This window comes from Tenrec ecaudatus, chromosome 18 (assembly GCF_050624435.1).
Source record: "Tenrec ecaudatus isolate mTenEca1 chromosome 18, mTenEca1.hap1, whole genome shotgun sequence".
NCBI lineage: Eukaryota > Metazoa > Chordata > Mammalia > Afrosoricida > Tenrecidae > Tenrec > Tenrec ecaudatus.
The window spans coordinates 38,583,797-38,655,885 of record NC_134547.1 but is presented as its reverse complement, the minus strand read 5'-3'; the positions used below and the strand labels follow the sequence as shown (position 1 = coordinate 38,655,885).

Here is a 72,089-nt window from a genome sequence, read left to right as displayed (position 1 = left end):
GAGGGGCGATGCTGGGATAGTGGAGGGTGAATGGGATGGAAAGGGGGAACTGATTACAAGGATCCACATGTGACCTCCTCCTTGGGAGATGGACGGCAGAGAAGGGGGGGGAAGGGAGACTCCGGATAGGGCAAGATATGACAAAATAACAATCTATAAATTATCAAGGGCTCATGAGGGAGGGGGGAGCAGGGAGGGAGGGGTAAAAAAAAAGAGGACCTGATGCAAAGGGCTTAAGTGGAGAGCAAATGCTTTGATAATGATTAGGGCAAAGAATGTATGAATGTGCTTTATATAATTGATGTATGTATATGTATGGATTGTGATAAGAGTTGTATAAGCCCCTAATAAAATGTAAAAAAGAAAAAAGAAGAAAATGATCAGGGCAAAGAATGTACAGATGTGCTTTATACAATTGATGCATGTATATGTATGGATTGTGATAAGAGTTGTAATAGCCGCTAATAAAATGTTAAAAAAAAAAAAGTCTGCAGCCAATGGCCCTTGATAGGTCTGTGCTCTGCATCATTGCTTGTGACTGTGTGATTCTGGAGAGGGATGTATGTACTAGTATGGGAGTTATGGACATGAGTGAGTCTCGGCTGGGAGGTTTTCGTGATATATGAAGCTTCTTGATTTAAAGCCCTTTCTTACACAGATGAATGTCGCTGGATTTGTTTCTCTAGTCAACTCAGCCTAACACAACTTCATAGTGATATCCATTTTCTACTGTGGAATAAGAATTCTTGATGGTGCAATGGTTAAAGTGCTTGACAGATAAGCCAAAGGTTGGTGGTTTGACTCCAGTAGCTGCTCTTCAGGATAAATATGTGATCATCTGCTTCTGGAAAGATTTTAGCCCTGTAAACCCTTTGGGGCACTCCTGGTCTGTCCTATAGGGTTAGTATGAGTTGAAATAGACTTGAAGTTGATGAGTAATGTAGGGCCCAAAACTCCATACTCACTGCCATCGAGTTCATTTCAAATTATAGCGACCCCACAGGACAGTGTGGAACTGCCCGTGGGGATTTGCAGGCTGTACATCTTTCAAAAACAGGAACCTCCTCTTGTTCTCAGTGGTTGTGGGGTTGAACTGCTTCTCATGTTGTTAGCAGCCTAACGGGAACCCACCATGCAGCCGGGGTCCTTTTTACATGGTTAGCAAATTTGAAGGAAAATAGGAAGTAAACCATACAGCTATAATGAGACAAATCACAAGCATGGTAGACAGGTAACTGGAATTTGGGGAGTGCCTGGGGGACCTTGATAAAATAGTCTTCCTTCCCCCTTCTCTTCTGTCCTCTCTTCCTCTCTCCACACGTCCCCACCCCTCTCCCCATCTCTTCTTTCCTACCCAGCTGCTTCAAAGTGTTTTCTGCTATGGAGGTGGCTGCAGAGAAGACTCGCATTTCTGCCTGGCACCCCTCCATTCTCTCCTGTCCCATGGTGTGTGCAGTTTGGGGCCAAGCACACAGCAGACTGTGCAGCTCCAGGAGGCCAGCAGATCAAAGGTTTACAGTTGGGCTACAGGAGGGTGCCCAGCCAACGGCAATAAAAGTGAGCTAATATTATCCTGCGGCAAGCAGGTTCTCCTGAGCACAGCAGATCTTGGGCCACAGCTCACTGGAAATGAGAGGTGAAGTAGCCCCCAACTGTGTCATCCCTGCCCATCTCAGGCCCCCAGGGGAGTCACAGCAGCTCTGGCAGGGCTAGCTTCTTGGCCCCAGTAACAAAGGAAGGTCCCCGGCTACTCAGTGGTTGTCCCATCTGGGCCATTGACTGCAGCTTTGAGCCAGCCACTTGCCTTCTCTGTGCCCGTTTTGCCATCTGCATGGGTCAGGTTATTAAGGCAGTAATTAGCTTGAGCATAGCGCTCCACGCATTGGAGAAAGAGCACATTCAGCGTCTCATGCTGCTTGGAAATGGTGAACTTCCAGGGCAGTCAGAAAGAGATGTTTCCAGGCTGTGATTCCCAATTTCTTCTTTCTCTGTGGCTGCCCCATCTCTCAGCATATTGAGCGACAGCTTGACTGTTTTAGAGCCAGGGGTGGGGGTGGGGCTTCTTTTCTTTTGTTCTGCTGCTCAGCTTTTTAGCACAGATTTCTGAGTTCATCTTTCTTCCCTGCCTCAAGCTTGGCCTGCAAGCCGCCTTACATTTCTTCTCTGTTGTTTAAGGCGGTGGGACAGCTCTTCCTTGTCAGGCTAATCACGAGCCCAGGAACCAGTTAGTTCCAGGCTCCAGCTCTCACAAAGAGGAGCCTGTGGAAATTCTGTGATGCCAATTGTCTTATCACGGGCCTTCGTTTAGTCTAACAAAAAAAGTTCTCCAGTATTTACTCAATTGTGTATAATTGTACCTGAGACTTCATATCATGAGTGGGATTCTGCAGATTTAATCTGTGTGATTTAAAAAAATGGTTTTGTAATGGAGCAAGTTTTAATAAAGCACAAAGACCCTCAAGGAAGCAGAGTGATGCTATGTCTCCTACAGAATGACAGGGTTCTGTAGGCATTTCTTACAACACAGAGGAGATATAAATGATCTGAAAGCATGTGAACCCTTTTACATTCTTACCCCCATATGAGTCATCCTCCACTCTAAGGTGCTAAAGTATAGTTGATTCCGTATTACTAGTCTCTATTCAAATGACCAGCTATAAGTAGATGGGTGATTTGGGACAAAACACTTCTGTTAGAGCTATCGCTTCCTCATCTGTGAAAAGGATAAATTAGGAAAGCTCCTAGAATGACATGTCAAAGGGACCTGTTATGGATTGAATTGAGTTTCGGCCATGCAATAGGTTTAGAATGTTTAACCCTAGATCTGGTCATAGAATTGTACTTGGAAATAGGGTCTGAATGTAGGGTGTGCCTAAACCTAATCACTTCTGATTTCTAAAAAGTGCAGCCCAGACACAGCTATAAGCCCATGCTGAGGCTGTAGATATTATGTGAGGACCCCGAAAAACCTACAATAAAGGAGTAGATATGACCAGTATGCCAATTGCGACTTTTAGCCTTCAGAACTGTAAGAAAGTAAAAATCCTTAACACCTCCCACTTGTGCTATTTGTGTTCCAGCAGCACTAGCTAAGACAGTCCCCTAGAGGTTCTTCATTGTTTTGTAATCCATTGTTGCATGTGCCCATTGATCTGGATCACAATCCATCATCCAACATTCCCAAGGAAGTCCACAAGCTGTTTCAAGCGGTTCTTAATGATAGGAGGCTGACTCTTTGGGGTTTGAGGGGTGGGGTGCCCCCCATCCAGATCATGATAGTTCTTTGACTCTTGCCCTGATTGGGGTACATTTGCCTGGCAGAAACCATGACTGGGTGGCCCCCTGCTGCTCATGCGGTTGGTTGCACTGGTGTCACAAGGGACTGAAGGCACAAGGTGGGAAGGACACAGTGGTGCCGATAAAAAGGAACAAAGATCCCAGGCTTGACAGGGGGAAGTTTTGGCTTTGGTTCCTTCATGTTGTATGACCCAAGTCAGATATTAACTTTTGGACTCCTGATGATGTGTAACACAGTAAGGTTAATAATGTCTGCTTCTGTGTTTTTTTTTTCATGAGGATCGAACAACATAATGTGTGCACAAATGTGTAGTAAATTGTTAGGCAGTGTATAGAATAAGGAATTTTGTTTTTTTTTTTACAAGAGTGGGAGGGGTTTAAACAGCTGGGGTACCCCTAGCCCCAGAGCCTCCTGGATAGAGCAGTCTCAATCAGTAACATTCCACCACATGGAGTACAATGTGAGCTCGAAAGCTAATAAGCAGATATGAAATGACAGGCTTGAGGAGGGAAGTCAGCCTGGGAACTGTGTTATGAGATGATCAGAAAGGAGAAAAGAAATAAAGTCATTAGCTTAATTAAGGGGCAGGAGGGAATGATGAAACACATCTCCAGCAAAACCAAATTAAGCATTTGGAAGATATTAAAAATGCATTTGAACTCCACTGGCGCTGCAGTTCTAATAACATTTTCTGGGGCCATAGTCAGCTATGAGGTCAGTCTGAGATCAAGAAAACATACTTTCTCACTATTTACATTCATGCCACCCTAAACTTTAAACAGCCACATCTGCACTTCCTCCTTGATGACTACCTTGGGCCGATCATGTTGCTAGCATAAACTTTTAGTAAATTTGGTTGGCATTTTTGCAATATTTTGATTTTGATTTATTTAAAATTTTGTGTTCCTTCTTAGAAGAGCGTCTAAAGGATTTAATATAATTATATTCTGCATCATTAGGAAAACTCTTTATACTGATTCCTTATAGCATATTAGTGCCCATGTTCGGATTTATATTTATGATTTTATTATTATTAAGTAGTAGTATTATAAATATTAGGAACAGATATTTAGAATTTGTGAAAGGTAGTGTTTTAGGGATATAGTATTCTTAATTAATTTATATTCACTAGAAACTCAAGGAGTTGTCTCATTCACTACCATGAGGTCCGTGTCTACTCATAGTGACCTACGGGACAAGGTAGAGCCCTCCCCAGGAGTTTCTGAATACTATAACTCTTTATGGAAGTAGAAAGTCCTGCCTATCTCCTATGGAATGGCTGGTGGTTTTGAACAGCCGACCTTGTGGTTAGCACCCCAACACATGACCACTATGCCACCAGGGCTCCTAAGGAGTAAATAGACACTTTTAACATTTTCATCATTATTAAAGAAAAGAAAATAGAGGTATTAGTATTTCCATTATTATCATTTTATTATATAAATTAAAAAAACAAGATTTTAAAATTGACAGACGAATGAGAAAGAAATTATAGTATACTTAATATGTATCTGCTATTATAGAGCTAAAGAAAAGTGATAACGGCATATGGTAATACGGACATGATGAGCTCAACAAGCATGCTGAATTCCCACTGCCTTAGAGGAACATGTAGGGCAGAGTAGACTGCTCATAGTGTTGCTGCGCCTGTCATCTTTACTGGGACAGACTGCCATGCCTCCTCCCGCAAAGAGGCTAGTGGATTCAAACCAATGACCTTTCTGTTAGCAATCGACACTTTAAGCACAGCTTCAACAGGGCTCCTTCACAAAGCTATGGTACCATATAAAATAGCCTCTTTGTAAGGTCTATTAACAAAAACACCAACAAACTCAGTCACCTTTATCCCCACAAGATCCCCTAACTCCACACACTCTGCTTTATCTCTTCCATATGACCCCACAGCCCACAATGCAGCTCTTCAGCGACAAACATACTCATGTGACATTTTTGATTTGAGAAGTTTGGAAGAGTTTTATGGGTCTTGACTGGGCCTTGAAGGTTGGGATGGATTTGGAAGAGTTCTTAGGGGAATTCAAAGAAAAGGTATCATATGAGCAGCTAGTGAACATGAGGCAACAGGCTGAGGAAAAGGGGAGAGTACAAGACTGTTCTGCTTCAAAGGACAAAATCGCATCCAAATGAATGGAGAAACCAAAGGAGATTTATTAGCTCAGGGACCAGAGTTTGCCTTCAGGCACGAGTAGATCCTGAAATTAAGCAGAGTCCTCTCTCTGCTCCCTGGTTTTTCTCTTCTCTGTGTCAGCTGGACTCTCAGGCAGATCCTTTCACAAGGTGGCTCTTGACAATACCAGTCTTATGTCTATCTAGCTAAACAACCATAGTGCAGACGGTGTCTCTTTCCTGATAGCTCCCAAGAAAACAACCTTATGGCGCTTACCTATTCTAATGGGGAAGCCTTTTGGAATTAGAGGGTTGGACCTACCTAAGCCATGGACTAAGAATAAAGGAGGGTCTGTTCCTCTGAAAGAAAGTTGAGGTAGTGTCACCAGAAAGGAAAAGTGAGTTCAAGGAAGGCAAAAGTACTGAGGGGTCTTCAAAGATATATGGAAAAATTTCATGAAAGTTTAATCCCTTTTTCCCACAAACTTTTTGGAGCCCCTTTGAAGTAGTCTATCATGGAAGCAAGGTGTGATGCACTAGAGTGCATTGTATTTTTTAAAGGCTTGGCTGATGCAGATTGTATATACAGAACATATATTTCTGTATATATAGAAATTTCTGTGTATATATATTTCTGTACATCCAGAAATGCTGCATATAACCCTAGGATGAAAAAGGATGTACAATGAAAAAATCTCCCTGGCAGGGCAAGATGCCTGTCCCATACTCAGCAAATGAGGCCCAGCTTAATTGCTTGCCGTCTTGGATGAACTTATAACTCTTTAGCCCTAGGAGAGGAAAAATTGCATAGACAACCTGCTTTCTCTCCTTGGCATGCTGAGCCTCAGAGAAAGTTATTTAACCTTTCTCAGCAGTGATTCCTCAGCTGTAAAAACAGGATGACAACCCTGCCCAATCAGGCTGTAGACAGAGCTGGAGAGAGTACGATCTATAACAAAGGCTTTCCAGGCTATGGGCTAGATTGCTTTTTAGAAATGTGGTGTGCAGTCGAAGTTTTCATAGGTCTTGTCATCTGAAGAGTTAGGAACCTCCCATCAGCTTGCAAAACACTTGGCAACATTCTCTGCTTCTAGTGATAATGGAAGGATGGAAATTCCTGAAAATGAGTTTTCTGTATTGGCATTTGTGTTTCCTATAAAGCCATACGTCCATCTTGATGGCAAGATGGGAGCCCTGCCTGAGGTTAGTCCTGAGAAGTTGGTGGCTGTGTCCAAACGCAGAAATGCACTGCTTGTGGAGAAAGCTTTCTTTAGCTAGATTTGGGAGACAGATTGGTGCATGGATTTGTGCCCCCAGGAGCTCAGAATTTAGCAGGGAGAGAGAATAGAGAAAGAGAATGAACAGGTTCAACAGTGATTGAAAAATTATAGCCTGCAGACCACCTCTAGCCCATCATCTGTTTATGGATGGCATCCAAATGAACATTAGTTTTATGTTTCTAATTTCCTAACAGGTGAAAATTACATAAAATTCAAATTTCAGTGAGGGAGGGTGGGTGGGTGGAGCAGGGGGAAGAAATGGAGAGCTGATATTAGGGGCTTAAGTGGGAAGAGAATGCTTTGAAAATGATGATGGCAGCATATGTGGAAATGTGCTTGACACATTGGAGGAATGCATGGATTGTGATAAGAAATATAAGAGCCCCCAATAAAAGTATTAAAAAATTAATATTGGTAGAAAAAGTTGGAAATAGATAGTTTTATTTCCTGGTGGGTATTTCAATGAATGTCATTTATATAAAATATTGAACCCAAACCATGTTAAATAACACAGGCACAAATATACACACATATGGTGAAATATGGACACATACTTAAAAATCCTAATATTTTTAATATGAGGACAAAAAGTGATTGACTGGAAGGTAATTATAGGATATTATTCAAAATTTAAAACTTATTTGAAGTAAATATATTAAAAATTAAGCTATAATAAATTTGGGGTCAATGGATATTTTATATTATTTCCTTTCCTTTTCTGTACATTTTAAATATACCATAGATATATTAATGTATGCTCCTATTATATTAACATATCCATAAATTAATATTATTTACATGTTCTATATTTCCATATCTTCCCACTTATGTAGTTCTCATAATTCTAGTTAGCTACAGAGATCCTTTATCTAAGCATCTTTAACCAAAACACTCAATATGAAATAATCCGAGTTGGTTTTGTTTTTGAGTTTAAACACAAATTGTGAATGATGCTTGGTATAAAGTTGATGTTTCTGATGGAGGAGAGCACGTCAGTATTAGGAAACTTAAAGGATTCCAAATTTATCATCTTTTTAGGGCAAGTCCTGGTGGGTATTTCATCTGAACACATGGAAGTATCAACTCTTTCCCTCCTAACAACGAGTTGAAGTAGCTTCTCTAGAAAAGTAAAAGCTTTAATGAGAGAGAAGAAAAATGCATTATGCTTTTGATTGAAGTGTTTTATGCTCAGGAGTAAATGACTGTTGGATGGCTTGAGGTACTCCCAAATAAATGTCTTTGAAAAAAAGAAGTTGGATCAGACCACTAAACATAGAAACAAATGCCGTTGCCAACAAATCAATTCCAATGCATGTGTCAGAGGAGAACTGTGCTTCACAGGATTTTCAGTGGCTGGTTTTTCACAAGCAAACCACCGGATCTTTCCTCCGAGGGACCTCTAGGTGAACTCAGTAGTCAATAGCAATACCTGTTGGCACCACCCAGGAACTTCTACTGGAGTGTAGCCAAGTTCATTGATAGACATATTCTCACACTCATTGTCCTTGAATCAATTCTGACTTTCAGGACCCTGTAGTACAGAGTAGAACTGTCCCAAAGGGTTCCCTGAATGGACCCCTGTGCCAGAGCAGAAAGCCTCATCACTCTCCCATGGAGCGACAGGTCGGTTCAAACTACTGACCTCTCAGTTAGCAGCTCAGCGTGCAACCCACTGCACTACCAGGGCTCCTTAAACACATTCTCGTGAATGCTTTTGCGTCTTATCCACAGAATTAAGTAGACTTCCAAAGCCTAAAATATTTTGTCGAAAAAGCATACCCAACCCACTCCTCGAAAGGCAGTGGTAGAAGAATGGACATAAAAATGACAAAAGGGGAAATCGTTCGATGTGATAGGGAATTTGATCTGGGCTTGAGGACAAGTGGGATTCTAAGGAGAAGAGATAGGGGAAGAGTCATAGCAGCGTGTATCCATTTCCCTACCACTAGCCTGACAATTTGTCATATTGTGGGGGCTTGCTGGTTGCTGCGGTGCCGCAATCTATGCCACAGTAACTGTAACAATGGGCTCCCACATAACAACAGTGAGAGGGAGGCACAGGACTGGGCGGTGTTTTGTTTTGTGGTACATAGGGTGGCTGTGAGTTGGAACCAACTCAACAGCACCTAACAACCACAGCATCCTCGTTGGTAGATCAGGATGAAGAATTAAGGGGTACAGCTGGCATTTCAAGCCAGCTCTGACTTGTTCTACAATGCATTCAGTTTCCAGCTGCACCCGTCCAGCTTGCAGAACGCTCAGAGTGATTGGGAACAAGCTGTGGAGAGACTTGAATGCCCTGCCAAGGAGTTCCACCAAATTAAATACTTTGAAGACTATCACCTAAAACTTTGGTAAAAGTGATATAAGTCATGATTATAGAAAGGCTATGTTAGTAGTTGTAAGAATGTCAGGTTAGAAGGAGAAGAGAAGAGATATTGAGGTTAAGCGGTAGAAGATGTTCTGAATCAAAGCTACTGAGGACTTGATACAGGATACAGGCAGTGTGGGCAGGCCACGGACACTGAGGAGAGAGAGAAACAAGCAGTCTGTGGAGAATAACATGGAGCCGGAAGAGAGCAATGAAGGAGAAAGAGAGAGAGTGAGAGAACATAAGCGACCACTTCCATTTTGAACTTGGGGTTAGCAAAACAAAGGCACTGGAGGATGGCAAGGTTGGTTGTGGAAGATGGTGAATTCTACCCCATTTATGAGGGCAAAAGGAAAGCTTCAGATGACTGTGCCCATACAAGAAGAAGGTGGCTTTGACTTTAGATGGATGCAGAAGGGAAAAGTAGAGTAAATGTGGATGAATGCAGAAAAGAAGAAACAAGAGCATGGACCAAAAAAAAAAAAAGCTCAGTTTAAGCTCTAAGGTACAAGTGGCAAACTTAACAACACAGCACTTCCAAATTAGCCAGGTGGTCAAATATGGAAAATGATGAAGCCAAGAGCTTATTATCATCCATCTGAAGGAGATGAAAGCTAGGGGAAATATATTCAGAAATGGTAATGTTTTTCAAGAGAAAATAGCACACTCGATAATTATATGCAATATCCTGAGTTTAAATATTATAAAGGTATTATAAAAATGCCAAAAAGGTCTATCAAACACACCTGGTGGTGGTGAAATCTAGCTTATAACTCACTAGTTTGTAATCTCTTACCTAAGAATAATACCAGTTGCCACTGACTGGCGATTCACTCATGATGATCTAATATATTTCAGAGTAAAATTTTGCTCTGGAGGGTTTTCAATGGCTAATGTTTTTAAAGTGGTGGCCAGGCCTTACTTCTTATATTTTGGTTAGTAGCTAAGTGAATGATTCTTTGCACCATGGAGATTTTGAAACTTTGTTCTTGCTAACCTTTTCTCCAATTCTTCCTAAATCGCTCCTTTAAAATACCTCCAGTTGGGAGCCCAATTCATTTCCCTTGGGACTGTGTACCAGTGGTTAAGGTGACAGCTTTCTGGGTGCTCTGTGCTCAAGCTATCAGATCCAGAGGTGAGAAGCAGCCTAAAGTCAACAACCACCAATAGCAACCAACCCACAAAACAATACAAAACCAAACACTGCTTTAAAATGACGTTTAATCTTCTGATGGTGATGGAAAAAAAGGAACCCCCCCTGGGGAATCTGGATATTTTCCTGGCTCTCAGGAAGAATGTAGATAGTAGCCTGAGGCAGAAATGTCTGGCTGTTCCAGGAAGGGGGATCTCAGAGTGAAATCCCAGACATTCGTTCTTGGCAGTTACACCAAGCACACACTCTGGCTATTGCTGAATTGCAAGTCCGGTTTGAGAAAAAGTGGAGGTGAGCTTTTTCTGGGAGTCTCCATTTCTGCTCTCCCTGGGGGCACTGCACTGGTGAAGCCACACTGCGCAACGATGACAAGTGTTCCTTCTGTCTCAAGCCTCCCTGTGTGATCATCTCAAACTCAAACTAAACTCACTGGCATCATCATGTAATGCGTTATGATTCGGCTGATAACCGTAGTCAGCAGTTCAAACCCACCAGCCTACAGCTCCCACCAAAAGTTACAACCTCAGAAACCCAAAGGAGTAGGTCTACTCTGTACTGTAGGGTCATTAGGAGATGTGGCTAACTAGGCCCTGGAAAAACCACTGTATTATGAAAAACACATAAAATATGGCCCCCCACCCCCACCCCCCTGTTCAGAAGAATGTAGTTGTAATCAGTTGGGAAAACCTTTGTCCTTGAAGGAATACCATGTGCCAACCTTATGCTGTGACCTGCTGGACACATGAGTTAAGAAGGAAGCCCTCCCTTCTCTAAGGGCTCCCAACATGCCTGGCAATACAGCAGAAACGTGTGGCAATATATGGGCAATCCAGCCTGTACCCAAAATAAGGCAAATGAAGAAGGTGAGACAAGCTCGGATTGCAGAATTGAGAAGAATTTTCTATTAAATGGTATTAAGAGGTGTCTTCATGGCAAATCCCCTGATCTTGAAGTAGACATCTATATAGCTACTTTCCAAGGTTTCTTTGTATATGCCATAGAAGACAGCTGCGTCATGCTTGATATTGTTAAAAAGGTCCCCCTGAATAAATGAAGGACCAAGTCCTTGGCTGGGAAGATGGGCCTAAGGAAAACAATATAGAAGCACAAGGACTTGAAAGACCAAGGGGAAGTAATGTAATTAGGGAAGTCCTGAAGAGATATGAGGTACTAGGGTAGAAACCAGCAAGATAACATTTTGAAAGAGAGAAATTAAGATCCGAAAGGAGAGTGTAAGGCAGGCAGAGATGTGAGAAAGACAAGTTTTATTGCTGTTGTTTTTTGGGACAAATTCTTTTTAGAAGCCCCCTTTAGATCAATATTTTAATGCAATTATTCTGTGTGTATACCCATTACTGAAATACTCGAGTCTATAAACATAGCTCTCTAATTTTTCCCATTTGTTAAAGTTCAGACCCACTTGTCTGCTTTAATCCTAAAGATCAAAAGATCAAAGATATTCATTTGGTGATTGGCTCCCATAAAATCTCCTTCAGAAACTTCATCTTTTTAGATGAATTGTCCTTAAAATAAACTCCTCTTCGGGCTTATCCACAATGAATTCCAAATATTCAGATAATTTAAATAGCTTAATTCCTGAAACAACTTTGAAAATAGCTCATTCAAAACTCAACATGAAAACTATATTAAAACTATGAGAAATCTGACATTGATTTTTTTATTCTGTCTGTGATGTGGGCATTAAGGGATACTGGGGGAGGGGACTTCTCCTCCCTATCTATCCCCTCCAGGATCCCATAGACTTTGATCATGTCTTTATCAACTTTTATATTTCCAGAACAAAGTGCCCCATTTTGATCTATCCTTGAATGGTACCTCTATCTCCCACCTCCTTGATCATTTCCGTTGTTCTCCTTCTTACTTCCCCCAGCTTCTTTATGTCTTTTTAAGGTATGCCTAGAACTATGCACAATATTTCCAGGGATCAGAGAATCAGACTTTTATCTTTGTTCATTGATGTCAAAAATGTGAACCTAATATAATGAATTATTCTAAAATATTATATTGGTATCTAAACCTCAAATCATTCCTTCGTTCCTTCACATGGTTAGTTATAGATTTACTCACTTGGTAGTAATTAGGAAGCACTTATTATTTGCCAAGGCTGGTGCTAGGCATTTTGGCTAAAGAAGAGGAAATCATTCTCTGTTCTCAAAAAGTTTTCCATTGAGCTAGTAAGGCAAAATCACCTTATAACAGGCTAATAATGGTCATGTCTTCCCTTAGAATCTTACATGAAAAATGAAGTGTTTATCCATGCTCTCCTTTAATTTTCACACCAATTGCCTCTTCATAGTGAGGAGACTAAGAATCAGGGAAGTAGGGACACTCAGGATTTTCATACAAATTAACTATCTCCAAATTCATGACTCTTTTCTTTGGACTTTGGCTGCCATCAAAGCAACCCAGGAAAGCCACGGACTCTGAAAACCAAACGGTAAAGATCAGCCTCTCAAGCGGGTTGCAGACTGGGCTAACCATAAGGACTAAATAGTTTTTCATAAGTCCCAGTAGAAGGGAGGCTTTTGAACCCTTGGGGTCTTTCTGGGATCATATTTAATAGCTATACCATGGGCTGAGTCTACTTCCCATATCAACATCATTCTAGGACTCATTACTTTCATTGCATTGATTCACAATCATTGCCACTACATCCAAATAGAGTAACTTGGTTCCACAGAGCAAATTCTTCCTTTATCACTCTCACTTCAAATTCGAATGAAGCCAGCATTGAACTCCAATGCTGGAACCTTCACCCCTCAGACCACATCCATGTTACAGTGATTGGTACAGATTTGGGCCATTTTGGGACAATAAGTATAATCCCTGTGATTTCTTCTGGAAATATTGGAAAAGGGAAATTCTCTTTCTTTCAGGGTTCCAAGCTGGTAGAAGTAAACAGGAAGCTACTGGTGACTATTTTGACAACATGCAGGAAAATGAAGTCTTAGCCTGGTTATAGAAAAGCAGAGTGGAAACAAAGAGACAGATAGCTGCAGAACTCTTCTGAACATTCCTTTCTAGCCCTGGACCCTAAGTTACATGAACCAATAGTCTATCACCACCCACACACAAATTACTCCCTGGTGTGGTGTTGCTTTCTTTTCCTGTATTCCTTAGGCCTGTCTTCTCCTACTCATGACCCAGATGCATTAGTACATCTCTCCTTCAGAGATCCTAAACTTAGAACTTCACGAGATTCCACATCAAGCCTGTTTGTTCGCCACTAAATACCTGTTCTGTTGCCTAATTCCCCAAAGTGTGTCTACTTTTGAGGTCAGGTGTTGGGAAGATCGAGACAAAGCAACAGGAATTTCACCTATCCTTTTCAGACGTCGGAAGACTCTCCTGCTCTCAGTTTTAGGTATATGCCAGAAATCACTAGCCTTGCTGTTCCACATTACCCAGCTGTCACCCAGCCACTGTCAAGTTGCAGCTTTGGGATTTGGGATTGCTTGGGAATGCCAATGGGAGGAAAAGTAAATATACAAAATAAAATATTAGGGGATGTCCTTTCCATTTTTTTTGTTCTGTAGGCAGCTTTCTTCTCATGCCTTAGATCAGGAATTGATTTTCTTAAAACTCCTTTTGTTTGTAAGCAGTATGAAGATTCAGGAGTTGGGCTTGTTTGAATTGAGGCTGTGGAAGCAGAAGGGAAAACAATATTCTAGGAAACTCAAGTCTGGGGACCTTATGGTATAAACTCTTGCTTTCTTTGCAGCCTGCCAATACTATTTTGTTCATAGGTTCGCAGGAAGCTGCTCCATGCAATTTTAATTGAATTCCATGCACAATCGAGGGTGGATTATAATTCGAGATTTTCACTCAGATCCAGTCTGTCTGCTTCAAGAGGACATTGACATCTGGAATTGTGCCAAACTTTTTTCAGAACCATGGTTCCTAAATTATTTACATTATATAATTTTATCTTCACAGCAATGTTGAAGTGTCATCATTTCCATTTTATAGATCAAGAAACAAGACTCAAGAGCGTCAACTATATTAGAACCCTGGGCCTTGATGCTAATCCATTCTAGAAGAATCATTGAGATGTGATGCAGTCAAGTTCTGAATCAATATTCCATTAAGAAATAACTGAAAATGGATTAATCCGTTCTTGGCCACCAAGTTTTTACCTGAACCTTGCCTTTATATACAAAACATTATGCAGAAATTTCAAAGTAAATGAGTCCAGGGTCAAATAATACAATTTAAATAGGAAACACAACATTAAAAAAAGGTTTTAACAACTACAATATGGCCCATAACTTGACATTAATGAGGATCTGGATCCGTGGACACAGATGTGGAGAGGAGATAAGGAGAGAGAGAGTGTGTCGTTGTGTGGAGGGGGAATCCCCTTCCATAAAATCAACTGGCAGCTGCTTCACAGGAGTTTTTTCCTCCAGGCATCCTGCCACTACCAGTGTTTCCCAAGGGTTTCTGTGCTAGTCCGGGTTGGCTAGAGAAAAAAACTCAGATACTCACATGTGTATAAGAAAGAGTTTTATATAAAAGAGCAGCTGTATAGTGAGAAAACATATCAGCCAAGTCCAGATCAAGTCCATAAATGGGATATTAGCCCATATGTCCGATACCAGTCTATAAATTCCTCTTCAGACACACGAAACATAAGCAATGATGCCAAATGCAGAAAGATCACAGGCCAGTGTATGGAAAGTCTTGTGGACCCAATGGCAGTGCAAGCTTTTCAGCGCTGGAGTGTGTCTCCACGTGGCTCCTCCAGCGCCAGGGCTCTGGCTCCATCAGCATAGCTCCATGTGGCTTGTCAACAGGAAGGTGTAAGCAGAGAGAGTGGGCCTGGCTTCCAGTGAGCTATTTATCTCCTTAGCACCTCCAAATGAGGTCATAAAGTTGTGACCTGATTGACAAGCTAAACTCCAGCTTTCATTCTTAATAGTCTCAAGTTGACACCAGATTATGTAACCATCACAACTTCTTTTCCCCTCCCTCTGCCTGCTAGCTTGCTATCTCTTATTGTTCAATAATGTTCAGCATTAAAAATCAGTTGCCATTGAGTCAGTTCTGACTCAAGATGACCCTATATATATTGGAGCAGAACCATGAGCTATAGGGTCTACAGTGGCTGAATTTTTTGGAAGTAGATTTTCAAGCTTTTCTCATGTGGTGCCCTAGGTGGAGTTGAACCTCCAACCTTTCAGTTAGCAACCAAGTGCTTACCTACGTGCATCACACAGAGACCCCTTAGCATTTAGGTGGTATTATTACTACCTCCTTATCTTAAGGGAGCCCTGGTGGTATAGTGGTTATGCATTGGGGCACAATCCATACAGTTAGCAGTTCAAAACCACCAGAAGCTCCATGGGAGAAAGACTGGACTTTCTACACCTACAAACAGTTCCAGTCAAAGAGACCGTGGTTTGGGGGGGAGGGGGGGGTTGCTTTGAATCATTTTGTTTGTGTCATTTTAGTTTTGATCATTATTATAAAAACAAAAAGAGTCAAGAGGGGCAACAAGAGAAGTAAAAATTCAAACTATATACATTGTATGTAACTACTCTACATGAAACTTATGTAACTAGATGTGCAAAATACACTTAATACACACTTATCGAGTACCATATATACTCGAGTATAAGCTGATCTGAGTATCAGCGGAGGCACCTCATTTTACCCCAAAACTGCATTAAAAATGTGCGTAAAAACTTGGGTTATACTTGAGTATATGCGGTATATTTTAAAGGAAATATGTACCTCGGCCTGAAGGAATTTTTTTATTTACTTTTGTCACATCACCGACTGAAGCTGAACAACACAAGATGTTGCCGCTTCACCCCAAAGTGGTGTTTTTTAATCTGCGCTTTTTGACGGCTCAGTGGGTCACTGGCAAAAGGTCCAATGAGTGCTTTTAAAAGGGGGAAGAATTAGTTTACAATCATGGAGAAACTGAGTTATTGCTTATTAACTCACCCAGTCTATTTTTCTGTTTTCAGGTACATATCTGTCCTCTTCCATTTTTTCTTGATTATAGCATCTCAGTTCTTCAATTTCCTAAGTGTTAGTAACTCGAGCAACCACATTTTAATTAGCCTATTGCCTGGATTCTTGGTATTTCTGATAGTAGAACTAAAAATCCATAGGCAACTCTCTGTTTAGTAGTTTCTCAGCCAACACCCTCCCCCGCCCCGCCCAACCAGAGAACATTGTGTAAACCTGGAATCATCTGATTACATGGCTCAAAATGGAGGATATGATAATATCTAGAAATGATATATACACCAATCAATAAGGAGAAACCCAGGCAGTACAGTGGTAACGTGATCAGCTGCTAACCAAAACTTAGCAGCTCAACCCAACCAGCTGCTTTGAGGGAGAAAGATGGACCATATATTACTGTAAAGATTACAGCTTTGGGTATATTATGAGACAGTTATGCTCTGCCTTGCAGGGTGACTATATATTGGAATTGATTTGATGGCAATGGCCTTGGCTGTTCAATAAAGCTGACCCTCCCTCCAGATGAAAACTCATTCACCATGGCCTTTGAGTCCTTCAGGTAGAATAAAAATGTTACTATAATGATAATCTATGAAATAAGATGAAATGTAATGGCCTTGCATCCGAGGGCTTTCTCTAGCAAAGAAGATAATAAAGGACAGAAAATGCAGTGCAGCCCCCACCTTGCTGCATTTCCATAACAACACAGCTTGTGGCTCTAGTGGGACAAGGAATCGGGAGAGAGATGTACAGATGTGTTATTGATGTGCAAATTTCTCAGCTTCAAGAATAGGGGGAGAGCTTCACTCAGGCATAGTTTCGTAGGCACAATAATTTGATGAAAGATAAATTCACCAAACCGATCAGCTTTTGGAAATCATTTTTACCAGTTCATTCTCAAACTTTCTTACAAGTTCCTTTTTTTTTTAAATACAGAGACTTGTACCTTCAAAACAAAACACACTTCACTGAAATTGAACTCTTCGGAAGTTCTCCCTTAGTGTCTCAGCAATATTCTGCCCTCTCCTCTGAGCTGTTCCTTTAATCTCCTTCTTTTAGAGGTGCTAATTCCGTGAACACAGAGGATACTCAGATATGCATAATCAGGTCAGTGCCTGACCAGAAAGTGGGGAAGTGGAGTGGCTGTCACCTGCACACCATTACCACAGTTACCAATTAAAGGGTAAGAGGTAAAAAAGTTTGTAAACCAGGCCAGGGAAGAATCAGCCCCAAAGGCTGGAGGAGAGTTAGACAGGATAGATGGTAACGATGAGAAGGATTTTTAATAGCTTGAGACTGTAGGCATACGGACAGAAAATGGGATCTATATTAATTTCCAACAAGAATCAAATCCACATTTTTCTAAATTCCTTAATTGGCAGTATGGTGATGACCTGGAACTTTTAGAGTTGATGTCCAAGAGGTAATTTACCTTACAGCTGGAAGAGGATAAATTAGAATTGCAAGAGATATTTGGAAAAAGAGGCAATCTTAAGCAACAACTACAAAAACAAAAAATATCACTCACTGTAATTTATAGATTCTTGTCAGAGACGGGCCAGCTAACTACAAGGCCATCAAGTTGACATGACCAGCAGCCCTTAGAGAGCAAGACTGGACTTTCTACTCCTTCAGTCAAGAGTTAACACTCAGAGGGTTGCTGTGAGTCAGCATTAGCTCGAAGGCAGTGAGATGTTTTGTTGGTTTTTCTTCTCCCATAGAGAGTTCCAGAACGAAACCAAACTCACTGCCATCAAGTCAAAGCTGACTCATAGTGACCCTGTAGGATAGGGCACAACTGCCCAGGAGTTTCCAAGACTAACTGTTTATGGGTGTAGAACAATCTCAGAAACTCACAGGGGCAGTTCTACCCTGTTCTACAGAGTCGCTATGAATAAGCATCAACTTGCGTGATGTATTATTTGATTTTGTTTTTTGTTTTTGTCACAAGCAATGAGCTCACAGAAGGTAAAGTGAAGTCAATAATTGGAGGGAAAAGGCCACCTGATGCCAGAGAACCATATGGTCAAGTTTTTTAAAAAAAAAGAATTGATGCGAGATGGTGTCTGACCTCCTCACAAGGAGGATGGAAAAGAATCACCATCGTTAGCATCGATTGTCAACATGGTTCCATTCTCCAACCTTTCTTACCAATTCTGACACCAACTGTTTCTCCCAAAGCTCTACTGCTTCAACTGGGTTGGATAGTTTATTCCAAGGGCCACACAGAACTCACAGAAAGTACACATGATTATGGGTTTATTAAGGGAGTTAACAGATTGCAGATATATACAGAAGCAGAAGCTCCAGATAGAATTATTCAGACAGGACAGCTCTTCTCACCCATGTCCTCAAGCAAACCTCTCTCTAGTCTTTGGCCTCTAAGCCACAAGGCCCTCTGTCTTCTGCTCTCTTTGGATAATGTTATCAAGCTCATTTAGGGCAGCCAATAAATATTCAAAGGGCATGATATCCCCCCCACCCTGAAGGCACCCCACTCTAGTTTCATGGGTCAGTAAACCCACCTTCCTTCATTTAAGTGCCTCAAGGTACCAACTCCACAAGTCAACCACTTGCCTGAAACTTTACTGACTACCTGGTCTGGGCATTCCACTGCACTGTCTCATTCTCTAGGAGCTTTGCTGACATAGCGGTTATGTATTAGGCTACTAGCCACAAAGTCAGCAGTTCAAAACCACCATTTTCTCTGAGGATGGAAGACGAGGCTTTTTACTCTCATAAAGGGTTACTGTCTTGATGACCTTGCTCAACTCTAGGGCTCATGAAAGAAGCACAAAAGATATGGGTGCTGTGGCAAAGTGTAGTGAAGAAATGAGGCGGCGCCCATCTATCAGAATGAATGGTGTCTGGGGTCTTAAAGGATTGTATCCAAATAAGCAGCCATCTAAGTGAGACATCAACCAAACCCACATGGAAGAAATACACCCGCATCCATGATCCAAGGTTTGTAAATTATATAAAGTATATAATACAAACCCAAAGGCGAGACTAGTATCACAGCTTAAGTTGTGAGACTGTGATGTGCAGAAGGCTATGAATGACAGTGGAAGCCCAAAATACATGTGCAGGATCGACACAGGGCATAAGCCTCCAGTGATGTCCTTCTAACCATCATTGAGGGATGGGATTAGTCAGACAGAATATTGGAGAGTTGGCTATAGTAGATGAAAATGATAAATCTGCTTGAGTGGTTAAAACTTTGACCTCTCTTTGGATACATTTTGTGCTTGATGTGATTTTAAATATTGTGTGTTTTGTTTCATATTGGGGTGTATCTCTGCTGCTTTTTGTCGTTGTTGACTGCCTTCTTGACTGTCCGTTATGTATTTTTCTATGTTTTTTGGTATATGAAACCTAGGATACGTGATATAGAGACAATAATTAGAATAAGGGTTTCTGTGGGGTATGGCACGGGAGGAGGGAGGGAGCTAAGGGGGAGCTGAGATCAAGAAGTTTAAGTAGGAAGAAAATATTTTGAAACTGCTTGTAGTAGTGATTATAATAATGCTGCTTGTTACTATTGAGCTATGGAATGATATGCTGTCTGGATTAGCTCCTAATAAAATAGTTTGGGGGGGGGGTGGTAGTCTTGGAAACCCAGAGGGGCAGTTCTATCTTGCCCTGTAGGGTCACTATGAGTTAGCATCATCTTGATGGCAGTGAGTTTGGATTTAAAAACTTTTATTGGAGTTTCATGCTCTGGTTCTTGGTTCTGTAGCTCACTCCTTTACTTCTTTGCTGTCATAGCTATCTCTTGGACCAAGGAGGTTCAATGCACAGGGATCTTACGTATAAAAGACATGCCCCACTTCTGGCATTTTCTCTTGCTAGTAATGAGATTCCCTTTCTTGCTTCTGAGATGATTATATGCAGCACGATGGCAATCACAATTAACCCTGTTAACAATCAGTTACCACTGACTTCCTTGCCTTCTCTTATGCAGTCCCATCAGGAAAAGGTCATTTGATGAGAGTTAGAGAGCCTGTGACTAGAAGAGCCACATTAAGTGATTCATTGCACTGCAGAAATCCAGAGCACATTTATGCAAATCAGGTTATAAGAACTGAAATTAAGTTACGAATAGGTTTGATTATTGACTTTCATACAGGTCAAAGCCCCAGAGAATACACTGCAACTCTGTAATCGTGTGGTGACAATTTCCTCAAGTGTTCATGATGTCCATTCCTGTTCTGCAACTTACTTTTAGCACCAACTTGCTTACATATACTTTCACCAGAGATTTATATATATATGGAAGACAAAAGGATTATTTTCCTTCTATTTTGGGGGGTTCAAAACTTTTTTATTTTAAGTGGATATATATGTGCATATGATCTCATGAATAGTTAATTTGTTTAGATTAGTCCAATTGTTATCACAAAGAACTGTTTTGGTGGTTCATGCAAATTGGACAATTAGACAACATTCTCATTTTTTTCAAATATATATATTTCCTAATAATATATAATTTGTTCAGAAATTTATTGAACATTTGCTTGGTATCATTTTTTTTCTAAGCATAAAACACTTTCCTAGGCATTGTGTGTGTCTCAGGGGGTGAGGTGTCAGGGTAACAGGAAGTTAAATGAGATTGTTTTTGCCCTTTATACTAATAAGAAAAAAAATGTACAAACATAAAAATAATAAATGTCCTAGATGTTTTGATAAGTGACATGTTTGCTTAGCCAACTCAATTTTTAAAACAGTGAAGAACTACAAAAGAGTGGTTCTTTCTTTGCTCAACGATTGAATCGAGTCATTGAAGTAATATCATACGGTTAAGAGGAAGTAGAGTCATTTTGTTGGGCAGGTGTCAGGGAAGATAATAGAGGGAATAACATCTGAGCACCGATTGCTGGGATTTGAGTATTTTGAGCTCAAAGGACGACTTCCCAGGATGCAGGAAAACCATGAACACGCACTCAGGAGCAGGGCAGTGAGAGATCTGCTTGGTGAAGTGTAGCCATCCAGTTTGGCTGAGCCATTGTCACAAGGTATATCAAAACACACGACAGCAAACATAAAACTAAATCCAACTCGTGCTGTGCTGGCAGGCTTAGCAACCTGTGGGCTGCATCCCGTTGAGAAGCTGCTTGTCATTGAAGCTGGCAGTGTTCGTGACAAAGGCAGTCCAAATGACACTAAAAAGTAGGGAAGTGATCCAGGTTATCTGGACTTGATTTAGCACCCACAAAATGGCTTTATAACATCTCAGAATTGTTTTGACTAGTCAACGTACAGAGATGCTGACCAAATGTGGGCTGAACCCACCAGTTGCTCCATGGGAGAAAGAGGTGCCAGGCTGCTCCTGTAAAGAGCACAGCCTTAGAAACACCAGGGGACAGTTCCACTCGGGCTTACAGAGTCATTATGCGTCAGAATGGCTCTAGTCAACGGACAGGTGGTGGCAGTGGGTAAATATAATTAGGTTTTGTGTCAGGTTGGGTGGGCCAGGATCCTCAATATTGTGGCCGTAAGGTCTACCCCATAAGGTGAGGTCATAATATGATGACATCTCCTTGGGGGTGTGACCTCTTTCTTATCTACAAATAGATTCTGGAGAATGGACACTTTCCCCTTCATTCCTGCTGTCCTGGACCCTGCATCAAGGAGCGGGCTGGTGTCCATCTATGTGGCCTGCCAGCCGTGGGAGCTGTTGGTGGCCTGCCTCTCCACTTTGCCTCCAGCAGCCTGTCATCTTCCTTCTTCCGGTTCACCTTCATGCCTCCTGCTTCATGTTTCAGTAAACTAGTCACTCATGGCAGTTGCATGAATCAGGAAGGGGCTCGAGCTTATGATCTGACTCAAGGACTTAAACTAGACTGGGCCTGCTGTAGTGTGGCTGTGTGGGTCCCTCTCTTAATGCATACATTTACTTTGGGATGTAAATGTTTTTCTTACACATATATGCGTGTCACTGGTTTTATTTCTTGAGATAGCACACCCTAACCTGACAGGAGTGGAGTTCTAGAGAAACAAATCATAAGGAGGAGGATTGAGGCATTTCTGACTGCTGCTTTACCGCGATCAGGTACAGGTGGATTCTCCTAACCTGGGCTGCCAAGTCATATACGGCCTCCATGGTGTTCACTTGGTTGTCATCTGAAGCAGGATGTGTTGGAATGACTCCAGACTCGTGGAAGAATGGGGCTTTATAAGAGAAGGAAGAATGGTGCTTGGGAGGTGAAGTGTTTGACTCTCTGAAGGTGTGTTAGTCTGGGTACTTTAGAGAAACAAATCCACAGAGACTCATGCATAAGAGAGAGTTTTATGTAAAGTGTAAATGGACATCAAGGAAACATCCCAACCTAGTGCTGCCAAACCCACAAGTCCAACATTAGCCCATATGACCGACACCGATCCACAAAGTCCTCCTCCATCTCACAAAACAAATACTATGATGCCGACTGCAGGAGGAAAGCTGAATCAGTGAGTGTATAAGCATCTCAGTGCTGGCAGGAGTCTCCACATGGCTCCTCCAGCACCCAGGGCTGCATTAGGGTAGGTCTATGTGGCTCCTCCTCGGGGATGTCTTGCAGGAAGTGACCCTTGCTGGCTGAAGCAGGGAATTGACTAAGGCAACTGCACCCTGGTCCGACCGTCAGAAAGCAAGAGACCTGAGAACTAGAAAGGCGAGGTTCACCGAGCCATTTATTCCTCCACCCTTCACTTAACCCCACATGTGTTTATCAGCCAGACAATAAACTAACTACCTCAGAGGTTTCTTTAGTTGTTCTTACCTGTAATGGATGAAGGGAATGTAATGGATGTTAAAATACAGCTGAGGGGAGAAAACCTGCATTTGGAGTTCTCTACGGTGAAACCAGGCGATTTGAACAAGATGAGTGGGAGGAGAATACATGCTCAATTTGCCCAGTTAGAAAATTAGGGCCAGATACATATGAATGGGGTAGTTTAGAGCACAGAAACATTAAACTTGATCATTTAAAAAAATAACTGTGTTTAGGACTAAGTTTTTAGCTGACAATATTATGGCTATTGGTTTCTCCTATCCAGGGTGGTAAAATAAGCGTATTGTGTGATAGAAATGAATATTGGGAATTATAATTCCAAAGAGTTTGCAAGCCTACTTTCAACTTACCCTTGATTGGATCTTGCTAAAAGAGGAGTTTGAAATTACTCAGAAGAAACAGACTTTGTAATAAGATAGAGTGAAAGATGAGTATTACTCAGAGCCCTGAGTGTCAGAACTTGAGAAGATACGCAGAACTGCTGACAGAGAGAACTCCGAATGCAGGTTTTCTCTTCTTGGCTGTGTTTAACATCAGTTACATTCCCTGCATCCATTACAGGTAAGAGCAACTAAAGAAAACTTCAAAGAACCAAACACTTTACCTCCCAAACCCCATTCTTCCTTCTCTTATAAAGCCTCATTCTTCCATGAGTCTGGAGTCATTGCAAAACAACCTGCTCAGATGCCAACCAAGTAAACACCATGGAGGCTGTGTATGGCTTCCTACGAAGAACTGCTGACAGCGAGATTGCAGAAAGAAGAAAAGTAACTCTTTAGCATTTTTAATTTTGAAGCAAGCAGTTTCCATGGTCCATAGACATGAGAGATGAGAGAAGAGGAAGGACTGGTTGGTCTGAAGTTTAAATAGCTAAATGGAAGCTATGGGAATGACCTAGACCCAGGGGGCTAGGGCTTAGGAGAGTATGTGAAGAGGCTACATCGTCTAAAGCGCAGGGAGATGTGTGTGAAGTCTCAGGGTTAGTACCGGTCACCATTTGAGTTGACCAGAACCTGACCTAATAGAAAGAGAAAGATGTGGACACTGTGAGCTGGTATACATGGTTGTAGTTTTGATAGATGGCCTGTTCTAGACTGAACTTTGGTTATATATGCAGATGGACAAAGTTCCAATGAAAGTGAAGTCACTTCCAACTCATGGGACAATTCCAACCTTACATGAGATTTTAGAACTTTGCTACTGGGTCTACAAGGCTATAATCTTTACTGAAACAGACTGCCAACCCTTTCTTACGCAGTGCATCTGAAGGGGTCAAACTGTCATGGTTTCTGTTAGCATTTGCACATTTATCCACTGTACCTTAGCAAGATTAGTATGTACCAATTTTCGTATCCTATGTCAATAACTTTTCCTTGACAGATGCTGATTTGAAATAGAAATGTTATACAGTTGTTGGGTTTTTGTTGTAGCAATTCAGTCTCTTTGGAGGCTGGTAAAGGGAGATGACATCAAGGAATCCAGGAAGAAGAACATTTGGAAACTGATTGTGGTAGCAATTGGACAATTCTACTTGATGTGATTAAACTATGGAATGATACGATATATGTATTAACTTCCAATTAATAATAAAATTTAAAAATATTTGTAAAAGCTGGGAAAATATAATCTAGTGTTCAAACCCAGGAGAAGGAGCAGTTTAATCTGGGTTTGATCTCAATTATGTACACCTACAAGTGCACTGAAGTTACCTCACTCACAGTTTGAGCCTGAGATTTCTCTCTAAGCTTGGATTAAATAAGCGCCTGGTCTGGTAAGAGCCAGAGATCAAGCCACTTTACTGGGGTGGTCACACTATTGCCATCACCATTTGAGGGAATGAAAAATGTACATAGTACCTGCGTCTTCAATGCTTGTGTTCCCTGGGAGAGCTTACTTGGTCATGTGCATCTAAGCACACAACCTTGGTTACCCAGGAAACCAAGGCTAAGTGGGTCTGGATGCTTTCTCTATGGCCCTCATACTTAGCAGATTAGATGTAACCAGAGCAGCTCGGCTATGAACATGTTAGAATTTATGTTGATTCTTTCACAAATGTATGTGATGCTCGCAATTAAGGTTGCAAATATTCTGGGAAATGGACCAAATTGCCATTGCTCTGAAAATTTTGTGCCTGTGTGCACAAAATAAAGATAAATATTTATTCATTCTTACATTAAAATATTTACTAAGTACCTACTATGTGACAGGAAGTGTGCTAAGATCTTGGGATAAAATGATAGATGAGACAGACAAGGTACCTGATCTCTGACCTTATACAGTAGTCCAGAAACACATTAATTAAGCTTGAAACATGACTAAATAAGATTAGTTCAGGCTGAGCAAAAAGTTGGCTGTATAGCCAGATCCTCTGTTAAAACCTTTTCAAACAAAACCTTTTTAAATGTGGAGAAGACTAAAAAATCTGAGTTCTAAAACTCCCTGAAAGAAGAAGAGAAACCTCTATGAGTGGCAGCCTGGTACTTCTGAGGGAGAAACTAGAGCTAAGAAATACCCTCTCTCCCCACCCAAAGCCACAGGATGCCTGTGGATCTGTCCTCCCCACAGTGGTCTGGACCTCAGTAGAGGAGAGGGGAAAGTCCCCAATGTCCAATCCTTGAAAAATTCTAATCTGCTCCATTCCCACCCCACCTCCTCCTTCAACATATGACCTCATGCCTCGGTTCTCAAATTGGCGTGGTATCCCACACCGCTCGTGAAAGTTTGAGGAAATGTCTCAAGTGGCTGTGGATGCTGTTTAAAACAAAATCCAAAGGGCACGCGGGGATAATCGAGATGCTGGGGCCAGGACCCCCTCCACTCCTGACTCTTGCCAGTGATGAGATCACATCCATGAACTGCCAGTGTGCAACATTTGTCCCACGTAAAGTTATGCACTGTTTGGGTTAACTACAGTTTGGGTTTCATAAGCTACTGAGAAGGGTGGGTTTAAGAGAATTTTACTCACACCCATCTCCTCTTCTTAGGTAAAATGGAAGTCAAAATGAAATAGAATATTTGTAGGCTTATTAAGTATTACCTAATGTTTATCCTAGGAGAATTCTATTTTCCCACACCTTACCAGACTCTTCTAGGAAAGGTTGCTTGGTGGGAGTTACATGGTACAATAAAATGTATCCAGTATAAGAATCTATTCTTCATCCCTGGAGTGTATCTTATTTATGCATATATGATCTGGAGCCCCTGGAAAGCTGTATCCAATAGGAATTGGCCTCCTAATGATCTTAATCAACCAGGCTTTCCCCCAGTCCCCTCCAGAAACAGATTTTTTCTCCTCTCAGGTATAGCATGCAATTTCCAAAGTCCATTATAAGTAAGAGTAACCAAGATAACCATTAAACAAACAGTGTGCTCTGATTCACACCCTCTACTGTGGTCAGAACTTAATCTCATTTTATTCTTGATTGCTAGCAGATAATCCTCTCCAAAATGGGACTATAGCCACAAGCATATTAAATCCAGAATCACAATATGTAACATAAGGGATTATGACTGGAAGGGCCATATTAATTGAGTATATCTCAGGATGAACATGATTGAACTGGGACAGAGAAATTCACAGACCTCTGTACATTAACTTTGAAAGAAGTACAGCCCACTCCTTGGAATTCAGGCAGATAGGAGATAGGAGAGATTCAAACAGCTAGAGGTTAACTTTCAACACCTGATTGGAACTGTCAGGTCTGAAGTGTGCCAACACTTTTCACCATACCAGGGGGCTCAGCCAGCCTGGGTGAACCTACATAGGGGGGAATTAGCATAGAGGAGACTGACACTCAATTCACTGTGTACTTGGTGCTCAAATCAGCATCACCTGCCTATGTTGACACTCATGCCCAGAGGGGAGTAATTTAAAGAGGCCGTGGGCCCTGCTTTGACAAGAGAGTCGTGAATACAGCCGGGGTGGATGAGAAGTGTGATGGATATCCTCTTCTTTCCCCCTTCATGTTGGGTGTATTGATTTTCGGTCTGCATTTTCTGAATAGCCAGCATCCAACCTGAAGACCAGCATTTTGACAAGAACAGTCTTTAATCATTTCCTGCCACCAACCCCTGCACTGTCCACCACTACCCACCTTTGCTTTTAAGGATCTGCAACAAGTGTGATTTGGGGTGCTATTTGGTCCAGAGACAAATTCGAAAGCACCACCCGGTCTCCAAAGCAGCAGCCAGTTTCTAGGTACATGTGAAAGCAAGAGACAATTGCTCAATTAAGTGGAATCAACACAGATCTCAATGCAAAGGATGTCCTAGAAGAAGCTAAAGCTTTAGATCTTTCTAAATTCTCTTGAGTTTGATCTTTAGGAGAATGATCTTCAGATTCTTGAAATGAATGGAGGAAAAAAATGGACAGAAATACAGAAAAAAGGGAAGAGAACATAGAAGAACCCAGGGAAGTACGAAAAGACTAATCTGACAAAATTAATGAAAAATAGGAATACTTCAACAGCTCCAAATAGAAATTCAAAAAGCAAATATTAAGATATTAGAAGTGGATAATATTAAAAAACATAGAGAAATCAGTATATAATTTCCTTAAATAAATACAGATACAAGTACTTTATGCTCCAGAAATCTCTTTACTGGGTATATACTCTAAAGAAATCAATAATACAACATCAGACACATATGCACACCTATGTTTGTTGCATCAGTTTCCATTATAGCAAAAACATGGAAACAACCCCAAGGCCCTATTTTAGAGGAATGATAAACAAACTCTGGTACATACATCCAATGGGAATATTACTCACCAATAAAAATAACTCTCTTAAGCACCATAAGACATGAACAAAAGTAGAGAATATTTTGCTTAGCAAACATAATCATTCTTATAAGGAAATATTAAATAACACTATTATTATAAAGAAAAACAAAGAAAAAGAAACATGGTCTATACACAAAAAGACAAGACTTTGATGACTGTGAGGAGTCAGGCGTGGGGCGAGAAACAGGGAGAGCAGATATTGAGGAAGGAGGGAAGCAGGGTGGTGGGTGGAGAAAGAGAACAACATATACCGGGTTATAACAGGATATTATTGTTGATTTCATTTCTTGAGATGGGCCGTGTTTCTTAAGTGTATCTTTAAAAAAAAGGAAAGAATAAAATAGAATCAAAACTACAATATCCTTGGATCCAGTGTAATTGGAAACATCTCAGTGCTGGCAGGGGTCTCGGCATCAGAATGGGTCCATTTGTCCTATCAGCTGCTAGGTCTCCCAGGGTGTGAGCAGAGAGTCTCTCCTACCTCCAAGGAGGAAATACCAGATTTCCCAGAATTCTCAGGAGAAGGCTTCTCACAGAAGCCTCACTGGTTATGATCCAATCGACAGAATAGACTCCACCCTTTCACTCATATCAAATTGGCAATTAGGTTTCAATCATCTCAAATCGGCAATTATGTAACCACCACACTCTCTGAAGCATCACAGACATATGCAACACTAGAGGCATTATGCTCACCAAAATTAGTCAATCTTATAAACAGAAGTATTTAATACTATTATTATAAGGACAAAACAAAGTAAAATAAAAGTGTTTTTCATGCCAAAAGATAAGACTTTAAAGACTACCAGGCGATCAAGGACAGTATAGGGGCAGAGAAAAGTAAGAGACAGGAAATTAGAGAGGAAGGATGAACAATGGGAGGGAAAAACAAAGAATCCCATTTATGGGGCTTTAATGGAACACATTATTACTTATTTCATTTGTTGTAATGGGCTGTGAAACTACATAGAATCTTTACTCGTCAAAACAAACAAAAAATGATAGTGAAGGCTCACAGTCTTATGAACCCTCGAGGAGAATCCCCACCCTTCAGTTCAAACACCGAAGTGGCCAAAATAAGAAGACAAAGTGAACTGAAGTGGACTTGTAGTCGTTAGTGACATACACTTCCATTTCAAATATATGGAAGAAAAAATCCAATAAATCCAGAAAATAATATCCCTCAAACAGGAGGGAGTAATGCAAGTGGTGCAGATAGGAACTGGAAACACAGGGAATTCCAGACAGATGACCCCCTCAGGACCAGTGGTGAGAGTGGTGATGCTTGAAAAAATTGAGAATAAAAATACAACATACCCAAATATCTGGTATACTGCAAAGGTATAGCAACAAATGCACATATCAAAAAGGAACCAGGAGAATAAATGAAAGTGAATAAGAGTCAAAATAAACGTAGCAGTAACAACAATTTGAAAAAAATCCAAACAAATAAATCCTCAGACACTAGATGAATTAAATAGTAAAGATTATAACAGAGATAATGAATCTGAAACAAATTTAAAAACAATAGAAAAATCAATAAGACAAGAAGTTACTTACTCGAAATATTTAACAAAATTGATTGACCACTGGCAAACCTAACAAAGGAAAAGACAGAAAAGCTACCATTAGGAAATGAATGAGTGACATCTCAATCAAAATAAAATCAATCAAAGTAAAAAGATAATTGTACAATATTATGAAAAATTGTATTCCAACAATTTTAAAATGTAGAATAAATTGATACATTTCTAGAAACAAGTCACATACCTAAATTAACATAAACTGTTTTTGGAAAACCCCAGCAGACTTAGAACACAAAAAGAAATAGATATTGGTTATTAAAGAAAGTGAATGGTTAGAAAAGAATGAGGGCAAGATATGTGCAAAAAAACCTGATTCAATTGATGTGTGGATTGTCAGAAGAGTTGTACGAACCCCCAATAAAATTATTTTTTAAAAAAATCTCCCAACATAAAAAAATCCAGGACCAGATGGTTTTACCAGATAATTTTATTAAGCACTTAGAGAAGAGTTGCCCCAATCATGCATGAACGATTTCAGAATATAGAAAAGGATAATATATTGCCAAACTCATTTTAAGATGTAACTATTATCCTGATACCAAACCAAGAAAAATATTATCAGAATAAAAAATCATACACCAATGCACCTTATGAATACAGACACCAATAATTTCAACAATATTCTACCCAACCAAATTCAACAAAGCATAAAAAAATAACAGCTCAACATCCAGTGATTCTTATACCAACTATGTTAGGATGACTTAATATTAGTAAAACAATTAATATAACCCACTACACAAACAAAACAAAGAACCAGTGATGAGATTCAGCCAGTTTGCACTGTTTTGATAAAACCAATACTTAATGTTTTGAGTTGGGTGAACCTGTTGTTAAAATGGCAGTTGGAATTGGGTTCTCGTTAAGGTAGATGGCTAGGTAGCTACTCAGTGTGGAAATCATCAATGTATGTTCCTTACTCGTTTTTAATGTTCATTGTGCGACAGTGTATTCTAAGTGCTTGTAGTAATGCTCATTCCACCCATAGGTATAAAAAATTAGGTGGAAATACACTTGTAATATTTATTCATTTCATAAACTCATTATACTTTTGATGAAATATTACATTTTCTTTCCATTGTGTTTGTTAGTTTAGTAAACAAATATATAATATAAAGACACAAAGTACCAAGCAACCAGAAGGTGACAAACTATCATGCATTTCAGCTTTGTGTTATGCTCACAATTCCCATGAGATATTATGAGTGAATTATGAAGTTCCTGAAAGTGTTCAAAGAGCTTAAAATAATGTGAGAAAATTTTCTGTCAATTCACCAAAAGTGGACAGGGGTTTTTCAAAGATGAACATAATATGTTCAGAGAAGAAAATCTCCTGTTTCTAATATATCAAACACAATGACGTGTCTAATTGATCTACTGCTAAATGAATGGGATCCTACTCCTACATTGAAAAGATGGTTAAGGACAAATCACACAGTCAGTGATGTTCAGATAAAAGCAATGAATATTGCAAGTGAAAACTTGCAAGCAATATGGAAATATCTTAAATAAGAGTTTTGTTAGGTATTATTCAATATTTTTCATAAATACTGTAACCTCTTTTGTATAACACATCTAGTTTTGTGTATATCCTTTATTGTTCTTATTTATTAACTGTCATAAATAATAAATGTCTTCAAGTATATATATATATTTAATATTTAAAATGGTCATTAGGGCAGTGGATTGGTTGTTAGAATATTTGAATCTAATCACCGAGAAGAGCCATATGATTATAACAATCAATGCAGAAAAGGCATTTAATAAAATTCAAGATTCGTTCTTGATTAAAATACTTAACAAAATAAGAATTGAGGGGAAATTCAAGGACATGATAAAGGTCATATATACAAAACCAATGGCTAGCATCTCACTTACTGGAGAGATATTGGAAACATTTCCCGTCCCAACATGGACCAGAGAGGGTTACCCTTTATCATCATTCTGTTTAAGATCGTCTTGGAAGTTTTAGTAAGAGACGTAAGATATCAAAACAATATATTAAAGGTATCCAAATTGTTACAGCAGAAACAAAACTTTTATTTGCAGATGCATACTACTATTTACCGTACATACTCAAGTATAAGCCTAGTTTTTCAGCACAATTTTTCCTCTTATTGTATTTTTTGTTGAAATAGTTTATCTGACAGTACATTAAAAAGTGCTTTCACCATATAACTGTGAAATATCAACTCTACTGTCGCCCAGAAGAGTCATTGACTACTTTTATAATGCGCTAAGGCAGTGGTTCTCAACCTTCCTAATGTCGCCACCCTTTACTACAGTTCATGTTGTGGTGACCCCCAACCATAAAATTATTTTTGTTGCGACTTCATAACTGGCATTTTGCTACTGTTATGAATCCGGTGACCCCAATGAAAGGATCATTTGACACCCCCCCCCAAAGGGGTCGAGACCCACAGGTTGAGAACCACTGTGCTAAGGTGATTAAAGTCATGGGTAAAAGGCAGGCTCAAGCAAGACTTTCTTAGCACTTATGGTCAATCCATTGTAAACAAATACCACCCTGAAAAGTCAAGGCCAAACCCCACACAGGCATGACCCAGAAAGAAAGGCGCTGGCTGGCCCCGCTGCACCAACGGAGGAAAGGCAGAAGGGAGGTGACACGCCTGATGACATCAATAGCATGCTTGTCCCCTCACTTCTGCAAGAGCTGCTCGGTGATCTTGTGCTGGCACCGAAGGCTCTGCTGCAGAAGGGTCAAGCTCCTTAGAAAGAAGTCCCAGAGGCTGGATAATCGGCTCCCCAATGCCAGGCTTGGTCCTTCCCTTCTGGCAGCATTCCGTGTCCTTGGCTTTATCACAAGCAAGGACATCACTCCGGGCATCGAGGAGCCCTGGGACTCCATCTAGAAAGAGCCAGAAGCTCTCTGGCATGTCACATCTATCCCATGTTGCTCTTGGTTTCCCATCTCTTCTTTGCTTCCGATCCCCATGCCAGCTTCTTCTTTTTGCGAACCACGTGTGAATTCTCCGTTTCCTTTTTGGCTTTGACAAAGTTGTGGCAGGCGATGCTTTGGCGATTTAACACCAAGCTCCCGAGTAGCCAGCTGGTCACTGAGTCTCTCAGCTCTCGCGATATCGCACTCCCCCACAGCCTGGTCAATGCTCCTCTCCAGACCCCACTTGTCCAGGTTTTTCTTTTTCACAGGGGATCAAACCTATCGTTGACCCCCAAATCCCCAGTGGGCTTCTTCCACTGCGCTTCATTTGGGAATTTTTCACTTTGAGATGCTTCCTTATTCTTCAATGTATCTTTCCTGGAGCGTCTTCCTCTTTTCCTCCAGAATCTTGAGGTCGAGGCTTTAGTTCTTGAACCTTATTCCACGTATTTAAGGAAATCCCGGAAGGATCCTCTTCGCATGCATTTATGTTTGCCTGTACTTCTGTCTTTGTCCATCTGTGGGTAGATCTGAGATGGTGGTATTGTTACTCATCTGCTCTTTACTAACTTCCTGTAAGTGAAGTCGGGAGGGTTCTCAGGTGGCTTCGTCTTCAGAGCCAACATCACTTTCCTTTAGACTAAGTGGTAGTAACCCACTCCACAGCTTGTCTTCCTGCTGGGCAGCGCCACTGGAATTCTGCGGGTTCCCTGGCAGCAGTGCCCACACCAACACCCAAACAGGAAGAATCCCCAGTGTCTGGGCATGGGCTAAGTGCCGGAGACAGCAATGTAGGATATGTAGCTGTTCAGGAACTGGTTCTCCAGGCAACCATCTTAAGACATGGCCACCCTCTACCCGCCCCCTTGCTCATTTTTAATGCAGTTTTTGTGGTAAACTTAGGTGTCTCGGCAGGTATTCGGGTTGGCTTATACTCAAGCATATATGGTATAGAAAATCCCAAAGATTCAATTAAAAATTATTGGGAAGTTCTCCTGTTAACAACTCAGGGACCAGGGAATAACAAGTGATCCAAAATCGGAAACATGGAGGGTATAAGAAGCCTGGTAGGGCTTAATCGAGGGCAATATAACTGAAAGGAATTACTGAAACCCAAATAAAGGCTGAGCATGATAGTGGGGCAAGAGGAAAGTAAAAGGAAATAGAGGAAAGCACTAGGAGGAAAAGGGCATTTATAGAGGTCTGAGTAGAAGCATATACACATGTAAATATATTTTTATAGGATGGTGGAAAAATAGATCTATGTGCATATATTTATAGGTTTAGTATTAAGGCAGTGGGTGGTTACCTATTGAACTTCAGACCATAAGGTTAGCAGTTTGAAGCAACCAGCTGCTCAGCAGTAGAACCCACAGATTGGGAAAAATATCTGGCAATGATATATCAGATACAGGACTAATTTCAAAAATCTATAAAAATAAACAATAAAAACCCAACTCATATCCATTGAGTAAATTCTGACGTACAACGACCTTATAGGACAGGGTAAACCCCACCGCCCTCCCCCCACCCCGTGAGTTTATGAGACTGTAACTCTTTACAGGCACAGAAAGCTCTGTCTACCAAAAAAAAGGGGGATGGCACCATACATGAATAGACGATTTCCTAAAGACATCCAGGTGCTCAACAATCATATTAAAAAATTCTCACAATCATTAGCTAAAATAGAAATACAAATTAAAACAATGCTCAGATACCACCTTACACCAACATTCTCAGTAAAATATTTTAAAAACCTGGGAAATAATACATACTGGAGATGATGTGGCGAGATTGGAATGCTCTTATTTTGCTGAGGGGATTGCAGAATTACACAACCACTAGGGAAAACAACGGTGCTTGCTTAAACACATGTGAATTGAAATACCACATGATCCCGCAATCTCTCTATTTGGTACATACCCTAAAGAAATAAAGAACAAAACATAAATAGATACATGAACATTCATATTTATAGCAGTTTTCTATAACAGCAAAAAGATGGGGAAAAACACACCCTGTGGAGGGATGGACAAATGCACTCTGGTACATACATACAATAGAATATTATGTATGCTTAAGAAACGACAGTCAGAAACTTTATGATATGGACAAAATTAGACAAAAAAGGAACCCAATTATGCTCAACAGTCAATCTCATAAAGATAAATATTTCATAACATCATTATTATAAATGATATATAAAACAAGAAAAAATTTATTTCACACCAAAAGATAAGACTTTGTAAACTCTAACAAGGCTGGAGGCCAGGGGTGGGTGGTGGATGGAGAATGGATGGACATTGAAGGAAGGAGTGAGGGTGGGTGGTGGTGGATGGAGAATGGATGGACATTGAAGGAAGGAGTGAGGGTGGGTGGTGGTGGATGGAGAATGGATGGACATTGAAGGAAGGAGTGAGGGTGGGTGGGGAATAAAAAGAAGAATGAATCACATCCATGAGGGCCAGGGTTGGGGTTTATTGGGGTACTATCACTGTAGTATGCTTTTCATTGTATATGCTATATGACATAAATAAAAGGGACTAATAATAAAGGTGGGCTTAGTCATTATTTAAGAGCTAGGAAGAAAATAAAGTATGAAGACAGAAGAATTTGCCTGGAATATGTTTGGGAGGATGGGAAGGGAACTTCTAAAGGAAGGAAAGTGGAGACCCGTTAGAGGTGACGGATACAAACCTCAGGGCTGGACAAGGAGTTGAGAGACTTGGTCTCTAACTCTGTAATATTGTGTGTTCCCTTTACCCTCCATGGCCTTCCTTTCCTTTCTGATTCAAATGGGTTATTAAGCCGGGTTTGTGATGAAGATAGAATGAGACAATGGGTTTGGAGCAACGCGTTCAAGGTGTAATGTCACTCTGCTAACTGTTTGTTACCAGGTTTCAGTGAGATAATCGCAGAAAGTAAGAGTAAGCGCTTAGAAACTTCTACAGCAATTTGACATGCAGTAACATCCAGGCGTGTGATCCGGGGGCTTGCCTCATGAAGTAGGTCATAAAGCAATGTTGACATTGTCAAGTTGACGTAAAGGGTACTTGGCATGCGTTCCGTAATAGTATTAGGGAGACAGAACTAGGCGAAAAAAAGAAAGGGGCAATGCCAAAGGGAGGTGTAGGCACATTTCCCCCATGCCTTCCCAGTGCAAGGAGAGGGGAACGACAGAAAGACACAGTTCCTTACCAATGGGAAAGATGATGGTGAGCGGGTGTGTGTGGGGAAAGACAAGCTGTTCATGCTACCCTCCCAACTGCAGTAAGTGCAGTACATGAGTGAGCCAGGGCAAACCAAATCAAATGCACACCATGCTGTTCTTTGTCAAGGACTGGTCTCTTCTGGTCACATGTCCAAGGCACATGAGAGACCATCTTGCTTCTTCTCAATGTTATCTATAGTATGTCATGCTTCAAATGGCACCTCGGTGGATCCTCTTAGTTGAGGATGAACCGTGAGGAAGTTCTGGGAAGTCTGTGAATGGGTACAGTTGTCTGGATTTTTTTTGATAAGGAGACTGGGTCTCAGTCTCAATGGTTACCAAGACCACTCAGCTAGTAAGGAGCGACATGTGGTTGCCTTGTGTTATTCCACTCTACTTCGCTTCTCAGGGACAGGACATGTTTATGGTAGCAAGTTAAGACGGCGAGCGCTCATTCTGTTTGTGAAGTGGTAGAAGGTTTATGCGCCCCTAGAAGGAGAAGGAGGGGAGTGGTAGGAGTTAAGGTCGGGATGTAGAAACGTCTAGCACATGCAGAATCTTGGGAGCCTAAGCTCGGCGAGAGAGAGACAGACAGTAATATCTTAAGTCTAACCTTAGTTCAGACAATTCCATCATGAATTCCCTCAGTGTGTGTGTATATATATATATCCTCCTCCTTTTCCTCTTTCCAAAAGGAAAGGAGCTCAGAGTCTTTCACACAGTCCAAACTTAGAATGATTTACACTTCCTCTTAAACATGCCAGCCTATACCTTTCACAGTAAAACACAACTTGTTGAATTTTATTTTTAAAACAACTACGAAAAAAATGAGTCTGACAAGAAGCCCTGCTGTTTTTAGAAGCAATTCAAGAAACACTTATTGGGTACCTACTAGGTGCAATGTCCTGAGACCTAGGAAGCCCTGAGATTGATATGCATGAATGTGGACTTAAAATGGAGACTGTAAGATATGAAATAATAATAATATATACTTGACTAAGTATACAGGAGAGTGGGGAGGTGGGGGAAGGAGAGGAAAAAAGAAGTGCTGATACAAGGGATCAAGTAGAAAGAAAATGTTTTGGAAATGTTGATGGCATCATGTATAATTGTGCTTAATACAATTGAATGATGGATTGTTAAGAGATTTGTACAACCCCCCAATAAAATGATTATATATATATATATATATATATATATATATATATATATATATATATATATATATATATATATATATATATATATATATATATAAACAGAACTAGCTCATTCACATGTAGACGCTTTTTCAACCCTCAGGGATGAGCTCCATTTTCTTCCCTTCCTGCTCTTTGTTGCTCCAGCAGGCAACATTCTGTGATATTTATCTGCTCCCCATTACCACAGAACTGGAAAGTACAGTAATAGAAGCCCACTTTATATTGTGATTTGGCTATTCCCTCTTCCATTTTTGTCTTTTTCACTCGGCTATGAGGTCTGGAGGATAGGTCTCTGTCTTATCTTTGTTCTGTATGTCAGTCCTGCACCCCACCTTCCTGATAAGCACACAGCACTTGTTAGGTGCTTTGGGGGTTGGTTCTGAATCAGAGCTGCCCTATGTAAAACAGAACAAAACTCTGTCCAGTCCTGTACTATTCTCATAATTGCTATATTTGAGGCAATTGTTGCAACCATTGTGTCAATCCATCTTGTTGCGGCTTTTTGTCCTGTTCACTGCCTAGTTTACTTTACGAGGCAGGATGTCAGTTTCCAGGACTCTCCTGATAATATGCACAAAGGACATGAGACAAACTCTTACCACACAGCACGAGAGCAGAAAATATATATTTAATTGAGTCAAACCACAAAAAATGCAGCAAATGCTTTGTGCTCAAATGAAAGTGCAGAGAAAGGTCTTCAGAGGGTGTGTGTGTGTGTGTGTGTGTGTGTGACCATAGCACAGAACTCCTTCCTTTTTTCATGACATAAAGAGAAAATTAATCTTAGGAGAGTAGTAGAGTGATAAAATTATAGCATAGTCTTTGGGTGGTACAAACAGTTTACACACTTGCATACAAGTGATCAACATGCTTGGCTGCTGCCTGAAAAGTAGAGGTGAAAATCCACGCAGAGGCACCGCAGAAGAAAGGCCTGATGATCAACTTGTGAAAAATCAGCCATTGAAGGCCCGTAGAGCACAACTTTAATTCTGACACACTTGGGAGCATGTAAGATCTGACTTGACAGCAACTGATTAGAAACATATACCAACTACTTAAAGCATTGTTAGTGTTATAAAGAGGAGCACTGGAGCTGCCATGATTAAGTGCTCAACTGCCAACTGAAAGGTCCGCGGTTCAAATCCACCAGTAGCTTTGTGGGAGACAGTTGTCCTGGTGATCCATTCTCTTAAGGATTACAGTCTAGGGGGGCAGATATACTCTGCTCTATGGGGTTGATACTCTGTTCTATGGGGTTGCTAGGAGTTTGTGTTGACTATATAGCTTATAATAATAATTATTACTCTTGCTGTTATTGCTGTAATTATAGCATTCCTTAGCGAAGGGGAAAGAGATACTTCTCTGGAAAGAGATACTGAAGGCACCACAAATACCCTCCTTCATTTTTTGTGGCTTAGAATTCTGTCCTGCCTATTCTTTCACTTAAATAGAAAACAAAATTCTTTCTTTAAGAAAAACAGATTACAAAGTGTCCTTGCATGGGAATGTTTGGCTTTGACTGGCCAGGGAGTCATGGGATTCAATAAACATGTTGAATCCCAGATTCATCTCAGATTCAAGGTAACAGAGAGCTTTTCTGCACTGTTACCATGGCTCCATTGGCTTATTTGGCTTTCTATGAGCACATTCGAACCTCAGAGACCTTGTATTTTGATTGTTCTATTATCTATTCAGGACCTGGAGCTGGAGGCTTGGCTGGACATTGAGGGTCTTGGTGAGTGGAAATGAACAGATTGGGGACACTGATCTGACACCAATCCATGCACAGCTCAGTTGTTGCACATTAATTCTGATCTTACAGGTCACTAATTTCTTATGTGTAACTCAATCAATACCTACATTTATTTCAAGTGAAGGCCAAAGCTGAAGTACATTCGTTGTAAAAATGAATGAATGGTGCTTTGTTAAGAATCTTTTCATAGCAAGCAACATAAACCAACTGAAGCCAATTTAAACAGGAAAAGGAAAAATGATTTTCTGCAATAATAATGGAATCTTGCTTCATCTCACATGCTTTGTACATATTATCAGGAGAGACCAGTCCCTGGAAAAGGGCATCATGTTTGGTAAAGTCAAGGGTCAATTAAAAAGAGGAAGGCCTTTAATGAGGTGGATTGCCACAGTAGCTGCAATAATGGGCTCAAAAATGACACCTATTTTGAGAATATTGAACATAGGTTTCTGTGAGGCACAAGTGACTTCATGAAACCTACCAATGACAAAAACATGGAATCCTAGAAAGACCGAAAAATCCAGCTTCTAGAAAAAGCTAAAGAAGGACATGTGACTCTAACCATTGCTGTTTTGGGCTATCTAACTCTCATTTCTTTTTTGCTATCATTCCAATTTCCTTCCAAAAAGTATTCTTTCTCATTTGAATGCAATTTAGTGGAAATATAAACCAGGGCTCTGTGGAGAAGAAGTCACCTGACCCAAGAAAATGCAGTTGGGTGCTCACTTGAGAGAATGTGAATTTTTACCAGAAATATAAAAATACTGAAAACACTTGGATTTATCTATTTGGGTTACAATGTTAGAGCAGCCTGTTCTTGCCATAAGACCATTCCCAAATTTACTACATTTTAGCCTCCCAGTGTTGCATCAGTGTTGTGCTTTTCAGGATCAGTTATCAGGCATCAAAGAACAAAAAATCATATCATTGGTTGCACACTTCCATGATAGGATCGCTGAAGACAAATGGGTGCATAAGCAAATGTGGCGAAGAAAGCTGATGGTGCCCGGCTATCAAAAGAGATAGTGTCTGGGGTCTTAAAGGCTTGAAGGTGAACAAGCGGCCATCTAGCTCAGAAGCAAAAAAGCTCACATGGAAGAAGCACACCAGCCAGTGCGATCACGAGGTGCCAAAGGGACCAGGCATAAGGCATCATGCAAAAAATAAAAAGATATATATATATATATGTATATGTATATATGTGTGTGTATATATATATACCATATTGAATGAAGGGGGAAGAGCAGAGTGGAGACCCAAGGCCCAAGTGTTGGCCACTGGAGATCCCCTCATATAGGGGTTTAGGAGAGGAGATGGGTCAGTCAGGGTATGAGGTAGTACCGATGAAGGACACAGCTTTCCCCCAGATCCTGGATGCTTCCTCCCCCCAACTACCATGATCCGAATTCTACCTTGCAGGACTGGATAGGGCAGAGGTTGTACACTGGTGCATATAGGGGCTGGAGGCACAGGGAATCCAGGGTGGATGATACCTTCAGGACCAAGGATGGGAGGGGCGATGCTGGGAGAGTGGAGGATGAGTGGGATGGAAAGGGGGAACTGATTACAAGGATCCACATGTGACCTCCTCCCTGGTAGAGGGACGGCAGAGAAGTGGGGGAAGGGAGACTCCGGATAGGGCAAGATATGACAAAATAACAATGTATAAATTACCAAGGGCACATGAAGGAGAGGGGAGCGGGGAGGGAGGGGCAAAAAAAAGAGGACCTGATGCAAAGGGCTTAAGTGGAGAGCAAATGCTTTGAGAATGATTGGGGCAGGGAATGTGCGGATGTGCTTTATACAATTGATGTATGTATATGTATGGGTTGTGATAAGAGTTGTATGAGCCCCTAATAAAATGTAAAAAAAAGAAAAAGAAAAAACTATATATATATGCTATGAGTACCCCCCAAATTTAAATTTTTATTTTTAGCTTTCTCAACAACTCTCCCAGGTACCTATATTCTTCTAATACCCATTCTAACAGATTTCAAGGAGGTTTTTTTCCCCCTGGCAACTAAATAATTCTGATCATTCACAGATAATTCTTTTAGAAAGTTGCCATCGACGTGAGTTAGTTTACTGCTCCATTTCTATGGCTTGTTATGAGAAATTTTCAGGTATAAAAATTGGTGCATTTTGTGTGGACTGTTCATTTAATGCAATTAGTTGAACCAATGGGGCAGGACTGTATATTTGCAATATTTGTACCAGAGTCTACTTCTAAGGGGCAAGAGCAGTTCTCAGGGATGATGACAAGACTAGCCACATACTCTAGACTGAGCCAACACACCCAATGTAATTTCCTAAAAACAGAAACTTTTGGTAGTCAAATTTGATCAGAAAGCATGATTGTTTGGGCAATGTTGCTGGGAACTGGGTTTAAGTAAGCAACATTATATTCATTAACCCCAACCCAGTGCTGTTGAATTTGTTCAAATTCATGGAGACCCTATAATGTAGTGTATGTGTAACTGCTCCATAATACTTCTGAGACTATACATTTTTATAGGAAAGACAGCCTTATTTTTCTCCCACAGAGAAGCCAATGGGTTTGAACTTCGGACCTTGTGGTTAGCAGCTCAATACTTAAACTATTATGACACCACGACTCCAAGATATTAATTATATCTATAGAAGAGTAATTTGACCATGAAATTCTACCTTTTGAACACTCCCACGGGCCTTGTGTTGAAGCACTCCAGAGGAACTAATTTGAGCCATTTCGTTGCCATGATAAGATTACTATACTTCCAATCTATTCAAACAGTGAATCTAGATTTTGAGAGTCCAATGCATAACACTACTCAGATAAAGATACAGACTTCCACGACCAGACTTCAGAGCTTCAACTTACTGTTTCTGAGGTGACGTTTCATTCTCACTATCATATACCAAGTATGATAGAAGGTTGTGCATATACATTTTATAATATTTGATTTAGCTCTCCATTTCACTTAGCTGAGAATAGTCACTGTTAGTTTTAAAAATCTTCTTAGCCCTCTCCATTCCATCAAGTTTATTCTGACTCATAGTGACAATGTAGGACAGGACAGAACTTCCCCGTGGTTTCCTGAGGTTGTACATTCTTATGGGAGCAGAAAGCTGTTTGAACACCAACCAGCCACCATTTGGGTCCTTAAGGGAAGAAATTTGGCAACATTTCAAATCTCTATTATATTTGTCTTCTCTGGTTTTATTTTTCCCATATTGTTCTTATTTTTTTCACAAATATTCTCCACATGATTGACTTGGGTATCATGAAGAGACTAGATTTCTAATACCATTGGAATCAATGAAATCCATTTTTCCTTTGCAATGGATGTCTTGGGCATTCTTTCTTAGTTTGATTTTAAAGGAAAATTCCAATCTCTCCTACCTAGACAATATGCAAAGACACAACTTTTATGTCATATTTGACTCTCCCAATTTTTCCCAATGAAACCTAAGTCAACTTGAGGTCAAGTCATGCATTGATGGTTACAAGCTGTCAATACGGTTTGTGTTAGATTGGGTTCTCTAGAGAAACAAAACTAGTGACGCATGCATGCGTTTGTATATGAAAAGAGATTTATATCAATTAATGGCTCACACGGTTGTAAAAATAGGTAAGTCTAGTCCAATTCAAGTCAGGTTTTTCCTGATTTGTGGAAGCTGATGAATTGGAGGCAGATGGATGAAGCAAAGTTGACAGCAGGGATATGCAAGCAGATGCAGATGTAAATGAATCAATGTTGGCCAAATGAATCCACCATCTGTAGTCAGTTAGTTCCTGAGATTGGCAGGTTATGCAACAAGAGTTCAAAGAACTAGATGCAAGATCCAGCTCCAGCAAAAGGCAAAGGGCCTAGAGAATTCAACTCTACTCAGTTTCTCTCTGATAGTAAAGGCCACACTCCCAAGGAAGTGTCATCAGGCTTTGACCTGATTGATAGGTTGGGGTCCAACCCTACCTAGGATTGTCTACTTGCCATAATCCCCAACCATCACAGATCTCCCCTTGTCAACTTGACACCTTACTCAACTCCGTAACAATACATAATCAACAAAGACAATAACAAAATCATATCTGTGCCTAACATGATACAACCAATATTCGTACAAACAAAAATGCACTAAATCTCATGTTCATCTTAATTTTTACAATGTAAGAAAATGAGAATATTTGATGCATAAGTACAAATCATAACATTTATAGTCCTCATTTCTGAAACTGGTCATGTAGTCGCAGCTGGTATTTAGACTTACCTTCTTCCATGACCCAGTCTATACTTCCGTTGCCTTCAGCCAGTACCTCAGCTGGTTGTTGTTCTTTTCCTGGTGGGATGGCCCAAACTTTCATTCATGAAGAGTCTGGGTCAGAGGTCTTCAAACATGGCCCGTGGACCACATGCAGCCCGCCAAGGACATTTTTCTGGCACACCAGGTATTTTTGCCCCATTTTTTTTTACTTCAATATAAAATATGCACAGTGTGCATGGGAATTTGTTCATAGCTTTAAAAAAAACTATAGTCTGGCCCTCCAATGGGTCTGAGGGACAGTGAACTGGCCCCTGTTTAAAAAGTTTAAGCACCCCTGGTCTTGGGTATTAATAGTCATGTCCGAATTGGGCGTTGTACTTTCTTAACCATTGACTTAATCACAATACATAATAGTATTAAGAGATGACCTGAGGAATCTCCTGGATTCAAGACATATTCTTCTTTACCTCCATTATGTAATACTAATTCGATTTCCCCTTGGTAATCAGGATCAATCCCACCACTGAATACAGTAATACCCTTCTTTTCCTGTTGATATGGAGGCATGAGGCATCCAAAGTAGACAGGAGGCATCAGTAGCTGTCATTCAATGGAATGAAACTGTGTCTCCAGAATAAGATATTCCACTGTTTTGGAACTAAGATCCCCAGACCAAAAGAGAAGGATCAGAAAGCAAAAATGAAGTGGGTAAGAATGAGTGGTATTATTTCCACTTCACGCTTCCTGGATTAGGGAATCCTGACTCTTGGAGAGAAACATCACCACGTATTGGACCTTGGTTTAGAGCATATACAGTCCCTTGGAGAACATTACCCCTACTTGGCAAGGGGTTGCCACCAAGCTGGCACCATAATTATGTTTTTAAAAATCCATTCCATAGTTCTATCAAGCCAGCTGCTTCAGGATGATGGGGAACATGGTAACACCAGTGGATTCCATGAGCATGGGCCCATTGCTGCACTTCATTTGCTGTTAAGTGAGTCCCTTGATCTGAGGCAATATAGGATCCCATGTTGCTGGACGAGACAGTCTGTAAGTCCACAAGTGGTAATTTTGACAGAAGCACTAAATGCAGGAAAAGAAAATCTATATCCAGACTGTCTGTTCAAGTAGAACAAAATGCTGCCTTCTCTGTGAAGGAGGTGGTTCTATGTAACTAACCTGCCACCAGGCTGCTGGTTGATCCTCCTGAAGAATGGTCCCATAACTTGGATTTAATGTTGGTCTCTGCTGATGGCAGATTTGGCACCCAGCAGTGGCAGTAGTCAAGTCAGCCTTGATGAGTGGAAATCCCTGTTGCTGAACTCATGTCTCTATCCCTGTCACTGTGGTCACTTAGTTCGTGTACCCACTGGCCAAGGACAGGTGTGGCTGGGGAAAGATGGCTGATTTCCAGAGAATGTGTCATCCTATCGACTTGATTGTTAAAGTCATACTCTGAAGAAATAACTCTTTGGTGAAGATTCACATGAGCCACAAATATCCATTTCAAGAGGTTTATCCATATACCTCTTCCCCACATTTTCTTGTCACCAATTTCCAAGTAGGCTCCTTCAAAGCACGTGACCATGCAACCAAGCCATTGGCTATAGCCCATGAATCAGTACACAATTGTACATTTGACCCTTTCTCATTCCAAGCAAACAGAACCATCAGATGTGCCACTTGAAGTTCTGCCCATTGAGAGAATTTCCCTTCACCGCCGTCCTTTAGGAAAGGCCACAGAGAGGCTGTAGCGCTGCTGCTGTTCACGTTCAAGTGGTACCTGTATACCATGCAGAATAACTCGTAAAGCAGACACGATTTTTCTGGTCTTCAGTCAACTGATCACAAAGAACTCCTCATGAGGCCATAGGTGCAGACTGGGAGTAAGTTGGTACTGTGGCAGAATTGGAGACATAGCATTTGGGCCACTTGTCCATTCAGCTCACTTGTACCTTCAGAACCTGCTTTAGCCCAATCTTGGGTATACCACTTCCATTTAATGATCTAGTGCTGCTATGCACATCCAACTGTATAACTCTGTGGAGGAAGACAGCCCTTAATTCATGATTAATTCAGGACAATAGCAGCTTGGTGGTCCCTGGCAAGGCTGGTTTTCAAAAGGGGAGTAGTTGTCTGCAAAGGATGGCAGAGGTTTCCCCCCAAATCCTAGGGATCTGTGCTGTGATTCACCAACGGAGGCTCTCAAAGACTCCCAGCTGAATTTCTTTGTGCCACTGGTTCCTCCGCACCTCTGGCTCCTCTGGACCAAGTTGCAAAGGTACTTGCATTGCAGCATGGACCTGTGGCAGAGACGTCTCTTGTTCTGGGCCCCTCTGACAGAGTCAATTCCTCCAGACTCCGTGGCCCAAATGCTGCCCTTGACCTTGAGCCACAACAGGCTAACTCATTGCTGCCATGGATCAAACAAGAGGGAAAGGAAAGAAGGGAGGCCTTGGATTCATGTACCGCTGCTTCACCTTCCTGCTTCCCAATCATCAGCTTCTATGAGTCTGGAGAAGCCTGACTTGAACCGAACTAAACTGAACCTGCTTCGCCATCAGTGTAAGCCATTGCTTGATTTAAATATTTTTCTATATACAGTCACATAAAAGCATCATTGGCTTTGCTTCTCTGCAGAAGCCAACCTAAGACAATCGGTACTGGGAATGGGTTTAGAGAAATAAAATCATAAAGATGAGTTTTCTAAATTTGTTCTCAGGGCTAATTACACCTAAAGACACTGAGAGCTCTGCTTCGTTGTCTGTAAGAACAGATAAGTTGTCTCTATGAGTTAGGAGGACATTGTTGATCCTTTGCAAAAAGTAGCAAAGTTAATAACCAAAATAGCACCCCCACTGAACGCTGGCAGCTTTCCCAGTCATCTGACATATAGGCTGGAGTAGTCCACCCAGATGAGGAATAGGGTGCCTCCCAACTCTAAAGGTGTGCGCCTCCTTTTTAGTTGTGGGAGGGGCCACATGCACTAGCTTATCTTTCACTTTAGTAGGGATCTCTCAGTATGCCCCACCCCACTGGCCCTCCAGAAATTCCACTGAGGTGGAAGATGCCTGAATTTGTGTCAGGTAAATTTCCTACTCTCTAGTATGCAGATGTTTTACCAAGAAATCTAAAGTAATTGATCAGTATAATGTCATCAATATAATGTGCCAGTGTGACATTTTCTTGAAGAAAAAGGTGATCAAGCTCCTTGTGGACTACATTATGACTTAGTATTGGCAGTGAGTTTGGTTTTGGTTTTCTGACCTGCATGGCCCATCGTCTGGCACCGTCTCTGACAATGTTCTGTTTTGTATTCATTAGATTTTAAGTAACGGACTATGTTTTGATATTATCCATAGGGCTTACAGTGACTAATTCCTCTAAGTCAACAGTTTATTCTTCATAGTCTGGTCTTAGTCTGGGAGTTCTGCTGAAATCTGTTCACTTGGGGTGACTATGGTAGTTACATAATCTCCTGTCAACTTGCAAAGGGGTGGAGTCTAGCCTGTCAATCAGGTTGCAGTTTAATGACCTCATTTGGAGGCACAATGGAGATCTCACTGGAAGCCAGATACATAGAGACACTTTGCTTGTCTTTCTGTTGACAAGTCACATGGAGACCCCCGATGGAACCAGAGCCCTGGATTTGGAGGAGTCATGTGGAGACGCATGCCAGCACTGAGATGCTTGTTCTGCCATTGGATCCACAAGACTTCCCACTGCTGGTCTGTGATCTTCCTACATTGGCATCATTGCATGTGTTGTGTGCGTCTGAAGAGGAATTTACAGACTGGTATCAGGCATATGGGCTGATATCAGACTTATGGACTTGATCTGGACTGGGCTGGGAGGTTTTCTTAATGTACAATTGTTCTTTGATATAGATATCTCTCTTATACATGTATGAGTCTCTGTGAATTTGTTTCTCTAGTCTACCCCGACTAACACAGTGATTCTGCTGGTATTGAAATACCAGTGACATAGCCTTCTACATCACAGCAACACAGACACCATTGCAGTATGACAAACTGATAGGCAAGTGATGGCATTCATCACCAGAGAGATGCAAATTAAAACTTTAAAGAGATACCATCTCACTCCAGCAAAAAAGGACATTGATCAAGAAAAACTAGAAAATAAGAAATACTGTTGAGGTTATGGGGGTGATTAGAGCCCGTGTACACAGCTGGTGGGATTTTTGTTTTCTTTTGAAAATAATTTTATTGGGGCCTCATACAACTCTTATCACAATCAATATATACATCCATTGTGACAAGCACATTTCCACATTTGTTCCCATCATCAATCTCAAAACATTTGTTTTCTACTTGAGCCCTTGGTATCAGCTCCTAATTTTTCCCCTCCCTCCCTGCCCCCATGAACCCTTGATCATTTAAAAATGTATATTTATTTTGTCATGTCTTACACTGTCCAGTGTCTCCATTCACCCAACTTTCTGTTGTCTGTCCCCCAGGGAGTGGGTAGATGCTTGTGATTGGTTCCCCCTTGCTGGTGGGATTTTAAATGGTACAATCATTATGGAAAATACTTATTTAATCTGTATGTTGATCAAATTATCAGAGAAACTGGATTATATCCATAAGATAGCATAACCTTTCTGGCTGAAAGTGAGGAGGACTTGGAGCACTTGCTGATGAAGGATTATGATCAAGGATTGCAGCCTTCAGTGGGATTATGACTCAATGTAAAGAAAACAAAACACCTTCACAATGGACCGACAGGGCACATCATGAAAAACAAAAATGATTGAAGTTGTCAAGGATTTTGTCTTGCTTGGATTCATAATAAATGCTCATGGAAGCAGCAGTCAAGAGATCGAACAAGGCATGGTATTATGTAAATCTGCTGCACAAGTTCGCTTTAAAGTTTTGAAACGGAAAGATGTTACTTTGAGGCTTAGGGTGTGCCTGACACCAGCCATGGTATTTTTACTTGCCTCTTAACATGTGAAAGTTGGACATTGAATAAAGAACGACCAAACAAAAATTGATGCACTTAAACTATGGTGTTGGTGAAGAATCTTGAAAGTACCATGGACTACCAAAAGGGTAAATTGATCAGTCTTAGAAGAAATACAGCCAGAATGCTCCTTAGGGTCAAGGATGTTGAGACTTCAACTCATGTACTGTGGGCACATTGCCAGGAGACACCAGTCCCTGGTCATGCTTGCTACAGTGGAGAGTCAGCAAAAAGATGAAGGCCCTAGACAAGATGGATTGGTACAGTAGCTGTAACAATGGGTTCCCACATGAGAACAAGGGAAAGAACAGCACAGGACTGGGCAGTGTTTCGTTCTATTGTACACAGGCTTGCTACGAGTAAGAACCAACTCAATGGCATCTAACAATAACAGCAACCTATAATTTTACACTAACAGGGAAAGCAAGCTTCTCCCTGCCAAAGAAAGACAGAATTACCTAGAATGGTCAAACTGTACACATGGCGGGTTTTTGGACCACACCCTGAGTCAGAACCTGTGAAGGTTTACTGGGTTCTCTTAATGCTCATTCACCTTTGAGGACTTTGAATGCCTGTGCTCCCCTATTCTTTGATGAGGGCTCCCCACGGCTTACACAATCCCTGCTTGCACTGGACAGGGTTAAACCTGGCCGTCTGCTCCACTCAGCTCTGAACTGTGTAGGCTGGTAATTTATTGCAGCCATTTCATGTGCCAGAGGGAATCTTTACGAGAATCAACTGAGCATCCCCTCAATGGGATTAACATTGGATTACTAAGTAGGAGGTCAAGCTCACTAGACACCGTGTAGGAGAAAGAAGAACAACGTATTCCTGTAAAAGACTCAGAACCCCCTCGGAGTTTTTCTCCTCTGTCCATTAGTAGTTGGAACTGACTTGCTGGCAGTGGGTTTGGGGTTAGGAAACCAAGGTTTAGAGATGTGAATGACTGGGCCCACGGCGCACAATCACCCATGTATCTTCAGCCCTGCTTTTTTGTTTTGTTTTGTTTTTGTTTTTTTAATCAGGCAGCTTCTACTTTGGCGGTTTCCAGCGGGATCTATTGAGCCTAAGTGACTCTGGGCTGGCACTTGCAGAGACAGAACACCTGCAACTAGGTCACTTCAACAGATTTTATCAAGGCACGTGGACTGTCTTGCACTTATAACAGAAATTTGTCACCTCCAGGACGTGCGGCCACAACACTTCCTTTTGGACTTCTGAGCACAACAGAATGCATCTTCATTTGAAAATTAGGAACTCTACCCAACTTGCCCCCACCCCACCCCACCTGCCCCCAAGTAGCTCTGTGCCTTTGGATCCCTTTGTCCTTAGCAGCCCGGCATCAAGCCTTTAAAAACCAAAAAGCATCTTTAGGTGTCGCTTTCCCCTAGCTTTGGGTTGTTTTCTCCTCATCCCTTTCTACCTTTTTTCAATAATTTTTTTTCACTGCCTTCAAAACAGAGGAGAAGCCTCTATTTGGCTGTGACAACATGATTTCTCCGCAAAATTTTTTTTTTGCCATATGTTTGACTTCTGTCATTGATCAATAGACTCAAATGTGATCGCTCAAACTGTCTTGGCCCAGCAGAGCTTGTCTGCTTGGGTTCTGCTGCTGAGAAATGTCACTGTGGGGAAGGGCCAGGAGTCCCTTCAGTGAGTAAGGGAGGAGAGCGGTGGCAGCTCACCCGGACCTCTTCGGGCATTCCACAGGCCCTGGGGGGCACTGAAGGCCCCAACGCATTTCTGTTGGGGCTGTTCGGAGCCAGGGTATAATATGTCACCGAGTGGGCACGGAGCGAGGGAACATCTCAGTGCCCATGGCAACCAAGCCTCATTCATCTGTTTGCCAGGAACTCTTCAAGGATAAAGCCCTACATATGGATTCCCCTGCATCTCAGTCTCAGTTGGGACACTCACCAGCTGTGTGACCTTAGGCCTGCCACTTGAGTCATTTGGGTGGATCTTTCCCCTAACTCCCATCTGAAGAATCAATTAAACCAATAATTGTTGAAGTGTTTTGGAAGATGTAGAGTGCTATGAGTGGGAAGTTTGTCATTCTGATCCTTGCCGAAAACTAGTGAGACAAAGGCTTTCTCAAATCTTCATCCTCTGAATTGTCTCTCTAAAAGAATGAGTCTGGAGCGGTGTGGTTTGCAGAGCAATTCTCACTGATTAATGCACTGCGAACGTCACAATTATCCGTAGATGATGGAAGAAAGATAACTTAGCAGTTGCTAAATTATTTGTAAACGCTCCTACTCAACAGTTACCTATGAGTATCCTTCACTTCTAGCCATCTCAGTCTCCACGTCTCCCCTCTCCGCCCCCAAAGATCCTGGACCTGAAGGGAAGGTGAGTTGGTGGTGTGCGGCATCTATCTCCTTTTCTCTGTTGCGATACAGCTGTGCCTTTACTTTTGTAAATTCCTTCATCACAACAGAAGGTGTCACCTCTCAGCTAGCTGGGTCTGAAATTTTTATCCAAGGATCAGCTGAAGACAGATGCACAGCTGTTTATGTTGTGTAACAGGGATGTGAAGTTGACTTTCTTCCCCAAGTAAATGTTCAACCTCTGCTAGGGGACAGTACTACTAAGGCGGCATATCTGGGAATTATTTCTCTCTTCTCATATGGCCATGGACATCTTAGTCACCAGGGTGAAAAGTTGGGTCGCCTATGCCTGGCTATCAAGAACACACTGATAATAAGAGCAAGTTGTCCAAGATGGTTTTTTGCTCCACAGAGCAGCGTTCTTCCAAAGGAAAGATCTTCGTTTCAGGTCTATTGTGAGAGGCATACAGGCGCAGAGCAAATAGGTTTGCTGATATTTCGAGAGAAGGCTAGACTGTGAATTACTATGTGAAATTAACAAAATTAAAAAAGATAGAAAGCTATTATGGCTCATTGGTTTACAAGATTTAGTCTAATGTTATGCTCTGGAGGGAGGAGGGAGGAATCCAGAAGGAAAAAAAAATGAAGAAGTCCAATTAATTTCTTTTTCTTGTCTTTGAAATGACCACATTTCTAGACCAAGCAGGCCACCTTCAGCACAGTATCCCCATTTCTCCTCACACAAGCTGCTTCCCTGTTTCCAACAGGGACTAATCATTCACAGCACTACAATTGTTTAGAATTCTGTTGAATAGGGGTTATATTTAGAAAGTTTTGTGTGCCTAGCAGTTGCAGCCTGCACTGAATTAGACACACAGGTCCCAACCTTGAAAGTTAAATTCTGTACAGAGACTGGCTTTATAATGTGGGTTGAAAGTTGGAGAGAAGAGTGAATTTCATGATTTTTAGCATCTCCCTGATAATTTACATTGAATTCAGTGGAGCCATTTGCTTTGCAAAGGAAAAAGTAAATTAAGGAAAAAGTCATTTAAGTGGTTTTGGTGATTCTTCTCAGGAGCTAACTAGCATACAAGGAGGGGCATGGATGCATTGCTGTTAGATATTGTTGCTGTTAGATGTTATCAAGTCAGGACCCAACTCGTGGAGATGTCATTACAATGACAAGTAATACTGCCTGGCCCCAGGTTGTCCTCACAATCATTGGAGATCAGATTGTTGTGATCCATAGGGATTTCATTGATTACTTTTTAGAAGTAGATCATGAGACCCTTTTTTCTAGTCTGTTTAGTTTGGAAACTGCTGAAACATGTTCAGCATCTGGTTGTTGTTGAGTGCCATGGAATGTGTTGTGATGCACAGGGGAATGAAATACGCCATGTCCTGGGCCATCCGCGCATTTGTTCCTATGCTTGAGTCCATAATTGTAGCGACTGTGCCAATCTATCTCCTTGAGGGCCTTCCTCTTTTACACCGTCCCTCTACTTTGCCAAGCATGGTGTCCTTCTCAAGGGACAGGTATCTCCTGACAGTATGTCCAAAGTATGACAAAACCTTGCCATCTTTACCTCAAAGGAGCACTGATCATACTTCTTCCAAGACAGCTTTGGTTGTCCTTTTGGCAGTCCATACTTTCAATACTCAAATGCATAAATTCTTTGGTCTTCCTTATTAAAGGTTCAAATTTCACATGCACAGGAGACTACTGAAAATACTATGACTTGGATCAGGTGTGCTTTTCAATACTGCAGCGAAATGCAGATGTACCCAATGTAATATGCCTTTTGATCTCCTGATAGCTGCTTCTATGAACATTGATTGTGGATCCTTGAGAACTTCAAACATTCCTCCATTTATCATGATGTTACTACTGGTCCAGTTATGAAAATTTTGATCTTCTTTCCATTGAGTTGTAATACTCACTGCAGGCTGCAATCCTCGAGCTTCATCAGCAAGTGCTTAACCTTCTTCAATTTCAGCTAACAAGGTTGTGGCATCTGCATATCACAAGTTATTAATAAGACTTTCTCCAATCCTGATGCCATATTCTTCCTCATATTATATGGTTGCCATGATTATTTGCTCCTCATGCAGACTGAATAAGTATTGTTAGAGGATACCACCCTGATGCCCCTTTCCTGACTTTAAACCACGCAGAATTCCATGAGTTCCATGTATAGGTTCATATGAGCACAATGAAATGCACTGGAATTCCCATTCTTCTCAAGGTTATCCATAGTTTGTTGTGATCTACACAGTTGATGCCCTGGCATAGTCAATCAAACACACGTAAACATCTTTTTTTTTTTTTTTTTTGATATTCTCTACTTTCAACAAGAAATTATCTCTTGATCATTGATATCTCTTGACATCTAACATTGATATCTCTAGTTCTAAATCCTCTTCTGACAACTCTCCTATGATCTTCCGTATAATATCATTTTCATGTTATCAATGATATTAGGCTATAGTTTGAGCATTATGTTGGGTCATTTTTATTTGTAATGGATGCAACTATGGATCTTTTTTAGTTATTTGGCCAAGAAGTCATCTTCCAAATTTCCTGGCATAGGTGTGTAAGTGCTTCCAGTGCTCCATCAGCCTGTCAAAGCATTTTTATTCATATCCCATCAATTCCTAGGGACTTGTCTTTGGCTAATGCTCTCAACACAGCTTAGAGTTCTTCCTACATTACCATTGGTTCTTGCTCATATATTCCTTTATGAAATGGTTGAATGTTGGTTAGTTCTTTTTGGTGAAGCTTTACTCTGTATTCTTTCCAACTTTGCTGCTTTTGCATCATTCAATATTTTCCCCAGAGAATCTTTCAATATTACATCTCAAGGCTTGAATCTTTTTCTTGAAATTTTTCAGTTTGAGATATGCTGAACGTGCCCTTCATTTTTGTTTTCATAATTCTAGATCTTTGCACATGTCATTCTTCCTGGGCTTCCCCTTTGACATTTTCTGTTCAATTCTTTGACTTCATAATTTCTTCCATTTACCTTAGTTATTCCACAATTAAGAGTTAGTTTTAGAATCTCTTCTGACATTCACTTCGATCTTTTATTTTTTGTCTTTTTAATGATATTTTTCTTTCCTTAAGAGTGATATTGTTGATATCCTCCCACAGCTTATCAAGCCTCTGTCATTAGTTTCAACTCAGCAAATCTGTCCTTGAAATTCAAGTGGGATAGTCACAAGGCTGTATTTTGACTCTTGTGGATTTGTTTTAAAGTTCTTCAGCTTCACCCGGAACTCTCATAGGAGAAATTGTTCATCAGTCAGCCCCTGTCTTGCTTTCACTGCTGATACTGAGTTGCTCCATCATCTCTTCCCACAGCTGTTGTTAATTTGATTTCTATCTATTACATCTGGAGTGTCCCTGTGTATAGTAGCCATTTTTGCTTTGGGGAAAAGTTATTTGCTATGAACAAGTCATCGGTCCTGCAAAATTCTATCATACGACCTCCGGCTTTGTTTTTATCACAAAAACCATATTTTCCAACTATTGTTATTCTTTTAAAATATTGTTTCTACCTTTTGCTTTCCAATTGCCAATAATTATCAATACATATTCTTGCATGTTTGATCAATTGCAGACTGAAGACAGTAGAATACTTCAATTTTGTAATCACTAGCTTTTGTGGTTGGTATATAAATTTGCATAATAGCTGTATTAATTGGATTTCCTTAAAGATGGTTAGATATAATCTTATCACAGACAGCATTGTGCTTCAAGATAGATCTCAGCAAAATATCATCAATGTAGTGGATCCGTGTCATATTTTGTGAAAGGGAAAGTAGATCAAGGTCCCAGTGGACTAAATTATGACATAGTGCTGAAGAGATGATATAATTCTCAGGAAAGATGATGAATGTGTCGTGCTGCCCTCGTCAACTGAAGGCAAACTGCTTCTGGTGGACCTTTAAAGCTTAAATTGAAGAAAAGACATTGGACAGATCAAAAGTTGCATATGTGTTGACCATAAAGATGTGAATGGAGTAAAGCCTACGGAAGCACAACTTCCAGGACACTAATTTGCTGGTGCATCACAAATCAAAATGAGAAGAAATAGATGCAAACATCAATTAAAAATTGGAACTTAGAATGTGCAAAGCATGAATCTAGGAAAATTGGAAGTCATCAAAAATGAAATGAAATATATAAATAGCAACCTTCTAGGCATTAACTGAAATGGACTGGTATTAGACATCATTGTATGTGCTGTGTGAGTATGTAGTACATGACTTGGCCAAAGCACATGACCTAGGCTATGGCCCTAATGTTTCAAAATTATGCATAAGGTTTTCAGCATCCACTTTCTCTGAAATGAGCACTTCTAGTCTGGAAGCTCCACTTAAATCTGTTCACTTTGGGTTAACCTTCTGTCATTTGAAATACCCATGACAGCTTCCAGAAACATAGGAACACACAAGTCACCACAGTATGACAAGCTTATGGACAAGAGGTTCAGCATCTTAGCAACATGCAAACCACCACAGACAAACAAATAATGGCTATTCATAGGGTGGATAGGCTAGGAATCCAGGCCAGGTCTCCTTCATGGAAAGTGAGAATTCTATCACTGCCTCTGATGTTCACTGAATACTCTTATAGAAGAATACATTGGCACTATGAATTTGTTTCTAACTCTAAACTACTACTTTTTTTTTTTTTTAGAAAAACAAGGAAGCTAGGGTTGTTGAGAAATTTTGAAGGGGCTCATGGTTGAAAGAGGGGAGGGGCAGCTAATGAGCACCCTGGTGAGGCTAAGTGAGGTGGCCCACATTGAGTTGACCAAAACCTGACCAGATGAAGATATTTGATCCTGTGAATTGGCACATATTGCTGCTCACTTTATGGATGGTCTATCCTGATTTGATTTTGCTCATGGGTGCAGATTCACAAGTTTACAACTGGAAAGAAGATTCTACATATCAAAGAACATACCCTAATGCCAATGGGTAGAAAGTCTTATGGGTCCAATGACAGTGGACACATCTGCGGGCCTCTGGCTGCCATTTGCATGACTCCATGTGGCTTGTAAACAGGAAGGTAAATCAGAGAGAGTAAGAGTGAAAGTGAGAGAGAGAGAGAGAGAGAGAGAGAGAGAGAGAGAGAGAGAGAGAGAGAGAGAGAGAGGCCTGCCTATTCGTATGGCAGAAACAAGAGAAAGAGAGAAGTTCTCAGAATCCTCATGAAAAGGCCTTGCCCACAAGGAAGGATCAATCAGGTTGTGGCCTGATTGACCGGCTAGACTCCACCCCTTCACTCTTTTATCGAGTTGACATGAAATTGTGCAACTACCACAGTGCATACATTTGAATAATTGTATTGATTAGATTTCCTTGAATGGAGATAGATATAATCCTACATACAACATTGTAATTCAAGATAGATCTCGAAATATCCTTATGACTATGAATGCAGTTTCATTCCTTTTGATTGTGTGATTCTCAGCATAGTAAACCTGTTTTTAGTAGACCCACATAAACAAACTCAGACTGATCCAACATTATGTTCCTTAAACCATGATCCTGCACCCCTAATGACAATCCCCACATATATTCTTCAGGTTTCTGTAATTATTAAAAATTTTCATAGGTTTTTAGGAGTATAGTATATTTCTTTTTGGTTCACCATTTGGACTTCCCCTTTTGGAAATCACTGAGATTTAAGTCTAATCCTAGGTTCAGATGCAACAATGGTTGGTGAAGGTGATTGCTGAGAACTCTCAGCAGTATCTTGTAAGACATCTGTCTCAGTCAGTGCTCCAGATGCAGCTCCTGCTGCCATATAGACATACACAGTTAGGTTAATCTCCTTAAATCTGGGTGGAGGGGAAAATGATATTACTGACAGTAGATTAATTTCTTCAGATGGGAGGTGTGGCTAGTTGGGGAAACTCAAGGGAATTCTGGGATTCAATGTCCCCATCTTCCTGATTTTCTTACCTCTATATTCTCATCCCAATTTTGGGGTCTCATTTCTTCCCAATTAATGCCTTTACGTTAACATAACACCCAGTATAGATTAAGAAGTCATTGACATTGTAATTCAGCCACTGCTATGATGAAATTTTTGGTTTCTTTTTCATCAATATTAGCTCTGTTACTGCAAAAGCCTTTCATGGCATCAGTGTAAATGTTGAGGTCTTTTACGTGGTCCTCAGGGTGTGCCTCTGAAGCCCTGATCTCATCTCATTCCTTTACTGTGATTTTTGAAAGTAGTGTCAACCAACCAACTTCCCCACACTTCTTATCCTGATGGAGTTGTTGAAAAATATCAAACATGTAAACATGCAATCACTCAGAATCTCACTTCTCATCAACATTGTATCTACAGATGGTGATACTTTGAGTATTAACATTGCCAAATCACACGATGGATTATCAGCAGCTCTTTATAAAGAACGACACAGGTTTACCCACTATATTATCAGGGCCTTGATGAGTAATGAGACTTGAGAACCAATTTAGGAAACTCATCCTTATAATATTGTTTCTCTAGAACTACTGCATGTACTACATGTGTTAGGCTGAATTCCCTAGAGAAGCAAAACAAGTAATGTTTATATGTGCATATAAAGAAACAAATTAAGGTGGGGGAGAGGAAAGGGGGGGGGGAAGGATACAGATGTATGGCAGGGGAATAGGGCACAGAACCACACAAGGGGAGGGTATTGTTTTGTCTCCACAGGGAAAGAGGGACCAGACTTAAATAGAGTGTTCTGGGATGTGAATGCAGCGTGCCTGCACGGAGAGGAGAGCCAGTGGGGGGGTGGGGGGGACTGAGGGCTCAACTCCAATCCCAGCTATGTGGACAACATACCCTCCCTCCAGGAGAATTTACTTTAGAGGACAGCACTGAAGCTGCATGTCGGGGAGAGGGACATGTCTGATCAGAGCATAAGGGAGCAAATGAATGGAGAGGAAATGAGAGTGGAGTACATCCTGGCCCACCAGGTATGTAACAATCTGTTAAACTAGCAGTCAGAATAAAAAAAGATGTTAAAGTAAAAAGCCTAAGAATTATTTATAAGAGACATCAAGAGGAATAATTTAAATGTATTTGGAATTCCAGAACAAAGAGACTAAAAAAAGCGCCAAGAGAATTATCAATGTTTTGTTAGAAGAAAGCTTTCTTAATATCATAAAAGATATGAAGATATGCATCCAAGAAGCTCAATAGCTTTCAAATAGGATAGACCCCAAAGGGAAATCACCAAAGCATATCATAATAAAACATCTCAAAATAAAATAAAAGAATTCTGAAAACAGTTTAAAATGAAGGTTGCCCAAAAGTCAGTAAGACTAAGCTCTGATTTCTTATCAGGAAGCTTGCAGGCAAGAAGGCAATGTAATGACATATACAAAACCATGAAAGAAAAACAAATGCTAGCCAAGAATTACATGTCTACAAAAATTTCCCCTCAAATACAATGGCAATATAGGTTGTTTCCAGATTACCCACAAATCAAGGGAATTTGTAGAAACCAGACAAATCTTACAAGAAATGCTAATGGCAATCCTTTTCCCATACACCAAAAGTGCTAGAATATAAACTGAGATTCATACTCTGAAAATATCATGCATAAATTAAGCCATATATACACATGTCAGAAATACAGTGAACTTTATAAAACTGAAAATAGGAAACTAGAGATGTCAACTTGTAAGCCATAAAAATACATAGCAAAAATGGGAATAAAAGTGTCGGTCAATGGAGATCCCCTCATAGAGGGGTTTAGGAGAGGAGATGGGTTAATTAGGGTGTGAGGTAGTATCGATGAAGAACACAGCTTTTCCCCAGATCCTGGATGCTTCCTCCCCCCAACTACCATGATCCGAATTCTACCTTGCAGGGCTGGATAGGACAGAGGCTGTACACTGGTACATATGAGGGCTGGAGGCACAGGGAATCCAGGGTGGATGATACCTTCAGGACCAAGGGTGTGAGGGGCAAGGCTGGGAGAGTGTAGGGTGAGTGGGTTGGAAAGGGGGAACTGATTACAAGGATCCACATGTGACCTCTTCCCTTGGAGAGGGACAGCAGAGAAGGGGGGAAAGGGAGACTCCGGATAGGGCAAGATATGACAAAATAACGATGTATAAATTACCAAGGGCACATGAGGGAGCGGGGAGAGGGGAGGGATGGGAAAAAAAAAGAGGTCCTGATGCAAAGGGCTGATGCAAAGTGGAGAGCAAATGCTTTGAGAATGATTGGGGCAGGGAATGTATGGATGTGCTTTACACAATTGATGTATGTATATGTATGGATTGTGATAAGAGTTGTATGAGTCCCTAATAAAATGTAAAAAAAGAAAAAAATGGGAATAAATGGTATAATCACAGTACTTTAAATGGAGAGGAAGTTAAAACAGTGTCAACATATAGAAGATAATATATTACAAAAAATCTCAAAATTAATAAACCTCTCCAAAATAAAAAGAAAAACCATAAGACTCAGTAAACACTAAAAGAGCAGCATGAAGGTAATTTAAAAAAATTAAATGAAGACACTCAGCAAAGAAAAGTATATGGAAGGGCGACATCAACATTACAACAATAACAAATCCCTCCACAAACAAACCCACAGAACAATTACAGAAATAAATTCATACTTATTGATTATTATACTGAATATAAATGGATTAAGTACACCAGTCAAGGGAAAGTAGCAGAATGTGGGGAGGAGGATGGACCCATTCATATGCTGTCTACATGGGAAGCACCTTAGACATAAATATAAAAATTAGCCCAAAATTAAAAACTGGAAAAGCAGATCAAGCAAAATATCAACAAAAAGTAGAAATGGCAATATTGATTTCTGATGAAACAGATTAAAAGATTTTATGTCAAAAATAAGTAAAAGAGACAAAGCAGGACAGCATATAATGAATAAAGTGTCAATCATCAATAGGATATAGTTATGCAAATATCTATACACCCTGTGAAGAAGCTCCAAAGACTATAATTTAAATATTAACTAAATTGAAAATAAATAATAGTAGGAGACTTTAACATACCACTTCTGAGGAAGATGGAACAACTGGAAAGAAACACAACAAAGACAGAAAGATCTAAACAATACTATCAACCATCTTGACCATATAGATGTATACAAAATATTCCAAAGTAGCACAATATACATAATTTTCCAGTGCATATTGAACACCTTTCAGAAGAGATCAAATATTAGGCTTCAAAGCAAGCCTCATTAAATTAAAAAACACCAAAATATGACACAGCAAACAGTATCATCTCAGCTCATAACGCTGGAAACTAGAAATCATCAACAGGAATATCAAAGGAGAAACAAAACAAATACATGTATATAGAATAATAGCCTGCTTAAAATATAAAATAAAAATATTCTTTGAATCAATGAGAATGAGAAGACAACACACCAAAAAATTTGGGCCACAGTGAAAATAGTGCCCAGACCAAAGTCTGCACTTTAACATCCTCAACAACTTGAAAAAGAACAATAAAAAAAGTGTATAGTCATGTGAAGTAAGGAAATAATAAAAAGTTGAGCAGAAATAAATTACACAGGACACAGAAAAACAGTAAAAAGAATAAGACTGGAATATTGTTCTTTGAAAGGTTTATTAAAATTGACAAACTGCTGGTAAACTTTAAAAGAATGAGAAAGCACAAATAATAGTAATAAGAAAATGAAAAGGGTGATGCACAACAGAACCAATTGAAATAAAAAGATTAGCAACATATCAGGAGAAAGACCTGTACTCCAACGAGTTTGAAAACCTAGAAGAAATAACTCTCTTGACATACATTGCCTACTCTAACATCAGAGAAAGAAAAATTTGAATAGATACATCGCAAAATAAATTGAACAGTTGTAAAAAATCTCTCAATAGCAAAAGGCCCCAGATAACTTTACTGAAAAATTCCATCAAATATTCAGAGAAGAGCTTACACTAATTCTACTCAAAATATCCCATAACCAAACTAATTCCATGAAACAAGCTTAACTGTGAAGCAAATAAACAAAAAGCAGGAAAAAACTTTGATTAAAAAAAAAAGAAAATTACAGACCAAAATCCCTCATGAACAGAGACACAATTCTCAACAAAAGCCTAATCATTAGAACCCTAATAACATAGAAAAAATACATTGTGATCAAGTGGGTTTCATACCAGATAGGCAAGGATACTTCAGAATTAGAAAAATAATCAATGTAATCAGCCATGTAAGTGAAAAGAACACCAGGATCATAATAATCAATGCATAAAAGGTATTGGAAGTGGAATTCCTCAATATGCGAAAAAAAGCCAAAACCAAAAGCCAACACATTTTTCCTGGTGGAGAGAGACTGAAGATATTCCCCTTGTCAACGAAAACCAGACAAGGATATCTTTTATCATTAGGAATATTCAATATTGTACTGGAAACCCTAGCTAGAGCGATAAGGTAACAAAGAAAAATAAAAGGCATTTAAATTGGCAAAGAAGTAGAGCTATCTTTATTTTCAGATGCTATGTCTTATATATAGAAAATCTCAGACACTCTACAAGAAACCAATTGGAACTATTACAAGGTAACGTGTCTGAATACACGATAAACAGACAAAAATCAGATCCCTACACTAACAAAGAGAATTCTGTAAAAGAAATAAGTGAAATGATATAATTTATAATAACCAGCCAAATATTAAGTACTTACGAATACATACAGAAGAGCTACAGAAGACCTATTTAAAAAACAACCATAAATGACTACTACAAGAAACCAAAGAGACCTACATAAATAGAAGCATATACTATGCTCATGGATAGAATATTTCAATATTGTGAAAATGTCAGTATTACTCAAAGAGATGTACAGATGTGATGAAATCCTGATCCAGATTTCATTACCATTCTTTAAAGAGATGGTAAAGCTAAACACCAACTTTACAGGGAAAGAAAAGAGACCATGTACAAGCAATGCACTACTTAAGGAGAAGAAAGGGAGGAATCTCCCAAATCCCTGATCTCAAGGCCACTTCACAGTCTCGGTAGTCAAAATAGAGTTGCATTAAGGCAATGAAATACTCATAGAACAGAGTAAGAACCCAGAAACTAATCCACCTAAGAATCAATTACATTAGACAAGCTACTAAAGTCTACTAAGTGGGAAAGGATTTGTAGTTTAAACATTTACAGAAAATGAAAGGTGATTGATATCTCTTATTCACTGCCATGGGGTTGATTTTCAACTTATAGCAATGCTGTAGGGCAGAAGAAAATGGCCTCAGTGGGTTTCCAAGATTGTAAATATTTACAGAAGTAGATAGTTCTTCTATCTCCCATGACTCAGTTGCTGGTTTTGAACTACTGCTCCTGTGGTTAGCAGCTCAACTTATAACTCACTGATCCAATAGGGTGCCTTCTTGCATTAGGGTACCTAAAATTGTCACTATTTTCTCCTTGATGTTCTTTATGGATGTAGGTTTTATAGTTAGGTATTTTTTCTATCTTGAGTTGGGTTTTTGTATATGATAAAAGTTATGAGACATAATACTATGAGTGAAACCTAAACGAATAATGATCGTCTGAGAAACATCTCATGATATGGGTGATCCTGGGGGACACTGACCTGAATGAGATTTGTCAATCATAAAGGAACAAGTATTGACTGAGACCAGGACAATAAAAAACCAAGCAAAGGTTTTACTCACAGAAAGAAATAGTCTTTGAAAAAGGAGGATAAATCATCAGTTATAAAAGAAAATAATCATAATTTGTAAATTATCAAGGGGTCATGAGGGAGTGGGGAGTGGGGAGGGAGAGGTAAAAATGAGGAGCTGATACCAAGGGCTCAAGTACAAAGCAAATGTTTTGAGAATGATGTTGGCAACAAATGTACAAATGTGCTTGACACAATGGATGGATGGACGGATTGTGGTAAGAGTTGTACGAGCCCCCAGTAAAATGATTAAAAACTAAACTAAACGGTTTTAGTGGTTAGGTACTGTGATATTGATTCCAACTCATATGTACAGCAGAATGAAACACTACCTGGTCCTGCATCATCCTCACAATTGTGTTGGACCCCACTGCTTCATCCACTATTCCAACCTATCTTCTTCTGTTTGGCTGACCCTTTACTTTACCAAACCTGATGTACTTTTCCAGGGATTAGCTTTCATGTCAACATGCTCAAGGTGTGTTGTTCTTAGGTGCCATCAAGTCTGCTCCAACCCATAGCAATCCTCTGAACAGGACGAAACACTACACGGTCCTCTCCCATCCTCACAATTGTTCCTATGCCTGAGCCCATTGCTGAAAGTCACTCTGTCAGTCCATCTAGTTGAAGGCCTTCCTGCTTTGGGTTGTTGATGTTGGTTTGTTTGTTTTTTTATGTCCCTCCATTTTACCAAATAAGACTTCCTTCTCCAGGAACGTCTCTCTCCTGACAATATGTCCAAGCTATATAAGATGATGTCTTGCCATCCTTGCCTCTAAGGGACACTCTGGCTTTACCTCTTCCAGTACAGATCTGTTTGTCCTTTGAGCAGTCCATGGTGCTTTGAATAGCCTTCTCCAGCTCCACAATTCGAATGCATCTATTCTTCTACAGTCTTCCTTATTCAATGTCCAACTTTCACGTGCATGTGATGCAATAGAGACTAACATGGCTTGGGTCAGTGCCCCTTAGTCCTCAATGTAACATCCTTGTTCTTCCATATTCTAAAAAGGTCGTGTGCAGCAGATCTACCTAATGCAATATGTTTTAGAATGCCTGACTTCTGATTCCACAAGCAATGATGGTGGATCCAAGTATGACATAATCCTTGACAACTTTCTTTTCTCCATTTATCATGATGTTACCTATTGGTCCAGTTGTGAAATCCATACTGAAGACTATAATCCTTCATCTTCATCAGCAAGTGCTTCAATTCTTCCTCACCTTCAGGTTGTTAGTAATCCTTCCTTCAATCCTGACTCTACCCTCTTTATATAATCCGGCTTCTCTGATGATTTGTTCAGCATATATACTGAACCACTATGGTGGAATGATACAACCTTGACACACACTGTTCCTGATTTTAAACCACAGGGCCATGTCTTAAGAACATAGATTTGAGCTAGGATTAAAGGCAAGCTCCAAATCCATTTTTGAATCTGTTTTTATCTGCCTCTGCTTCCCCTTAGAGACTGGATCATCATCATTTTTTTTTTGTATTCAGTAACTTTAACACTGTATCAAAACTTTCAATAGATTGTCCTGGCCCTGTTGCTGTTTAAATGCCCATCTATTTCCCTTTTGTAGAATATGATTTTTTCTTTCACCAAATTATGACCTTTCTGCGCTACAGCTTCCCCTACCCATAACCATCAAAGTCCGTTTCTTTTGGTATTAAGCCTTTATCTTCACTTTTAAAGTAACTCTGCTGTCACGATATTTGCTCTTTTGTGATTAACTAACTTAACTCAGCATAATCTCCTCCAAATCCATTTATGCCAAAGGTGTTTCATAGATTCATCATTATATCAGCTTCTGCTTTGTTCCTCATTTCCTTAGGGTATATACCAATTAGAGGAATTTCTAGGGTATATGGTATTTTGATTCCCAGATTTTTTAGGAAGTTTCATAACACTTTCCTCAATGGTATTGTTTTATAGTCCCACCAGAAGCGTATTAGGGTTCCAATCTTATTGCTGTATCTCCAGCATTTGTTACATAAATTTTGAACTTTGCAATCAATGCTAGGGTGGGGTGGTATCTCATGGTTGCTTTGATTCACTATTGTCTAATGGCTAGTAATCACGAGCATTGCTTCATGTTTTTTGGTCACCTACTTGTCTTCTCTGGTGACATAAGAGGTTACCAATGGAGTGATAGCTGCCAGGTTAGCAGTTGAAAAGCATGAAGTGTTCTTCAGAAGAAAGGTGAGGCTTTCTACAGCAGTAGAAATCATTTCTGAAATCCACAGGGGGTAGTTCTACCCTATCCTATCGGGTTGCAATGAATTGTCATCCAGTCAATGGCAGTGAGTTGTTAGTTAGTTTGTTTTAAAATATTTTCTTTGCTGAACAATCTGGTAATGTCCTTTGTCTATTTTTATGTTGGATTGTTCAGATTTTTCTTGTTTGGGTGTTTCAGTTTTCTATAGATTTTAAATATTTGTCCCTTGCCTGATATATCATTGACAAAAACATTTTTCTTGGTTGTGGGTTCTCTTTTTTCATTCATTTGATAAAATCTTCTGAGATATATAAAATATCTAATTTTAGAAGGTTCCGGTTATCTATTTTATCCTTTTCTGTGTGTTTTTTCATTTATTTGACAGTGAGTTTATGCCTGTATGAGGTCCTTAAGTGTGTCCCTATATTTCTATTGATGGCATTTATAGTTGTAGGATTCACATTTAGATCTGTAATCCATCTGGAGTCTTAATACATATCTATAGATACATACATACATACATACATACATAGAGAGATAGATACAGAGAGAGAGAGAGAGAGAGAGAGAGAGAGAGAGAGAGAGAGAGAGAGAGAGAGAGAGAGAGAGAGAGAGAGAGAGAGAGACTGTTTTGTTTCCTGAAAATGTAAATCTAATTTTGCCAACACGATTTGATGATGTTGGCCTCATGGGTTGATTTTATTTTCTTCTTCCCTTTCTAACATGTGCATTAATTAGTATTTTTCTCTTTCTAATGTGTGCATTAATTGGTATAAAGTTCCCTCTGGGTGCTGTTTTTGTTCGTCTCTCCAAATTTTGGTATATTGCATTTTTGTCTCTTTCGTTAACGAAATTTAAAATTTCGTTTCTTATTTCTTCAAGTACCCAGTAGTGTTAAGCAGGGTATTGTTTGGTTGTATTGTATTTGAATTTTCCCCTTTATCTTAATTGTTGATTTATAATATTATAGCATTGTGATCTGAGAAAGTGGTGTGCAACATCTGAATATTTTGAATTTTATTAAGGTTCTCTCTGTGTCCTAACATATGGTCTATACTGGAGAACATTCCATATGTTCTTGAAAAGAAGTATATTGTGCTGTTATGGGGTAGGATGCTCTGCATATGTGTAAGAGATCAAATTGATCCATTGTGCGGATTCATTCTTCTGGGTCTTTATTGAGGTCTGTCCAGTTGTCCCGTCCTTCCGTAAAGGTTGTGTGTTGAAGTCCCCTCTTGTTGTTGCAATATTATCTAGTTCTCTCTGCAACCCTGCAAAAGTTTGATTCATGTGTTTTAAGGGTCTTACATTGGGTGTCGATATGTTTATTATGTATTCTTGTTGATTTGTTCTTTTAATTATTATGTAATAATACCCTTGTTTTTCTCTCATGGTAGATTTTGCCTTGAAGTCTATTTTATCAGTGATTAATATTATCTCTCTTGTTTTTTCAATTGTCACTAGCTTGATACATTTTTTTTCTCATCCTTTGATTTTCATTCTATTTTTATCTTTGTCTATAAGGTGTGTTTCTTGTGAGAAGTGTATTGATGTTTTCTTATCCACTATGCTACTCTCTAAACATTTAAAAAATCATTTTATTGGAACCTCTTACAACTCATATCACAATTTATACATATATGCATTGTGTCAAGCACATGTGTACATATATTGTCATGATTTTCAAAAATTTTCTTTCTACTGAGCCCTTGGTATCAGCTCCTCATATTTTCCTCCCCCCACCCTATCCCTTCTCCCTCATGAACGCTAGATAATTTATAAATTATTAGGAGTTTTTAAATGTCTTTTACCAAATGCTGTGTCCCTTCACCCACTTTTTTGTTGTCTGTCTCCCTGGGAGGGAGATATATGTAGATCATTGTGATTGGTTCCCCCTTACTACCCTTCACCCTTCCCTTACTCTCCTGGTATTGCTACACTCATTATCTGTCCTGGATTTCCTGTGTTGCAAGCTCATATCTGTACCTGTGTACATGTTCTGAACATGTTCTGTTCTAGGTGGATTTGTAAGGTAGAATTGGGGTCATGATAGTTGGGGGTGGGGTGAAGAAGCATTAAAGAACTAGAGGAAAGTTGTGTGTTTTGTCAGTGCTATACTGCACCCTGACTAGCTCATCTCCTCTTTCAGACCCTTCTGAAAGGGGATGTCCAATTGATTTCAGATGGGCTTTGGGTCTCTATTCTACCCTTCCCCTCGTTCATATTGATGTGATTTTTTGTTTTGTTTTGTGTCTTTGATGCCTCATACCTGATCCCATTGACACCTCATGATCACACAGACTGGTGTGTTTCTTCCATGTGGGCTTTGTTGCTTCTCAGCTAGATGGCCGTTTGTTTATTTTGAAGCCTTTAAGACCCCAGAAGCTATATCTTTTAATAACTGGGCACCATCAGCTTTCTTCACCACATTTGCTTATACACCCATTTTATCTTCAGCGATTGTGTCAGGGGAATCATGTGAGCATCACAGAGTTCCATGTTAATAGAACAAAGTGTTCTTGCATTGAGGGAGTACTTGAGTGGAGGCCCAATGTCCATCTGCTACCTTAATGCTTAACAAAAAACTACATGTACATAGATCTATTCCCCTATGTGATATATAAATGCATTTACATATATCATGCCTGTATTTAGACCTCTATAAATGTCCTTTGCCTCCTAATTCTTTCCTCTATTTCCTTTTCCATTCCTCTTGTCCCACTATCATTCTGGGTTTCTGTAATTCCTCTCTGTTACATTGCTCTGTTCAAATCCCACAGGCATCCTATGCCCTCCTCATCATCAATTTTTCTCTATTTTTGATGGAACAGACAGTATATTGTAGACATTAATAAGGTGGTTGTCATCGTTAGATGCTGACTCATAGCAACCTTATAAACAGCAGAGCAAACATGCTGCCTGGTGCTGTGTCATCCTCAAAATCGTTATGTTTGAACTAACTGCTGAAGCCGCTGCGTAAAGCCATTTTGTTGTCTCCTTTGTCACCGACCTCCTACTTTATATGGGGTCCAGTCCTTCCTCACACAATGTCCCAAGTACATGAAATCAAGTCTTACCATCTTTGCTTCCATGGAGTATTCTGGAAATGTTTCTTCCAAGACAGTTATTTGTTTTTTTTTTCCTGGCAGTCCACAGTACTTCCAATACGCTTGACAAACACCATAATGCATATTAGTATTTTGAGTTCAATATTTAATTCCATTCATTTTAAAAATAAAAAATTTCAGACCATAGTGCACCAGTTTAAGCTTCCTGTTGCACGTGTTTTGAGAAGTGCATCCACACCAGTGTAACCAAGCCCCTGTGAAACACAGTGTTCCATCACCCCAGAAAGTTCTCTCACACCCCTTCCTGACCATCTTCCTGCCAGGTCCTAGACCCAACCACTTTTCTGATTTTTTCCATTATAGTTAAGTTTTACTTTAATTTTTAAAAATCTCTAAAAAGCATTCATCATAAAACATTTAAATAAAATGATAGCAACATCTCCAATATTTCAAAAGGAATATGCTGCGGTGAAGCTCAGAATTCTGAGACCTGCGTTTTCGTTTTGCCCCACAAGGTCTCCACTGAGGCGTCAAGTGTGCCCAGTACTCCAGGAAACACTTCTGAAAACCACAGTCCTAAACGTTTGCTGTATTAGTGATTGGCTTCCTTCCTTTGGTTCCTTAAAATGTTGTTTTAGTTTGTGTAAAACTTTCTTTCTCCTTAAGAACTAGAGTGGAAAATAGATCCAAGATTTTGGCTACAGCCTATTACAATTCTACAAAACAGAAAAAAAAATAATTCTCAGTTATTGTTTTTGTTTGTTTGGGGAAGTGCTCTAGTTCAAAGTCAGGCACATGGGTAACAGTTTCATTTCACAATTCTCAATAAAGCTACCTGAACTCTGATTGTATCAGCAACCTCAGGCTACTTCCCCAGCACACTCCCTGTAATATAAGCCTGTAATTTTCACTGTGCAGCAGGGGCAGACTTTATGGGCTGGGGGACACAACCGAGTTTCATCTCACTGCCTACTTGCCACAGGCTAATAGTGTGGAACAGTGCTCACCTTCAAAATGTCAGAGAGAATGAAATTAAAGTCCCTCCCTAATATCATCCCCATACCTTCTTAATGCTTTACCAGAGAAACGAGTGGTTCTCAGGCCATTCCCGCCATATGCCAGCATCCAGGCTCTCCAACGAGGGTGTTCACCTCTCTGTTTAACTTCCCAGGTCCTTTGGAAAATCAGTTACATATCCACACAATTGTTGGGAATACTACTAATCTCAGTTCCCAGCTCTTGAATTCTCCTAGTTCCTGTTTTTCTATTTTCATTGCTACTTCTTCAAAACAAATTGCTAATCACAAATGGGGCAGTTAGTTTATTGTGCCAACCTGGCCCATAAACACATGTGGGGTTAATTGAAGGGCGGGGTAGGGGGGGCGGGGGGCTCAGTGAGCCTCGCCTTTCTAATTCTCGGGTCTCTTGCTCTCTGAAAGTTGGACCAGAGTGCAGCTGCTTTAGCCAGGTCCCTGCTTCAGCTGGCAAGGCTCACTTCCTGCAAGACATCCCCAAGGAGAAGCCACATAGACCTACTCTGATGCAGCCGTGGGTACTGAAGCAGCCCTGTGGAGACCTCTGCCAGCTCTGAGAAGCATCATTGTGTCTGTTTTGTAAGATGGAGGAAGACTTTGTAGATTGGTGTTAGACGTATGGGTTAATGTTGGACTTGTGGGCTTAGGCAGCACTGGGTTGGGATGTTTTCTTGATGTGCACTTAACCTTTTATATAAAACTCTCTCTTATACAAGAGTGTCTGTAGATTTGTTTCTCTAAAGTACCCAGACTAACACATTTGGTACCAGGAGTGCTTCTAGAGAAATAAAGTCATAAATATGGGCTCTCTAGCCGGATTAGTCTTAACAGCACTAACAATGCTACTTCTATGCCCAAAAGTACGGGTAAGTCTGCTGCTCTTACTAATCCGTGGTGTGAAATAGCAACGCTTATACCTACAGTAGCACCACCGATAGATGAGGTGCTGGTTAGAGAAGAGGCTCTGAGTGATCGTAGCTTTGATATTTTCCAGGAGTTTTGTCAAGATGACAAGCATAGGGAAGCTGGTTGGCTGGTCCTTCTTACAATGGAAAGTGTGATTAAGGAGACGGATGGTCACAGAGCCTCAGAAGGGTGCCTCAGGTGCCGACTAATGGATTTGAAAGCTTCCGTCTGTGCCACAAAGGAGAGCCTTCTCTCTTCTAGTAATAGATCTGACATTGCTGAGAACCAGGTCCAGAGTCTCATTATGTGAGTCACTGAATTACAACATCAGCTGAATTGCAGATCTAGATCAGTGTCTGATACCAAAGTGAGGGCATTATCGGAAAGAATTGGGACCCTGAAACATGGGATGGGAACATATGGGCTGATGATCTAGAAGAGGAGGCTATTGAGCCCCTAGAAACAATTGACCCACCCCAGTCAATAGATCCACCCCTCCCAGCTGAAGGTATTAATTCACTCTCACTAAAACAATCCACACCTGAGCAGATTAACCAAACTGTTCCAGGTGATTTGCCAGGTGGGGCTGCATTGGAAGCATTGCCTGCGGGAGATGCCTTACAAGATATTACTGAAAGCACCCAGGAAACACCCTCACCACCCATTATTTCCACTAGACTTGTAACTAAAAGTAAGGCTCAGAAAGCTTCTAAAGGTGAGGTTGAGATGATTACCCAAGAAGAAGCACACTATACTCACAAAGATCTGCTCGAGCTTTCAAATACGTACAAGCAGAAGCCTGGGGAATATTCCTGGGAATTGTTATTAAGGGTGTGGGATACTGGTGCATGAAATGTAATATTAGACCAGTCTCAGTTTCTGGATATCGGACCGACCCCTACGCACAGATTCTTCTTTCAATGTGTCAGCAAGAGAGTCTAAGAGAGGATCTAATTCTTTATTTGGTTGGTTCGCTGAAGCATGGACTGCCAGAAGGCCTAGATTAGACCAACTTGAACTACCAGCCCTACCTTGGTACACTGTAGACGAAGGCATCCAAAAGCTTAGGGAAATTGGTATGTTGGAATGGATCTATCAGGATATTCCCACAGACCCAAAAAGGGGTGTCCCGAGGATATACCCTTTTCCACAATCAGCAGGAACTCACTTCACAGCAAATGCAGTGTGGCAATGGGCAATGCCCATGGAATCCACTGGTCATATCATGTTCCTCATCATCCTGAAGCTGCTGGCTTGATAGAACCATGGAATGGGCTCCCAAAGACACAATTAAGCTCCCAACTAAGTGGCAAAAACTTGCGGAGCTGGGGCGCAATGTTCTCCAGGAAGCTGTATATGATCTAAACCAGCGGCCAATATACGGTGCTGTGTCTCCAATAGCCAGAATTCATGGGTCCAGGAACCAAGGGGTGGAAGCTGGAGTGGCACCACTCACTATTACTCCTAGTGATCCCCTTGCAGCATTTTTGCTTCCTGTCCCAGCAACCCTGTGCTCCTCAGGCCTCGAGGTCCTGGTCCCGAAGGAAGGAACTCTCCCACCTGGAAACACAGCACGGATTCCACTGAACTGGCAGCTGAGAATGCCCCCTGGGCACTTTGGGCTTCTCATGCCTTTGGATCAACAGGTCAGGAAGGGTGTCACTGTACTGAGTGGTGTGATTGATCCTGATTACCAAGGAGAAATTGGTCTGGTGCTACATTATGGAGGTAAAGAAGAATATGTCTGGGATCCAGGAGATCCCATGGGTCGATTCTTAGTGCTAGCCATGCCCTGTGATTAAAGTAATCGGAAGTTACAACAACCCAATCCTGACAGAATGTATAATGACCCAGACCCCTCACGAATGAAGATCTGGGTCACCCCACCAGGCAAAAAACCAGAGCCAGCTGAGGTGCTTGCTGACGGTAAAGGTAATACAGAATGGTAGTAGAAGAAGGTAGTTCTACCTATCAGTTATGACCACGTGATCAATTGAAAAAAGTGAGGATTGTAATTGTCATATTTACTTTATATGTGCTTATTGAATATATTTATATGTACATATATTTTCTTTATATGTGCTTATTGAATATCTTTCCTTTGTTCATGTATGATATATCAGATACAATTGGACTCAGTGTGTTTTCATTTATATGTATGATAGATGTTTGATGATAAGTGTGTGATTTCATTAATGTCCAGAAATTATATAATTATATATGGCTAAAGAATTCTGTATAGGTGCCAAGTTGGCAAGAGGTGGATTGAGGTAGTTAGTTTATTGTGCCAACCTGGCCAATAAACACATGTGGGATTAATTGAAGGGTGAAGAGCTAAATGGCTCGGCTAGCCTCGCCTTATTTCTTGCTCTTTGATCATCAGGCCAGTGTGTGGCTGCCTTGCTTGTTCTGTGCCTCAATTTGCAAGTTACACTACCTGTGGGACACCTAACCCGTGGACTGTGTCACTGTAATTTGAGGTTCCTTCAAGACCTGCTTTGCCACACAATTGGAATTTACATCTCTTGAGCTGGGGACTGTTGGACCCTGTCATATGGCTGACTGTTGGTGTCCTGCCTTGCTGTTTGCTGCCCGTGCCCAGATAGCCTGAATTGCCCTCAAGAATTGAAGGACTGCCAGTGTTTCATAACTGTCTCACGGGAGTGAGTTGCATTGAGCCATTTGTACTGCGTTATAATTTAATTAACTGTTTATTTCTTATGTTATATATCTATATATCTGTATAAATATATAAAAATTATTAGCAATCTGATTTTGTTTCTCTAGAGAACCCTGTCTAACACAACAAACAAAACTCAAAAAAAGGGTTAGCCCATCTCAATCTGGACCCACATTGGGTGGTCATATAATTTAGGTTTCAACCCAATATACTTTAGAGAGTACAAGGGAATATTTGACAATAATTTTGGTTATGTCCTGGATCATGCTAGTTTCTTGATCCTATTGACTTATGTCTCTACTTAATTGTCCAGCTTGAATCCTGTCCCTAACTTCTAGCTGTATTCGTCTGAATATGAGTGTCTGCGGAGAGGCAGGTTGTAAATGGTGGGCTTAAAAGTACATATGTGAAAGAAAACCAAATTTGGATTTCACTTCCAGTTCTTTCTCTTATTAGCCATTAC

The 72,089-nt window shown here is 40.4% G+C and overlaps 1 non-coding gene and 2 pseudogenes across 1 annotated transcript; all 3 read right to left on the bottom strand.

The window, feature by feature from the left end:
• Positions 1-16,011: 16,011 nt before the first annotated feature.
• Positions 16,012-16,147, bottom strand: LOC142432942 (small nucleolar RNA SNORA21). Its single transcript, XR_012781020.1, has one exon. It is a non-coding gene; the product is annotated as a small nucleolar RNA SNORA21 (small nucleolar RNA).
• A 16,128-nt stretch (positions 16,148-32,275) lies between these two features.
• Positions 32,276-43,251, bottom strand: LOC142431701 (protein FAM204A pseudogene; annotated as a pseudogene).
• A 157-nt stretch (positions 43,252-43,408) lies between these two features.
• LOC142431700 (uncharacterized) lies at positions 43,409-45,960 on the bottom strand (annotated as a pseudogene).
• Positions 45,961-72,089: the final 26,129 nt, after the last annotated feature.